The sequence below is a fragment of the Triticum urartu genome, chromosome 2, assembly GCF_003073215.2.
Source record: "Triticum urartu cultivar G1812 chromosome 2, Tu2.1, whole genome shotgun sequence".
NCBI classification, from domain to species: Eukaryota; Viridiplantae; Streptophyta; class Magnoliopsida; order Poales; family Poaceae; genus Triticum; species Triticum urartu.
The window spans coordinates 210,006,234-210,077,985 of NC_053023.1; the positions used below are offsets into that span (position 1 = coordinate 210,006,234).

A 71,752-nucleotide genomic window follows, 5' to 3' on the forward strand; every position below is an offset into this window, starting at 1 on the left:
TATTGGGGATAACGTAGCAGAAATTCAAAATTTTCCTACGTGTCACCAAGATCTATCTATGGAGAAACCAGCAACGAGGGGAAGGAGAGTGCATCTACATACCCTTGTAGATCTCTATGCGGAAGCGTTCAAGAGAACGGGTTGAAGGAGTCGTACTCGTCGTGATCCAAATCACCGGAGATCCTAGTGCCGAACGGACGGCACCTCCGCGTTCAACACACGTACAGCCCGGTGACGTCTCCTACGCCTTGATCCAGCAAGGGGAGAAGGAGAGGTTGGGGAAGACTCCATCCAGCAGCAGCACAACAGCGTGGTGGTGGTGGAGGAGCGTGGTACTCCAGCAGGGCTTCGCCAAGCACCGCAAGAGACGAGGAGGAGAGAGGTAGGGCTGCGCCAGGGAGAGATCAAATCGTCATCTGTTGGGCAGCCCAAACCTCACTATTTATAGGAGGAGGGGAGGAGGGTGCGCCCCCTCTAGGGTTCCCACCCCTAGAGGGGCGGCAGCCCTAGATGGGAGGAGGGGGCGGCCAAGAGGGGGAGAGGGGGGCGCGCCCTAGGGTGGGCCTTAGGCCCATCTGCGCCTAGGGTTTCCCCTTCTCCTCCTAGCTGCGCCTTGGGCCTTGTGGGAGCGCACCATCCCACTCAGGGGCTGGTCCCTTCCCACTCTTGGCCCATGCTAGCCTCCGGGGCTTGGTGGCCCCACTTGGTGGACCCCCGGGACCCTCCGGTGGTCCCGGTATGTTACCGATAAAACCCGAAACTTTTCCGGTGACCAAAACAGGACTTCCCATATATAAATCTTTACCTCCAAACCATTCCAGAACTCCTCGTGACGTCTGGGATCTCATCCGGGACTCCGAACAACATTCGGTAACCACATACAAACTTCCTATATAACCCTAGCGTCATCGAACCTTAAGTGTGTAGACCCTACGGGTTCGGGAACCATGCAGACATGACCGAGACGTTCTCCGGTCAATAACCAACAGCGGGATCTGGATACCCATGTTGGTTCCCACATGTTCCACGATGATCTCATCGGATGAACCATGATGTCGAGGATTCGATCAATCCCGTATACAATTCCCTTTGTCTAGCGGTACTTGTAATCTTGCCCGAGATTCGATCGTCGGTATCCCGATACCTTGTTCAATCTCATTACCGGCAAGTCTCTTTACTCGTTCCGTAACACATCATCCCGTGATCAACTCCTTGATCACATTGTGCACATTATGATGATGTCCTACCGAGTGGGCCCAGAGATACCTCTCCGTCACACGGAGTGACAAATCCCAGTCTCGATTCGTGCCAACCCAACAGACACTTTCGGAGATACCCGTAGTGTACCTTTATAGTCACCCAGTTACGTTGTGACGTTGGCACACCCAAAGTATTCCTACGGTATCCGGGAGTTGCACAATCTCATGGTCTAAGGAAATGATACTTGACATTTAGAAAAGCTTTAGCATACGAACTACACGATCTTTGTGCTAGGCTTAGGATTGGGTCTTGTCCATCACATCATTCTCCCAATGATGTGATCCCGTTATCAAGCGACATCCAATGTCCATGGTCAGGAAACCGTAACCATTATTGATCAACGAGCTAGTCAACTAGAGGCTTACTAGGGACATGGTGTTGTCTATGTATCCACACATGTATCTGAGTTTCCTATCAATACAATTCTAGCATGGATAATAAACGATTATCATGAACAAGGAAATATAATAATAACTAATTTATTATTGCCTCTAGGGCATATTTCCAACACATTCGCGTACCTTTGTTTATAAAACCATATGGCTGGATTGCCTTGTTTTCCATAAATCTTTGCCCTTATAACGGCTTTATAAAGTAGGACAAACACTCCCCGGCTTCTGGCCGAGGAGGTTGAAGCCGATGGTCGGTCAACAAAGTTTTGTACAATTTGGATCCAAGCATTAATGATGTAAAGTACTTGGATACGTAGAATCATTACACATAATTTGTGGTTTTACTCTGGATATTGATCCTTAATTCGGCCACCCGTGCCCACATTAAGGCTCGGGGGCTACTGGGCTTCGGGCTTATCATTCACTAATATTGAAAGGGGCGTATCGATCCCGTGATCTGGTGTTGCCACCCGACCAGTGTCTCGGGGGCTACTACATTGGCAATCCAATGCAAAAAAATTTAAAGTGCAATATAGCTTTCGAGGAGATTATGATCCTCAGGTTGGTCGGCCGGACCCAACCTGAGTCTCGAGGAATTTGCACACCGCTTTTTGTGTCCCGAAGTATTCTGCCGAGCTAGGAGTTGATCCTCATGCAGATTTTGTGAATCAACCTGAGTCTCAGGGGCTACTGGGATCAGCGGTCTTATGTCATCCTTCAGGTGCATCTCGGGTTTTAGACCGATACACACCTTGAGGGCTACTGGCTATATATCTATAAATTGCACCAATCAAAAATATTGACAAAAAATTGGCCCGCAGTCGGGGTGGTGCACCACCTCGGAAGCAGTCCAGCATAAAGCTCGGGCGCTAGTGGCTGGCTCCATAGAGGGCATTTCCGGCATTAAGCTCAGCTAAAATCCTTCAACTTTTTTGAACCAAGGTGATTTATGACACCTCGGATATAGCCCGGCGTTGGAGCTCAGATACAGTCCGACGTTGGAGCTTGGACATAGTCCGACGTTGGAGCTCGGATACATTCCAACGTTGGAGCTCGGAAGCGGTCCTGCGTTGGTGCTCAGCTGCAAAAGATACCTCGAATGCAGTCCGGCGTGGGAGCTCGGACGCAAGACGACGCTGTCGCCCGGGAACAACTTCAAATCCGAGGTGTGGCATAAAAATAACAAGGCATTGATAAAGGCCGAGAACTTAAAGGGGCTCCTCGGATACCCGATGTGTAAACTCTTCGGATTTACTTCGGCGATCCTCAAGATCGAAGATGAGAAGATTTGTTGAACCAATTTTCAAGACCGACGACCGAAGATGAAGAACAGTTCGGAAGAATCGAGGAGCGTCCCCAACTTGAAGACCGGTTCAGGGGGCTACTGACAGTGTCTTGGACTAGGGGGTACTCACCATGTCATCTCCCAATCAGTTGGATTGGGCCGAGGACCCCCATGGCTGTATGCTCATGGGCCAGTTCGGAAAACCGATGTATACACGAGGAAGATTCCACAAGACTTGGTGATCAAGACAAGGACTCCTCTCCACCGGCATATTCGACTAGGACTCTTGTTATCCTAGGCCTCTGGTACATTATATAAGCCGAGGCCAGGCTAGTCGGTAGATGATTATGACATTACTCCTCATACTTGTAGGGTTTAGACCACAACATACGATCTCGAGGTAGATCAACTCTTGTAACCCCTATACTCATCAAAGTCAATCAAGCAGTAAGTAGGGTATTACCTCCATCAAGAGGGCCCGAACCTGGGTAAACATCATGTCCCCTGTCTCCTGTTACCATCGATCCTTAGACGCACAATTCGGGACCCCCTACCCGAGATCTGCCAGTTTTGACACCGACAACGACCTCAGGAGGGTATTGAGCTGCATTGTTGGCGGGGTCTTCGATTGACGCTGCTTGGAAGGCGCGCTCGAGGGAGCACACCGCATCTCTTTCTTCGTAGGGGACTGTGATGATCCCGCTGCTTCCTGACATCTTGAGGACGTTGTAGCCGTGGTGCGTCACGGCCATGAACTTGGCCAGGGCCGGATACCCGAGGATGGCATTGTACGGCAGGCGAATGTGGGCGACATCGAAGTCGATGAGCTCGGTGCGGTAGTTGTTACGTTCTCCAAAGGTGACTGGGAGGCGGACCTGTCCTATCGGCGTGGTGGAGCCATCGGTCACTCCTGAGAAAGGCTTGGTGGGCTGAAGCTGATTGTATGGCACTTGAAGGTTGTTGAACGTCTCGACGGACATGACGTTGAGCCCTGTGTTGGGTTTCGTAGTAATTTCAAAAAATTTCCTACGCACACGCAAGATCATGTGATGCATAGCAACGAGAGGGGAGAGTGTTGTCTACGTACCCAACGCAGACCGACTGCGGAAGCGCTGACACGACGTAGAGGAAGTAGTCGTACGTCTTCACGATCCAACCGATCAAGTACCGAAACTGCGGCACCTCCGAGTTCGAGCACATGTTCAGCTCGATGACGATCCCCGGACTCCAATCCAGCAAAGTGTCGGGGAAGAGTTCCGTCAGCACGACGGCGTGGTGACGATATTGATGCACTACAGCAGCAGGGCTTCGCCTAAACTCCGCTACAGTATTATCGAGGAATATGGTGGCTGGGGGCACCGCACACGGCTAAGGAATAGATCACGTGGATCAACTTGTGTGTTCTAGGGTGCCTCTACCTCAGTATATAAAGGACCAAAGGGGGGAGGCTGGCCGGCCACAAGGGGTGCGCCAGGAGAGTCCTACTCCCTCTGGGAGTAGGATTCCCCCCCCCCCCAATCCTAGTTGGAATAGGATTCGCGGAGGGGGAAAAGAGAGAGAGGGGGCCGGCCACCTCTCCTAGTCCTAATAGGACTAGGGGAAGTGGGAGGCGCACAGCCCATGTAGGGCTGCCTCTTCTCTTTTCCACTAAGGCCCATCATGGCCCATTTAGCTCCCGGGGGGTTCCGATAACCTTCCTGGTACTCCGGTAAAATCCCGATTTCACCCGGAACACTTCCGATATCCAAACATAGGCTTCCAATATATCAATCTTTACGTCTCGACCATTTCGAGACTCCTCGTCATGTCCGTGATCACATCCAGGACTCCGAACAACCTTCGGTACATCAAAATGCATAAACTCATAATATAACTGTCATCGTAACCTTAAGCGTGCGGACCCTACGGGTTCGAGAACAATGTAGACATGACCGAGACACGTCTACGGTCAATAACCAATAGCGGGACCTGGATGCCCATATTGGCTCCTACATATTCTATGAAGATCTTTATCGGTCAGACCGCATAACAACATACGTTGTTCCCTTTGTCATCGGTATGTTACTTGCCCGAGATTCGATCGTCGGTATCCAATACCTAGTTCAATCTCGTTACCGGCAAGTCTCTTTACTCGTTCTGTAATACATCATCTGGCAACTAACTCATTAGTTGCAATGCTTGCAAGGCTTATGTGATGTGCATTACCGAGAGGGCCCAGAGATACCTCTCCGACAATCGGAGTGACAAATCCTAATCTCGAAATACGCCAACCCAACATCTACCTTTGGAGACACCTGTAATGCTCCTTTATAATCACCCAGTTACGTTGTGACGTTTGGTAGCACCCAAAGTGTTCCTCCGACAAACTGGAGTTGCATAATCTCATAGTTATAGGAACATGTATAAGTCATGAAGAAAGCAATAGCAACATACTAAACGATCGGGTGCTAAGCTAATGGAATGGGTCATGTCAATCAGATCATTCAACTAATGATGTGACCTCGTTAATCAAATAACAACTCATTGTTCATGGTTAGGAAACATAACCATCTTTGATTAACGAGCTAGTCAAGTAGAGGCATACTAGTGACACTTTGTTTGTCTATGTATTCACACATGTATTATGTTTCCGGTTAATACAATTCTAGCATGAATAATAAACATTTATCATGATATAAGGAAATAAATAATAACTTTATTATTGCCTCTAGGGCATATTTCCTTCAGTCTCCCACTTGCACTAGAGTCAATAATCTAGATCCTATCATCATGTGATTAACATCGATAGTTCACATCATCATGTGATTAACACCCATAGTTCACATCGCCATGTGACCAACACCCAAAGGGTTTACTAGATTCGGTAATCTAGTTCACATCGCTATGTGATTAACACCCAAAGAGTACTAAGGTGTGATCATGTTTTTGCTTGTGAGAGAATCTTAGTCAACGGTCTTTTCACATTCAGATCCGTTATGTATTTTGCAATTTTCTATGTCTACAATGCTCTGAACGGAGCTACTTTAGCTAATTGCTCCCACTTTCAATATGTATCTAGATCGAGACTTAGAGTCATCCAGATCCGTGTCAAAACTTGCATCGACGTAACTTTTTATGACGAACCTTTTTTGTCACGTCCATAATCGAGAAACATATCCTTATTTCACTAAGGATAATTCTGACTGCTGTCCAGTGATCTACTCCTAGATCACTATTTTACTCCCTTGCCAAATCAGTGCAGGGTATATAATAGATTTGGTATACAGCATGACATACTTTATAGAACCTATGGCCAAGGTATAGGGAATGACTTTCATTCTCTTTCTATCTTCTGCCGTGGTCGGGCTTTGAGTCTTACTCAACTTCACACCTTGTAATACAGGCAAGAACTCTTTCTTTGACTGCTCCATTTTGAACTATTTCAAAATTTTGTCAAGGTATGTACTTATTGAAAAAACTTATCAAGCGTCTTGATCTATCTCTATAGATCTTGAAGCTCAATATGTAAGAAGCTTTACCGAAGTCTTTCTTTAAAAAACTCCTTTCAAACACTCCTTTAGGCTTTACAGAATAATTCTACATTATTTCCGATCAACAATATGTCATTCACATATACTTATCAGAAATGCTGTAGTGCTCCCACTCACTTTCTCGTAAATACAGGCTTCACCGCAAGTCTGTATAAAACTATATGCTTTGATCAACCCATCAAAGTGTATATTCCAACTCTGAGATGCTTGCACCAGTCCACAGATGGATCGCTGGAGTTTGCACATTTTGTTAGCACCTTTTGGATTGACAAAACCTTCTGGTTGCATCATATACAACTCTTCTTTAATAAATCCATTAAGGAATGCAGTTTTGTTTATCCATTTGCCAGATTTCATAAAATGCGGCAATTACTAACATGATTCGGACAGACTCAAGCATAGATACGAGTGAGAAACTCTCATTGTAGTCAACACTTTGAACTTGTCGAAAACCTTTTGCGACAATTCTAGCTTTGTAGATAGTTACACTACTATCAGCGTCCGTCTTCCTCTTGAAGATCCATTTATTTTCTATGGCTTGCCGATCATCGGGCAAATCCATCAAAGTCCATACTTTGTTCTCATACATGGATCATATCTCAGATTTCATGGCCTCAAACCATTTCGTGGAATCTGGGCTCATCATCGCTTCCTCATAGTTCGCAAGTTCGTCATGGTCTAGTAACATGACTTCCAGAATAGGATTATCGTACCACTCTGGTGCAGATCTCACTCTGGTTTACCTACGAGATTCGGTAGTAACTTGATCTGAAGTTTCATGATCATCATCATTAGCTTCCTCCCTAATTGGTGTAGGAGTCACAGGAACAAATTTCTGTGATGAACTACTTTCCAATAAAGGAGAAGGTACAATTACCTTATCGAGTTTTCTACTTTCCTCCTACTCACTTCTTTCAAGAGAAACTCCTTCTCTAGAAAGTTTCTGAATTTAGCAACAAAAGTCTTGCCTTCGGATCTGTGATAGAAGGTGTATCCAATAGTTTCCTTTGGATATCCTATGAAGATTTACTTCTCCGATTTGGGTTCGAGCTTATCATGTTGAAACTTTTTCACATAAGCATCGCAGTCCCAAACTTTAAGAAATGACAACTTTGGTTTCTTGCCAAACCACAGTTCAGATTGTGTCGTCTCAACGGACTTAGATGGTGCCCCTTTTAACGTGAATGCAACTGTCTCTAATGCATAACCCCAAAACGATAGTGGTAGATCGGTAAGAGACATCATAGATCGCACCATATCTAATAAAGTACGGTTATGACGTTCGGACACACCATTACATTGTGGTGTTCCAGGTGGCGTGAGTAGTGAAACTATTTCACATTGTTTTAATTGAAGACCAAACTCGTAACTCAAATATTTGTCTCCGCGATCAGATCGTGGAAACTTTATTTTCTTGTCACGATGATTTTCCACTTCACTCTGAAATTCTTTGAACTTTTTCAAATGTTTCAGACTTATGTTTCATCAAGTAGATATACCCATATCTGCTCAAATCATCTGTGAAGTTCAGAAAATAACGATACTTGCCGTGAGCCTTAACACTCATTGGACCGCATACATCAGTATGTATTATTTCCAATAAGTCAGTTGCTCGCTCCGGAGAACGGAGTCTTAGTCATCTTGCCCATGAGGCATGGTTCGCAAGCATCAAGTGATTCATAATCAAGTGATTCCAAAATCCCATCAGCATGGAGTTTCTTCATGCGCTTTACACCAATATGACCTAAACGGCAGTGCTACAAATAAGTTGCACTATCATTATTAACTTTGCATCTTTTGGTTTCAATATTATGATTATGTGTATCACTACGATCAAGATCCAACGAACTATTTTCATTGGGTGTGTAACCATATAAGGTTTTATTCATGTAAACAGAACAATAATTTATTCTCTTACTTAAATGAATAACCGTATTACAATAAACATGATCAAATCATATTTATGCTTAACGAAATACCAAATAACACTTATTCAGGTTCAACACTAATCCCGAAAGTATAGGGAGTGTGCGATGATGATCATATCAATCTTGGAACCACTTCCAACACACATCGTCACTTCACCCTTAACTAGTCTCTGTTTATTCTGCAACTCCCGTTTCGAGTTACTAATCTTAGCAACTGAACTAGTATCAAATACTGAGGGTTTGCTATAAACACTAGTAAAGTACACATCAATAACATGTATATCAAATATACTTATGTTCACTTTGCCATCCTTCTTATCCGCCAATCACTTGGGGTAGTTCCGCTTCCAGTGACCAGTCCCTTTGCAGTAGAAGCACTTAGTCTCAGGTTTAGGACCAGACTTGGGCTTCTTCACTTGAGCAGCAACTTGCTTGCTGTTTTTCTTGAAGTTCCCCTTCTTCCCTCTGCCCTTTTCTTGAAACTAGTGATCTTGTCAACCATCAACACTTGATGTTTTTCTTAATTTCTACCTTCGTTGATTTCAGCATCACGAAGAGCTTGGGAGTTGTTTCCGTTATCCCTTGCATATTATAGTTCATCACGAAGTTCTACTAACTTGGTGATGGTGACTAGAGAATTCTGTCAATCACTATCTTATCTGGAAGATTAACTCCCACTTGATTCAAGCGATTGTAGTACCCAGACAATCTGAGCACATGCTCACTAGTTGAGCGATTCTCCTCCATCTTTTAGCTATAGAACTTGTTGGAGACTTCATATCTCTCAACTCGGGTATTTGCTTGAAATATTAACTTCAACTCCTGGAACATCTCATATGGTCCATGACGTTCAAAACGTCTTTGAAGTCCCGATTCTAAGCCGTTAAGCATGGTGCACTTAAACTATCAAGTAGTCATCATATTGAGCTAGCCAAACGTTCATAACGTCTGCATCTGCTCCTACAATAGGTCTGTCACCTAGCGGTGCATCAAGGACATAATTCTTCTGTGCAGCAATGAGGATAAACCTCAGATCACGGATCCAATCCGCATTATTGCTACTAACATCTTTCAACACAATTTTCTCTAGGAACATATAAACATATGAAAGCAACAACGCGAGCTATTGATCTACAACATAGATACGCTAATACTACCAGGACTAAGTTCATGATAAATTAAAGTTCAATTAATCATATTACTTAAGAACTCCCACTTAGATGGACATCCCTCTAATCTTCTAAGTGATCACGTGATCCAAATCAACTAAACCATAACCGATCATCACGTGAGATGGATTAGTCTTCAATGGTGAACATCATTATGTTGATCATATCTACTATATGATTCACGCTCGACCTTTCGGTCTCCGTGTTCCGAGGCCATATCTGCATATGCTAGGCTCGTCAAGTATAACCCGAGTATTCTGCGTGTGCAAAACTGGCTTGCACCTGTTGTAGATGGACGTAGAGCTTATCACACCCGATCATCACGTGGTGTCTGGGCACGACGAACTTTGGCAACGGTGCATACTCAGGGAGAACACTTCTTGATAATTTAGTGAGAGATCATCTTATAATGCTACCGTCAATCAAAGCAAGATAAGATGCATAAAAGATAAACATCACATGCAATCAATATAAGTGATATGATATGGCCATCATCATCTTGTGCCTGTGATCTCCATCTCTAAAGCACCGTCATGATCACCATTGTCACCGACGCGACACCTTGATCTCCATCGTAGCATCGTTGTCGTCTCGCCAATCTTATGCTTCCACGACTATCACTACCGTTTAGTAATAAAGTAAAGCATTACATCGCGATTGCATTGCATACAATAAAGCGACAACCATATGGCTCCTGCCAGTTGCCGATAACTCGGTTACAAAACATGATCATCTCATACAATAAAATTCAGCATCATGCCTTGACCATATCACATCACAACATGCCCTGCAAAAACAAGTTAGACGTCCTCTACTTTGTTGTTGCAAGTTTTACGTGGCTGCTACGGGCTTAGGTAAGAACCAATTTCACCTACGCATCAAAACCACAACGATAGTTTGTCAAATAGACTCCGTTTTAACCTTCGCAAGGACCGGGCATAGCCATACTTGGTTCAACTAAAGTTGGAGAGACAGTCGCCCGCAAGCCACCTGTGTGCAAAGCACGTCGGGGGAACCGGTCTCGCGTAAGCGTACGCGTAATGTTGGTCCGGGTCGTCTCGTCCAACAATGCCGCCGAACCAAAGTATAACATGCTGGTAGGCAGTATGACTTATATCGCCCACAACTCACTTGTGTTCTACTCGTGCATATAACATCAACATAAATAACCTAGGCTCGGATGCCACTGTTGGGTTTCATAGTAATTTCAAAAAAATTCCTACGCACACGCAAGATCATGTGATGCATAGCAACGATAGGGGAGAGTGTTGTCTACGTACCCAACGCAGACCGACTGCGGAAGCGTTGACACGACGTAGAGGAAGTAGTCGTACGTCTTCACGATCCAACCGATCAAGTACTGAAACTACGGCACCTTCGAGTTCGAGAACACGTTCAGCTCGATGACGATCCCCGGACTCCGATCCAGCAAAGTGTCGGGGAAGAGTTCCGTCAGCATGACGGCGTGGTGATGATCTTGATGCACTACAGCAGCAGGGCTTCGCCTAAACTCCGCTACAGTATTATCGAGGAATATGGTGGCTGGGGGCACCGCACACGGCTAAGGAATAGATCACGTGGATCAACTTGTGTGTTCTAGGGTGCCTCTACCTCAGTATATAAAGGACCAAAGGGGGGAGGCTGGCCGGCCACAAGGGGTGCGCCAGGAGAGTCCTACTCCCTCTGGGAGTAGGATTCCCCCCCCAATCCTAGTTGGAATAGGATTCGCGGAGGGGAAAGAGAGAGAGGGGGGGGCCACCTCTCCTAGTCCTAATAGGACTAGGGGAGGGGGAGGCGCGAGCCCATGTAGGGCCCTCTTCTCTTTTCCACTAAGGCCCACTATGGCCCATATAGCTCCCGGGGGGTTCCGGTAACCTCCCGGTACTCCGGTAAAATCCCGATTTCACCCGGAACACTTCCGATATCCAAACATAGGCTTCCAATATATCAATCTTTATGTCTCGACCATTTCGAGACTCCTCGTCATGTCCGTGATCACATCCGGGACTACGAACAACCTTCGGTACATCAAAATGCATAAACTCATAATAACTGTCATCGTAACTTAAGCGTGCGGACCCTACGGTTCGAGAACAATGTAGACATGACCGAGACACGTCTCCGGTCAATAACCAATAGCGGGACCTGGATGCCCATATTGGCTCCTACATATTCTACGAAGATCTTTATCGGTCAGACGCATAACAACATACGTTGTTCCCTTTGTCATCGGTATGTTACTTGCCCAAGATTCGATCGTCGGTATCCAATACCTAGTTCAATCTCGTTACCGGCAAGTCTCTTTACTCGTTCTGTAATACATCATCTGCAACTAACTCATTAGTTCGTAATGCTTGCAAGGCTATGTGATGTGCATTACCGAGAGGGCCCAGAGATACCTCTCCGACAATCGGAGTGACAAATCCTAATCTCGAAATACGCCAACCCAACATCTACCTTTGGAGACACCTGTAAGCTCCTTTATAATCACCCAGTTAGTTGTGACGTTTGGTAGCACCCAAAGTGTTCCTCCGGCAAACTGGAGTTGCATAATCTCATAGTTATAGGAACATGTATAAGTCATGAAGAAAGCAATAGCAACATACTAAACGATCGGGTGCTAAGCTAATGGAATGGGTCATGTCAATCAGATCATTCAACTAATGATGTGACCTCGTTAATCAAATAACAACTCATTGTTCATGGTTAGGAAACATAACCATCTTTGATTAACGAGCTAGTCAAGTAGAGGCATACTAGTGACACTTTGTTTGTCTATGTATTCACACATGTATTATGTTTCCGGTTAATACAATTCTAGCATGAATAATAAACATTTATCATGATATAAGGAAATAAATAATAACTTTATTATTGCCTCTAGGGCATATTTCCTTCACCCTGCGCCGCCGTCGATGAGGGTCTTGGTGACTTGCACGTTGCTGATAACAGGTGAACAAAGCATCGGGAGGGCGCCAGCGGTAGCCGCGCACTTGAGCTGATCTGCTGAGCTGAAGGTAATGGCGCACTTGGACCATCTGAGCGGGCGCGTGGCCTCGAGCTTGGGGAGGACTGCATTCACTTCACGAGCGAACTGTTTGAAGATACGCTGTGAGGCTGGGGCTCGAGCTTCGCCCAAGATGCAGGCGATGGCACGCGGCTCCTGGAAGCCCCCAGCCCCCTCGTCCTGATGGTGGTCGTCATTCCTTCTTGGTGGTGGCTATAGTGGAGGGGGACCGGCGTTGCCCTGAGGACGATCCTCACGAGGCTGATCCCTCCAGGCGCCCTCGCGAGACTGATCCTGCCAGCGGTCCTCACGAGGCCAGTCACGCCACTCTTGGAGCGGGCCACGGTCATCCCAGCATCTGCCACCACGTCCTCCTCCTCGGCCGTAGCCCCGGTCGTTGCGCTCGGGGCGTCGACCGAAGCGTCCTTCTCGAATGGCTCTGAGTTCTTCACAGTCGCTGGTGTTGTGGCTATGCAGGTTATGAAAGGCGCAGAACGGTCGGCTGCTCTTGGATGACTCGGGGAGGTCCCTGTCGCGCTTTGTGTTCGGCTCGGCCGCGAGCACGGCTGCTCCCTTGCGCTTCACGTCTTTGGCCTTGGCTTTCTTCTCCTTCGGGTCCGTAGCCGGGAGCTCGAGGAGGGAGAGGCGCCCCTCCTCAGCTCTTGTGCACTTGGTCGCCAGGTTGAACAGCTCCAGAGACGTGCACAGCTCCTCATGGATGGCGAGCTCCTCCTTCATCTTGACGTCGCGGACACCATCGGAGAACGCGGAGATGATGACCTCGTTCGTCACCTTGGTGATCTTGAGGCGAACATTGTTGAAGCGTTGGATGTACTTCTGGAGGGTCTCTCCTGGTTGTTGCTTGACGCGACGTAGGTCACCCGCAGCCGTTGGGTGGTCGCGAGTGCCCTGAAAGTTGGCAACGAAATGGTCGCGCATCTCGTTTCAGGAGAAGATCGAGCCTGGAGACAGGTTCAGGAGCCAGGAGCGGGCACCATCCTTGAGAGCCATGGGAAACCAGTTCACCATGACTTTCTCGTCGCCGTTGGCCGCCTCGATGCTCAACTCGTAGAGCTACAGGAACTCCGTGGGGTCGGGGTGCCATCATAGCGAGGAGGCAGATCTGGCTTGAACTTGCTCGGCCAGGCGAAGCTGTACGCAGCTCAGGGGGAAGGCGCGGCAGCCTGCCGTGGTCACCGGGACTCTGCGCTGGTGGAGAACTTGTCCTTGATGGGGTCCGCGCACTGCCGACACAGGCGGCACGCGGTCTTGCCATGGTGGCGCAGGGAGCGCGGGGGCGTTTTCTCGCTGCCGAGGGACTTCTTGGCAGCTTCTTTCTTCTTGTGTGGGCGCCGGACGCGGCAGGTCGTGCTGTGGGGCCACCGCTTGGGCGCCAAGACTCTGTCTTGGGCAGAGGTGGTGGAGGCGCTCCATGGGCCACGCCGCCTGCGGCTGGCGGAGGGCGAGGCATCGAGAGGGACGGCGCTGACAAGCTCGACGATGTGGTCGAGCCAGTCCTCGTAGAGGTCGTCGACGGGGCGGTAGCGCAGGAGCTCGAGCGCCATGCACAGAGCGGCCTGCGCGTCCACGGGAGCGTGACGAGCATGGGATGATGAACCGACCGGGGTCAGCGATGGAGTAGCGGTGCGGCCGTCCCACCGCACCAAGGGGTGCAGCGAGGATGCTTGCTGCTTGTTCCCCGCCAGGTCGGTGGCGGCGTTGGCGGCAGGCGATGGAGAACGACGGGGTGGCCCGCCGATGGGAGCTGTCTGAGCAATGCGGGCGACGAGGGCAGCCCGGCGCTCAGAGCGAGCGCGGCGAGCGTCCGCCATGGAGACGATGAAGCAACGGGACACGGAGCGATGGAAGGGAAGCTTCGGCGCACCCCCTACCTGGCGCGTCAAATGTCGGATCTCGGGTTCCGGCAAAACCCTCAAGGTTTGAACACTGGGGTGCGCGCGAAGATCTCCCCCTACCAACTCATGCACTCACCTCTCGCACGATCTCTAGACTAACTCGACGAACTTCGCAACACAAGAGACACAAGATTTATACTGGTTCGGGCCACCGTTGTGGTGTAATACCCTACTCCAGTGCAGTATGGTGGTGGTGGATTGCCTCTTAGGCTGAGGATGAACAGTACAAGGGGGAAGAACAGCCTCCTGAGGTGAGGTGTTCTTGTGCTAGGTGAGTATGTGGATGGGTTGGATCTAGGTCTCTCTCTGGTTGCCCCCTATGGTGGTGGCTAATCCTATTTATAGAGGCCCTGGTCCTCTCCCCAAATATAAAGTGGGAAGGGAGCCAACAACGTGCAATTTGAAAGGGGACAGCTAGTACAAGTTATCCTGACAAAAGCAGTCTTTGCCTGCAAAAGGCTTTGGTGGTGACGCCGTCTTGGGCTCCACGGTGACCTCAGTCTTGCCGTCCCACTGGTCTTGGTCTCGTTGCACTGATATGGAAATCTTTGCTTGACGCCTCGGTACTCCGGCCTGCGCTTGCTTCCTTAGCACCAAAGAGGAAGTAAGGACACTGTGCGCGCTGGCGCCCGCCTGGCGCCCACCTGATCTTGATCGTCATGGCTCACGTCATTGGAACCTCGCAAGGTTTGCCTGGCCTTGATCTCTTCGCCCCTCGCGAGCTAGCCTGATGAGGCTGCTCCTAAGGAGGTCTTGTGTCGTCCGCCTCGCGAGGCTTGGCCCTTGCGAGGGTCTTGAACGCTTGTTGGTGAAGATGGGTCGTACGGGCCCGCTCACAGAGCCATGCCGTGGGCCGCAGGCAGGCAAGTCTGGGGACCCCCATTTCCAGAACGCCGACACACCTCCTTATTCTTCCTTGTGCTCCGGACCGATTCTTTTTATTGAAACGGTCTTGAACATATGATTGCTCATTGAACGTTGGTCTTCTTGGAGCTGCATAATATTGGCGAGATGGTTTATAATAATATGGATAATGTGCCCTTGTATCATACTTATCCCATGATGGATATGGATTTACGTGAGCATAGGGAGGCATCTACGACATTGGCATTGGTGGCCCAAAATAAGGATACGAACAAGTTGCATTCAGATTCTCTTCTTGCCAATATCGATCCTTGGATTTGCGCCTAGGGGGTGATCTTGATACTTTTGCATTAGTTGACTGATAAGCACTGTTCTCCTCACTTATCTTTTGATATTTTTCCAATAGTTGCGCGAAAGTGATTTTCGGCTTTTTACCTTTGTGCTTATGTCGGCCTTTGTTTTCTTTGGTTGTGCTTGCACCGATATTTGGTTTTTCTTGTTGCCCCCCCCAATCCTTATCGTCTTCATTGTAGCTTCGATGGAATTTTCGCCATCAAGATTATGTTCATTATACTCTTCAACAACTTCTTTACTTGAGAGCTTGATCCCATCACCTGCAGTTTTTACCTTTTCTTTAAATGGATTGGCTTGAAGCAGCCGATGCAAAAACCTTTTACCATCGGGACCAATTGGAATAGACTCGTCATCTCTTGGTGTCTCAACAAATTTCAATCATCCTTTATCAATGGACGATTTAACTATTTGACGAAACATGTTGCAATCCTCAATACTATGCTTGAACGAATCATACAACTTACAATAAATTCATCCTTGGATAGATTGCTTGACATGGTGATCAAGAATTCTAATGTAATTATTTTTCAACAACAAATCAAAGATTTGATCACACTGTTTGAATTGAAGGTATAAGTTCTGTTTTCTAGCCGATCTTGGTGTGCGAACGGCTTTGGAGGTAAGCAAACGAATGGTTCGGATTTAGAATCTCTCCATTCGGCTATGCATTGTGTTTTGCACTCTATCTCTGATGTCTTTGGATAAGATATAATATTAACATCAGATTTCTCAGAAGAATTTAATCTTGACTTTATATTTCTGAAATGAAAATAGTTAGAACACACATGTCTCAATTGAGACCATGCGTAAGCCAAGTATGAAGCAAGCAAAACTACTCAATTAGATACGAGCTTTAAATAAAGCAATGGGAGAAGCTTTAGCTGCAATCTTCGAATGGTATAATGTATTGACCGATATGCTTTATAACAATTTTATTGCTAACAAGTAAATTACGCTTCATAATTGGTCTTTCAAAATTACTTACGAGATTTTTCCTAATAGATGCATCAACAATAAAGCTGTGACCAAATCTGAAAATAGGCAAATCACTTGCTAGACATACCTCTTCATACATGCTGGGAGAGCATGATGGTTGTGTTACTTGAATAATACTTTGCTCCACTTTCAAATGACTCTCCAATGCCTTGACGTCCTCTTTTTTTTCCAATAAATTCGGTACACATACTATTTGATTCGACGTTTTTAATAACCGAATTAACTTTGTTATCCGAATCACCACTCTTTCTTTCTTTGATTCGCAAGGTTGCTTGTTCTTATCTAAATTCAGCAAACATTGCAGCTAGGCTATCTTTAACCTTTTTAGACCAATTTCAGCCCAATCTTCATCGGATTGCCCCCCAATACTTTGAGATGCTTTCGACAATGGTGTGTTGCCGAAATTCTGTAATTGTGCTGGGGCAACATGATATGCTACGTTACTAGGTAAAGACACATGCGCTCTGGTAGAATTCTCACTTATTCGGCCATGAGCATGAAGGTGAGGAGCCGAATTATGAACATCTACAATTGCGTATGGTGCCAAAAAATTAGTAGCATGAGGTGTAGCATACGATGTTTGAGGATAATTGGCCGAATAACTAGTAATAGCATGGCCAGTTCCCCTATCCACCGGCATGTTTGTATTAACATGTTGCAAATTAGCTGCTGATGAATAAAAAGATGAAACACTATGTTGCATGCCATTGAAAGTTCCTACATGGGGTGTTTCAACTTCATTAACCGAACTCATCATGTTGTTCATCGGCATATAGATTTGTGGGGTTGCTGATGCATGGGAGTTGGGATACATATGTTGCATGTTGCTAAAATTATATGAAGTTGAAGCATGAAGATTATTCTGAATCGGCTGTTGCACATAATTAGATGCATGATTGATAAAACTAGGGCTAACCGATACAATATGCTCATTAGACGATATAGCAACAACATATGCATTATTTGCATCTACATAAGTGAATTGGATATTCATATTACCTTTGTAGATTGCAAATCCTAGATGACGATCTCTTCGTGGCAAGAACGGGCTGGAGACCGTTCAAATCTTCGTCCCCAGCGTAGTCGTCAAAAATTGTGTTCGCACACGAACACGTCACCATGTACCTCCAACACCGAGGGTGATGCATCGCAGCTCACGTAGAAGGAGACCCGTCCAGAAGTACAGTACACAGGCAATCCGGCAAGCGCTTTTGAGGACCCAAACCCCACATGCTCGGGAGGGACCCGTCAGGGCGTGCGGCGGCTATGGGCTGCCCTAGGTCGGCCTGACCGCCCTAGGGCCTCGAGGTTCGTCATCCTGTAACAAGAAGAACATACAGAGAACGAAGAAGAAGAAGTACTAGGGTCAAGGAGAAAAGATAAAAGATAAAAAGTGATAGATGATTTGTTCGATTGTGTGTTGTTCAATCGGCCGTCACCCCTTAGATATATAAGAGGCGGCTGGACTTCCTGTGCGAGGAAAAGGCTTGGATTCATGTCCAATACCCTAGTCAAATTTGTATTGGTTTTGTCCGAACTTTCCAAAACTGTTCGGTTTAAACTGGCTGCACCTTGCGGGTAATTTTTGAGGTGGTAAACGACCTCGGATGGAAACAAGCCCAAAAGCAATCTTGATCGTTTCGACGAGACAAACAATTTTCATGTTGAATGTTTTTTGATCAGAGGTCATCTTAATGGCCAAATCGCTCGCGTAAAATAGGCTATTATTCGCGCTACCCATCAGACAGGGCGTCTGGCGGGGGGCGCCATTTTTTGCCTCCTGACAAGGCTGTATTCCGATGGCTCTAAATTTTGCATACGTACTCAGATTGAAACGATTTTTATATCAAAATCAACCGTTTCGACGAGACGCACAACTTTCATGTTGAAACATTTTCCATTTGAGGTCGTCCTGAGGGCATAATCAGCCGAATAGTGTTATGAATACTAAATCTCAATACTTCGAACACAACTTCGGCCTTAGAGATGAGACCGGATGGTTATGACCCAAATATCAAAGTTTATCTTTTTGATGATACAAAACTTTCTTATTTTGAGCACCTTTTCATTTGAGGCCATCTTACTTAAGTTCTTAACCGTGCCAAAATCTGGTGTCAACACAAGACCGAAGTCTCATGGCCGTAGCAACGAAAAACTAGGATGAGGAGAGCATACCATGTCCCCAATGCCGAGACCACTCACGGGCCATGCTTCAACGCTCTCAAGTGCGACATAATACTTGTTGCACTCTTGTTGGATGAACAACCACCTCTTTTGAATCGAGGTGATGCCACGGTCACTCGTAATTTGATAGGGTTCAAACATCTTCTTTTCATGGAATGTTTTGTGGACTCTTGTCCAAAAAACAAGGCCCTTTTGTTGCGCGCCGGTCCTCGGATCTTGGCTAATCTCCATCCAACATTGGCAAATCAACTTGTCCTTGTCTTGTGAATATGAATCCGTGCGAATGCTCTTCCTCCTCTTTTGTGCTTCCGCTCTTTGGGTGAGCTCGTCGATGAACAATGGCTCGTCCCCAATATCAATGTCATTGCCTTATTCTTCATCACCATCACCTTTGCAATAGATGTCATCGTCTTTATGCCATGAGTCACCATGGTCGTAGTCAGCACGACCGTGGGCCTCTTCATCGGCAACGTACTGGGCGGCCATTCTGACTTTGGGTCTCCTCGGGATCGTAGGCACCGCCATGCCGACCCTCGTAGATCACATCCTCCATGAACTGGTTGTAGAAGGGGTCGTCGACCGTTGGCGTTGGTGTTGGCATTCCGTCGAACAGGACGCGGGGGGACGGCATGGTGCCCGTAAACGGTGGCCGTGCCTGCTTTCTTGCATCACGACGAATGGATGGCCACCCTCCGGTTCCTCCTCTTCGCCGATTCTGCGTCCAATTTGGCGAGCTCCTCCGACGTGCATTCCGACCGCGGCTTTCTTGCACCCTTGGCCTTCTTCTTCTTCTTCACCGTTTCATGCAGGTCGACGGCCAGGTCGCCGGAATTCGGGTAGGCGTCGGTCGTGGACGAGGGAGGGTCTTTGTGCCACCGACGGACGGGTCAGGGGAGGACAAGCGCGCGCGTCCTGCCCGTCTACGCGCTGTCCGTTTCACCCCAAAAAGGGCGCAAACTTGGGCCGTGATGGGTCAAAAGCGGACAAAAACGAACAAAAATCCGTTTACGCCCGCGCGCTGGCCGTCTGTTTTGTCCGTTTTGCCTCAAAGGGACTGCTTGGCTGGCGAGGACGACCGCGTTCTCATCACTGGAGCGGCCAGACAAGACGTCGGCGTTTTCGTCGGTACAGCAGCCAGGCGAGATGCCATGGAGGGCAGGCAGCACAGCAGCTACGAACACAACGGAGCAACCACGACGGGGCGATGGCTTGCCCAGGGAGAGTTGTCCACGGGTGGCAGCTACCCAGGGATCAGGCGGGGATCCCGGACTTCCCCCCCACAACCAAACATGCCCTGGAGTCGAAAATACAACACTTCCAACATATGTGCAGCAGGAAACATGACACTGAAATATCAGTTCAACAGACAAAAACTATCAAACACTAATGCCCCTTTTGCAAGAGCAAGGAAAACACTGAAACCAAAGCAAAAGATCTGGTTCGGATTTGCAGACCTCGTACCAAAGAAGACCCAAAATTATGTTTTCATTACACTGATGTTTAGGATAGTTTCCCACATTATTCATAAAATCTGCAGGATTGATAAGACAGTTATTACAACTGCACCTACAGTTGCATTATGCGCAACAACGGAACCGTCACAGCAATGTTACCCCTCGTCGTCGCAGGCTGCATTTCACTCAGACCTCAAACATGACGCCAAACCTGGTAGCAAGAGGAATGGATATGATGGCAGCACCCAGCGCAACGCCAAATATACGGTGTGAGATGGAGAACGTGGCGCTCAGCTGTGGCTTCTTCAGAGGAAGATGGGGAGACAGTGGGCGGTTCGCAACAGGAGCAGACAGGGGACGACTTGTATGTAGGGATCGGTTTCCAGATGGAGGCATCTTCTGTCGCAGAGCTCCTAAGGGAGAAGATGTGTAGCTCTTTGCTTGCCCAATGCTTGAGGAGTGTCTAAGGCCATCCATGTTGTTGAAAGATGAGTTGGAGGTACCAAAGGCACCTGAAGATAAAGGCAACAAATGTGACCAGCCTTATTAGAAAAGTAAACTGCAGATTGCTATAGAGAAGAATAGCAAGAATGATGAAAACAATGTTGATAATAGTATAGTACCATTTACACATAGCAATTGCATGCCAAAGATTTATGAACTAAAAACATGGATGTTCTTCAGTAAACAACAAACTGACTTACGAACCCATATATGCAGATAAAAATGAGATATAGATGCATTCTCTTATAACACACCAATCAAACCACTCTATCTAATATTCTTTCCAGCTTGCACCTCAGCTGTTAGTCCATTACACATCCTACAAAAGTACACAACAAGATGCAGTTGAAAGGCGCATATGTGCACCCACTTTGACTTGTGGTGTGTTTGTTTGATATCTCCAAACTATTTCAGAATTCAGAGGTACAAATAACATAGCAAATTCCTCCAAGAGCACTTACCACGGAGAGCAAATGGAGCGTCTCTAAGGGGTGCAAAGCGGGTGTTGCTGTGATACTTGTCCATTCCTGCACAATGAAGAACCAATATCATCAATACATGAGCATCAGCACACTTCGGTCATAAAGAAAGTGGTTCTTTGTCTACTGAACTTGGAAAGATCAGATTCATGTCCATACTGCTAAATACCAATACCAACTGAAACTACTGAGTTCTATTTATTGAAATACAGATAAAATGACGCATTTTAACGAATTTCCAGTAAACGCCGAAACTAAGGGTGCCATAAGACAGCTGTCCAGATAAGCTACAGCAAAAATAAGCTAGTGAAATTAGTGATCGCCTGTTTGGAAAGACTTGTGGATACAAATTTGTTGTCTATGGTGAATGGTGGATAGTCTTAAATACCACTAGACTAATTTGTTTGGTGTTTAATAGATGAAATTCTTGCTTTGGACTGGCAGGTTCACAAGTAAGACAAAAGATACAAAAACAGAAAGCTCCATCCACTAGACCAACAAGAAATGAGTCATTCACTAAGTACGCGGATTTGTGAATTTTTTTTCTCAATTCGTTACCGGCATTAAACTCAACATCTGTACTACCTCAATCTAGAATTCGGTGCAACACACACGCATCTGAAATAAACACATCACATAATAGAGTTTCACCATCTACCATCAATCAATTCGCAAATTTACTGACCGCTTCATAGGTTTGGCTCATTACATAGACATGAAATCACCGTAGAAATCCTTCTCGATCCACACAAAAACCCACCCACTGAACAAGCAGAATCCTTATGGTGCTACCGGACGGCCCTAATTCTGAAAGGGGGAGAGGGAATCATGTGCAGATCTGTCCAGACCTGTAAGTGGAGGGAGGAGCGGGGGCAAGTGGATGCTGACGTGGATCGGCGCCGTCTGATGAGGTCAGGACGGCGGCGAGCAACGAACCCTAAGCGGCCGCATCTGCTACGAGGAGAAGGAGAAGGTTGATTCGCGGGATGGGGATCGGGGAGAGAGCAACGCTATGAAGAAGAAATCCACGTACGCGTACCAAAACGAGGATCACAAGCAGGGAGGCAGAAGAAACCAATAAAAACAAAGGAGGCAGAGAATGGAAGGTCCCTACCTTCCTCCGCGTTGCTGCGCGGGGCGAGAGCGGAGCGGAAGCTCGGTGAAGATTTGGGGACGAACGAGACGACGGCGACGGAGACGGCGCCTGCTTCCCTTCCGTACCGCTTTGGTTCGACGAAGGAAGATGCACGATGGGGAGGAGATAGATTGCTGGCTGGGCTTAAAACAAAGTGAAGACAGTTGGGCCGGGCAGCGCAGCTGAGGGAAACTAGGCCCATGTATGGATGGGGCCTCGCCTCTCCAGCTGTTTGGAGTTGATCCTAAAAAAAAAAACCTGTTTGGAGTTGGGTAGCCTCCCCTCAGAAAAAAAACCAAAGCTGTTTGGAGTTGGGGGTTTCGTTAATTTCGGGTAGGAAACACTGTGCTGTGGACCCGTACAGTGTCGGTAGCGGAGTTTGGAAGGTAAAACCCCAAACAGAAAGAAAGAAAAGGGACGCAAAGAAAATTCCGCAGGGCCAAACCAAACGAACCGAGACGCGCAACGCCCACACTGCGCTCCTCTGATCTGCGTTCGTCTTCCTTCTCACACCACTTCCTCCCAAATCCCCCCCGCGCTTCCTGATTCGAAGAACCCTAGCGCCCGCCATTTGATGCGGCGGCGCCCGCCATGTCGTCCTGGGGCCTGGGCTGGAAGCGCAGCTCCGAGATCTTCCACCTCACCCTCGACTACGGCGACTTCGCCGACGAGCCCGATCAGGACCCCTCCTCGCCCCCGGCCCCGCCCCCGCAGTCCCCCACCGCCGCGTCGCCCACCGCCTCCTCCTCCTCGCCCGTCGCCACCATGAACGGCGACCTCGGCTTCCGCATCGAGCTCGACTGGTCCACCAGCGACGACGAGGACCAGGTCGCGCTGCGCCTCCAGTCCCAGCTCATGGTCGCGCTGCCCCCGCCCCACGACGTCGTCTGCGTCGATCTCAGGCCCGCCGACGACGGGGACGAGGTGGGGGTGGAGATGCGGGTCGTCAGGAGACGGGAGGCGCTGCGCTCGGTGCGGGTCGCGCGGGCGCTGGGCTCCACGCAGAGCACCGGCGACGGCGCCGTTGTCCTCGCGCGCCTCATCAGATCCAACCTCGCGCCCGCACCGGCTGCTGATGGAGCCGTCGCCGCAGGGGTGCCCGTGCTCGCCGACCACTGGCGCTCCGTCACGGTGCTCAGCCTCTGCAACTGCGGCCTCATGGTCAGTCCATCACTCCCACACATTCGAATTCCTTGTCGTTTTCCATGCGCGCGTGATTAATGTAGATACGGGAAGTGCCATCGTGGGTTTGGGATTTGTGTAGAAGCTCCTGGGCGCTGTGTTTGGATGCTTGCTCTGCAGTCTGCACTGGTCTGCTTTTGGTTGTAGAGATTCTGATCAGGTTTAACCTCGGGCACGGGTGTATAGCTTGGCGCTGTGCCTTGTGGTGGACACATGCAGCATGCTGATGGCGTGTGAACATTTCTTGGTCATATGTGGCTGTTAGCTTTTACTAGAAACCCTGCTGTTCCAGTGTGAAATTCAGCATCATGCGTTGTGTGACTGGTGGTGTGGAATCATGTCTGATCTAGCTGTCTGTTTGATGCTTAATGCTGATCGTTTTGTAGGAAGATGCCTGTTCTGTGCATTCAGTACTGAACAATGAAACCTAACATTTGCAGTAGGACAGCTTCTAGACTTTTTTGTCCAATGAGTGAAATCTTATAGTTAACGTGCCAATTATCTTATTAATCCTGAGCTTACGACCCCTTAGGGCCTTTAATGCGTTATTAACAGTTTCACTAGTGTTGTCAACTGTGACTTGTTACGTGCTTCTCAATTTTGAAATACTATGTGTTACCTTTTTGTCGGCTGCAAGGCTATGAAATTTGAGACTGATTGGCATCCAAAGGCAACTCTAACCATGAAATGTTATATGAAAACTTGGCAGGTGCTTCCGGTTGAACTAACTCGCCTTTCGTTTCTTGAGAAGCTATATATTGACAACAATAAATTGTCAGTTTTGCCACCTGAAGTTGGTGACTTGAAGAACTTGAAAGTGCTTACAGCTGACAACAACATGCTAGTTTCTGTCCCTGGTTAGTGAGCACACCTTTAATTCATTAATAACTCTAAAATTAGTGTTTACAGCTTTGTTGTATCTCAAGACTTCTTGCCATTCAAGGTTATGCATATCAACTGTCCTTGCAATGATCTAAGCTTTCTCCCCTCCTTTACCAAGCAGTAGAACTGCGGCAATGTGTTTTGCTGGAGGAATTATCACTAGAACACAACAAGCTTGTCCGTCCATTATTGGATTTCAGGTTATTAAATATTATTTATAGAGGTTATTTATTTTTCTGTAGCTTCTATTAATTTGTGCTGTTTTTCCTCACAATTCATTGTCGATTTCCCGCAGGTCAGTGCCTAAGCTGCGTGTATTGCGCTTGTTCGGAAATCCCCTAGAGTTTCTTCCAGAAATTTTGCCGCTGCATAACCTTAGACATCTCACACTTGCAAATATTAGAATTGATGCACTTGAAAGTCTTAAGTCTGTCACTGTGGAAATAGAGGTAGATAAACTATCTTGGAATTCTATCATTCTGCTAGCTAGGTCATCTCATTACTTGCAACTCTTTTCTTGACAAATTTGCCTTTGGGTTTTGTTTCCAGACTGAGAACTATTCCTACTTCATTGCGGCCAGGCACAAACTTAGTGCCTTCTTTTCGCTTGTTTTCCGGTTCTCTTCCTGTCACCACCCTTTGCTGGCCTCTGCGTTGGCCAAAATAATGGAAGATCGTACCAATCAAGTTGCCATTAGCAAAGAAGAAAATGCTGTCAGACAGCTTATCAGCATGATAAGCAGTGATAACCGTCACGTGGTACCTACTCAACACTGAACATCCATATATTTGATGAATTTTGTGAAAATAGTTGTATATTTCAAGCATACCACATTTTTTTAATTTCAATAATTGACAATCACCTTTTCAGGTCGAGCAAGCATGCCTTGCTCTTTCGTCACTGGCGTCAGATATTTCATCAGCAATGCAGCTGATTAAGTGTGATATTATGAAGCCTATAGAAGCTGTACTGAAATCATTTGATGATGAAGAATTAATATCAGTATTGCAAGTTGTGGTCACATTAACTTTTGTTTCTGATCATGTTGCTCAAAAGATGTTGAGAAAAGATGTGCTGAAGTCACTGAAAGCACTTTGTGCACACAAGAACTCTGAGGCAAGATGATCTGGATTTAGACTCTGGTTGATGGTTGATATGTTGTTTGGATAACCACTGGGGGCTCACCGTTATTTGCTTCCTTTTGTTAGGTGCAACGCTTATCTCTATTTGCAGTTGGCAATTTGGCTTTCTGCTTGGAGACTCGTCGCACCCTCATTCACTCTGAGAGCTTACGTGACCTCTTAATTCGCTCTACTTTTTCACAAGAGAAGCGTGTCAGCAAGGCAGCTGCTCGCGCTCTCGCAATTCTAGGTATGCATATTGTTGGTTCTGATTGACTTGTTTTCTCGTGATCAGTCAGTAACCATAACATGTGTTGATGTGTTTGTGGATCTCTTTAGGGGAGAACGAGAACTTGCGTCGGGCAATAAGAGGGAGACCAGTTGCAAAGAAGGGTCTGCGCATTCTTTCAATGGATGGTGGTGGCATGAAGGGCCTTGCAACTGTCCAAATGCTAAAACAGATAGAGCAAGGAACTGGGAAGCGCATACATGAAATGTTTGACCTCATATGTGGTACATCAACAGGTGGCATGCTTGCGATGGCTCTTGGAATCAAGAAGATGAGTTTGGATCAGTGTGAAGAGATATATACAAAACTTGGTGAATGTTTTTTTGGCTCTTCATGTTTCATTACTTTTTTAATTATATTAACAATAATGTGCTGTCAATTAAACTGCTGTTTTTTAAGGTAAACTTGTATTTGCGGAACCTGTCCCTAAGGACGAAGCTGCTACATGGAAGGAGAAACTTGATCAACTTTTCAAAAGTTCATCACAGAGTTTTAGAGTGGTTGTACATGGGTCGAAGGTATAAATGAACAATTGAACTTCTTTGTGGCGTTTCATGTTCTGCAGTGTGGTGAGGTGGTGACTAAGAGATTTTAATTACAGCACAGCGCAGATCAATTTGAGAGGTTACTAAAGGAAATGTGTGCTGATGATGACGGTGACCTTCTAATAGAGTCTTCTGTGAAAGGCATTCCGAAGGTTTTTGCTGTATCAACTTTAGTCAGCGCCATGCCTGCCCAACCATATATATTCCGGAACTATCAGGTTCTTCTTATCCTCCATTATTGCTCTATCGTTTTCAATTTCAACTGTACTTTATACAGCTGTATGCTGGGACTATTTAGTTATCAAAAGTGAAATCAGAAAGAAAGATACAAAGTATTATTTAGTAGTATTACTTTAGCTATCAGCGTCCTCCTGCTTCCGTTCTCTGTCTTCTCTTTTTATGTTTTGTGTCATATGATAATCTGATAATGTATTCCAGTATCCACCGGGCACTCTGGAGGTATCACCAGGAATGGCAGAAAGTCCATCTCCTGGCGCAGTTGGAACGGTTGTTTCTGGTGCACCAGTTGGGATTAAACGTGGAGCTTTTATGGGGAGCTGCAAGCATCACGTATGGGAAGCCATAAGAGCATCATCTGCAGCTCCATATTATCTGGATGATTTCTCTGATGGTAAACATTCCTAAACTCGCTATTGGATTTCAATTTGTGCAAGAATTAGTATGCCTCTATTATCTTGGAGCATGTACCTCTGTACTCATTTATCTTGTTTACTGTTTTCTTCCTCTCTTTCTTTTTAATTATCAGATGTAAATCGCTGGCAAGATGGAGCGATTGTAGCGAACAATCCCACGATCTTTGCAATAAGAGAAGCACAACTTTTGTGGCCTGATACGAGAATAGATTGCCTAGTTTCAATAGGGTGTGGCTCAGTTCCAACTAAGGTAATACGCGTCATAGTTCTTGAATTTGCTGCTTCAACAACTTCATCATTAAAATATTCAATGTTGTGGGATAGGTATCCAATGTGCAACCAGTTCTTTACGAGATTGGTACTTTCCTTTTTCCTGTGGGAAATTACTTCTCCTATTTTATAAATATTAGAATATCACGCAACAGAGCACTAGGCTTGTAAATTTTATGGTTAAGGTCTAATTATTTTCAATTAATGCAGGATTTTCCATTAAGTGCCATTATAAATAATTTATCAGTCTAACCTGCTCTATATTTAGTGGCCACAGATCTCCCTCTTCCAGAAATAACAAATCCAGGCATAAATGTACTATGAGGAAACACCTAAGTCATCCAAGAGGAATACTGATTGCTTGTAAATTTACTATGCGTAGATTCCGGTGAACTTCGATCTGAGATATATACCTTTGGCACACTGTTCTCATAGAATTCTGTTGTGTCTTCATCTAGAGCCGGAGAGGTGGATGGCGCTACTTGGACACTGGGCAAGTTTTAATAGAAAGTGCATGCTCAGTGGAGAGAGTGGAAGAAACTTTGGATACACTGATACCTATGCTTCCTGAGATGCAATATTTCCGCTTTAATCCAGGTAATCTAACTTTCAAGGAAGCTGTACATTCGACCCATATCAACATAGCCATAAGTATTTTTTAGTCATTTTGGCGCTTTTAAAGTAACGATCTTGGATATTCAAATGAGTGAAAGATCTTGTTATGTTGTCAGTTGATGACCGGTGTGGTATGGAGTTAGATGAGACTGACCCGGCTGTCTGGCTTAAGTTGGAGGCTGCAACCGAAGAGTATATTCAGAAAAATTTAGAGGTTTTTAAGAATGTTTGTGAGCTTTTAGTTCCAAGATATCAAGAGGAAGAGAAGTCTTCTGGAATTGTCAAATCCCTGTCATTTTCAAGATTGAGTACATCAAAATCAGGTTTGTCTTATCTACATTCTGGCACCTTCAGGTAACATTTAATGGGATATGGGGTTGAAACATCTTATAATCATCTCTCAGGTTTAAGTGAAAGTAATCCTACCTTGGGATGGAGACGTGTGGTTCTACTTGTAGAGGCTTCATTTAATCCTGATTTTGGAAAGAAGATAAATCATACTCGTTCGCTTGAAGCATTCTGTTCTCAGAATGGTATTAGGCTTACTCTAATGAATAGCACTTCTGGATTTGGAAAGCCAACTACTGCACTCCCAACTCCAATTACCTCTCCCTTGTTTACTGGGAGTTTTCCATCTAGTCCACTTCTGTATAGTCCAGAAGGCACTCAACGGATTGGTCGAATTGACCTAGTTCCGCCGCTTAGCCTGGATGGTCACCCAGCTATGAAGTCATCACCACCAACATCGCCAATAAAGTCATGGCAGCCATCTGGACATGTTCGGTCACTGTATGACAAGTTGCAAAATATGCCTCAGGTTGGTGTGATACACCTGGCTCTTCAAAATGATTCAACTGGTTCGATATTGAGGTATTGTTTGTATATTTTTGTTTAGTTAAACAAGCATTTCTGTACCTGCAGTTCTGGTTATGTGATGCAAAACTTGCTATTGCAGCTGGCAGAATGACGTATTTGTAGTTGCTGAGCCAGGGGAACTTGCAGACAGGTTTCTGCAGTGTGTCAAAACAAGCTTGTCTACCATGCTGCATGGATCTAAAAGAAAGGGTGCATATTCTGTTTCAAAGATTTCATGTTTGTCTGAGTTAGTTGCGGAATGGCCATCGTTTGAAATCGGTGGGATACATCACCGCTATATAGGGCGCCAAACACAAGTAGGAACTGCCTTTTCCTTTTCTTTGTTTCCTAGACAGGTCATTGGGTATGCTAAGTTTCCTTGTCGCAGGTGATGGAAGATAACCAAGAAATTGGTGCCTATATGTTCAGGAGGACAGTGCCTGCTTGTCACATGTCACCTGAAGATGTTCGCTGGATGGTAAGCCATTATGGGTAGATTGCACTTCCTTTGAACTAGCCTTCATATGTCCATATATAGGAACTGTTGTACAAAATGCTTACAGTGGAATGTAGTTAATTATGAAATGCAAGAGCATCTTCAACTAAAATCTGTATACATTATTGCTAGTTGATTCCTCAAATCAACTAGGAATACGGGGTCAAACATGCATATTTTTTCATGGAACCGTTATCAAAAGTTGACATGGTAAATGTACAGCTGACTCGAAAGATTTGTCATGAACCAAATTGTAGCGAAACATTGGTGGTTGGCCATGTTGTGACAAAGAGGCACCGTTCACGTATAAGACAGTACAGGGGAATGGGTATATTCACACCAGCCATATATGGGTGGACCTAGAGCGGAAATAACCCAGTATCACAGTACGCATCAAACGTCACCTAAAGTAGGGGTGTTAGATACTATATATAGATAAAATATACATCGTGAGTTATGTTTATAGAGAAAAGTAGGTACATCTAGAATACCAAATGCACATCATTGGATACATTGTGAGTTATATTTTCAGAATGTACATGTTTGGTATTGTAGATGTAGACAGTTTTCTCTATACACTTGGTCAAAGTTGGCAAAGTTTGACTTTCACAAAAATCTATAGGCACTATATTGTGGAATGGAGGGAGTATCAAGAAAATCTATTTTGACCTGCTTTCCTCTGCCACCCTGGTAGCATAACCTGGGTACACCCAGAAATATGTGTTGCGGGACAGATGTACTCTTTCAATAGCTGCCACATCGTAGCGTCTTTTTTCTGTTTGCCATGTTTTCTACTATGCATATCCAGAGTTCACGGCGCTCTTGATTTGTTATACCTTAAACTCATATTTTTGGCTCAGGTTGGAGCATGGAGGGAGAGGATTATTGTGTGCAGTGGCAAGTATGGTCTTGTTCATGGCCTCGTCAAGGCATTCGTGGATTCTGGTGCCAAAGCAGTCATCTCGTCATCTGTCGAGCCTCCAGATTCCCAGGCAATCGCATACCATGGGATGGATGTAAGTGGAAGCCTCGAGAATGGGAAGTTTGTCATTGGGGATGATGAAGCTGATGAGTCGGAGCCTGAACCTGTTAGCCCTATAAGTGACTGGGAAGACAGCGATGCTGAGAAAAACGGTGAAGGCAACAAAGATATTGATGAAGAGGAGTACTTGGCTCAGTTTATCTGCCTCTTATATGACAAGTTGTTCCGTGAGGGAGTCACAGTGGACACTGCTCTTCAACAAGCACTCCGCGCACATCCTAGGTTGAAGTACAGCTGCCATCTACCGAATGTTTCGTAGTTAGTGATATTCACAACCCATACAAAATACGAAATTGATAATACTAGAAAAAAATAAGGATCGTGTGGATTCGTAATGGGGTTATAGAATTCTTTTTACGAGGAAGGGGTTATAGAGTTTATACTCGTGTTCACTGTGCAGGCGGAGGTAGGTGAAATCTTCCGCAGTTGTAAAACTGTAGTACATAGAGCATGTACTGATGGAGACTAATAGGAAAGCAAATGAAATAAATGTTGAAGGCTTTGTACTGTGGTAGTGTTTCTGTTGAGATTCAAATGCCTGCGGTGTTATTGTTGAATTTCGGGTTTTAGTTTTTGTGATTTCTTCGTTCTCAGCAAACGTGGCAGAAAAATACTGTCTGGATTTCATTTTCCTTTTATTTCTTTATTCTTTAATCTTGTGTTTTTGGTTTAGCAGATTCGAGGTGCTTGTAGAAACTAGATCCAGTTGTAGGCGTTTTGGTGTAGATGCTGGTCAGGAAGAACTGTTGACCGGCGCAGGTTAGTGTAAGCCACTAAATGCCGGGTCAAATATACATGAATGATTTCTTGATATGCTTCACTTTTATGTGAGGGCACATTTGACACTCTTCCATTTCTGAGATTTCATTTACAAAAAAGAGGTTGAAGTAAGTAAATATATGCACCTACAAATTAAAGCCGGTTACATAGTTGCATAACATTAGCAAGCTGAAGCAAGGTTCTTCTTCTTCCGAATAACATTATTTCCGAATAACATTATATATCAGTTGCCTCAGTTCAAGGATGACGCAACGAAACCTGCTCGTCAGGTTCAGCAACTACTCAAACTTTCCATGGAGATCAGGTCCTTCGCAAAGCAAGGTCAGTCGTTGCACCGTGCCGACCCGAGCAGCTCGTGAATCTCCCGGCTAAGCTCACTCTACCGACCGCAGCAAAACGGAGGAGAATCTACACACCCCAAACCGGAATCTCCAAGCATGAGTGATCATGCCTTCTTGGCCACGGCGAAGCCGGTGATGAACTCCCTGACCTCGCCGCTAGCCCGGTCCAGCGCCGTCCTCCCGTCGGCGTCCTTGACGTCGTACTTGGCGCCGGCCTTGAGCAGCTCCTCGATCTTGGGCAAGTCGCCCTCGGAGGCGGCCAGAATCAGCAGGATGTCCACCGGGTGGATGCTCTGGTTCAGCAGCGCCTCCATCTTGTCGTAGGTGCCCTCCACCGCCAGCATCCCCATGTAGTTGAAGTACTGCCGCCCATTCTTGTCAGATGCCGAGCGCATGCAGGCAGCAATGGAGATTCAGAGGCAGCTCAGGGAACGGGCTCTCACCTGCTCGACGTCGTCGCGGTCGAAGTCGTCCCTCGCCTGGCTGCCGTAGATGCCGGCGCCCTCAGCGTCCTTGTTCCCGAACTTGAAGAACCTCACTCTGCCGCTCTCCCTCGCCGGCGCCACCTTGCTCAACAGTGACGGCCGCAGCCACGCTGCGCCGCCGCCCAGCTGCGGGGTCCTCAGCACTCCCCCCACCGCCCGCGGCGACCTCCACCCGGAAGACGAGGACGCCGCCTTGGTCGCGAGCTGGATGGTGCACGGGATGGAGGCCATGGCGCTTTGCGGCTTGTTGGAGCGCGAGCAGGTCTGGGAGCGAGAGGTGGAGAATGGCAGAGATATATGCAAGGGAAAGGATAAGCAGCACCGAACTGTTTGGTGTGTACTTTGGCTGTGTGTGAAGACTGAAGAGCTTAGCCTGAACTTTCTGAATCTTTTGCCTGCCTTCCTGTTTGGAGATATATTGGACACTAGAGATATTCCGAAAGTGCACTAGATATATTGGAGCCGTGCTATGTCTTGTGCCGTTGGACAACACGGGAGAGATTGAGAGCAAGTACAATAGAGTTGAGTCAGCGGGCTATAAGAAATAAACTAGTATATTTGTGCTTAGTTGGAGGAAAGAGAAGAGGAGAGAGAAGGTAAGCGGGCTCTTCGTGAAGAGCCAGCTCTAGCACGTGCTCCTAGGCACTTTATGAGAATGAAAAGTGGGTCACATAACAAAAAAGTAGTATGCTTTTTTCATCTACTATTGTACATGTTGGCTATAAATGGACTATATATGACATGACACTGGCTTATAGCTAGCAGCTGGCTATACTATTAACCATGCTCTGACAGAATGGGGCTTTAGAAGTTTGTGAGAGTTAATGTGAAATTTGTATTGGTGTGAACATCTCTGGTTTTTGGGTCGTTTTGTTTGTAAGGCACCCGATATCATCTTTTGAGCAGCTAACCTATCCCCCTTTGTACCCCAGAATTTGAGGGACTCTGATTCGAAGGATTTTCAACAACATTTTGGAGAATTCCAATACATAGTTTTTTTCCTACTGAGATTGTCTGGTTCTTAGGATTGTAAGTCATAGGCATTTTTCTTTGAGTTTCATTTGCACTAGATTTCGTAGAAAAATGTTCATCCACTCTAATATCTTGTGAAAAGCCCTTAAAAAACATCTTCGAAAAAATCTTATGTTTTTTTGAAAGATCGGGAAGAGGGGTCTAGAGGGAGGGGGGGGGGTGATTAGACCCTTAACAAGTAAAAGTTGTAGTTTTTAGTATTCTTCAAGTTAAGGTTGAGTTTAACACATGTTAAGAGGCACACAAGGCATTCTACACAAGCATAGTAAGAGTATGAGCAGCGGAAAAGGTAAAGCATGCAAGTGCAAGGATGTAAAGGGGATGGAGTTTGGGAAGAGCAAACGCAATGGAGACACGGAGGATTTTGGCGTGGTTCCGATAGGCGGTGCTATCGTACGTCCCCTTTGATGGAGACTTCAATCCACAGAGGGTAACGGTTGCGCGAGTCCACGGAATGCTCCACCCACGAAGGGTCCACGAAGAAGCAACCTTGTCCATTCCACCATGGCTTCCGTCCACGAAGGACTAGCCTCACTCGGGTAGATCTTCACGAAGTAGGCGACCTCCTTGCCCTTACAAACTCCTTGGTTCAACTCCACATGATCTTGGAGGCTCCCAAGTGACATCTAACTAATCTACGAGACACCACTCTCCAAAAGGTAATAGATGTTGTGTTGGTGATGGACTCCTTGCTCTTGTGCTTCAAATGAGTCTCCTCATTACTCAATTTCTCTCACACAGATCTGGCTTTGGTAGGAGAAGGATTGGAGTGGAAAAGCAACTTGAAGAGGCTAGAAATCAAGGTTCAAATGGTAGGAACGAAATCTCTTGGTCTCAACACATGAGTGGGTGGTTCTCTCTCAGAAAATGAACGGTGGAAGTTGTGTTTCGTTCTGATGGCTCTCTTGAAGAGTAAGTGGTGGTGGAGGGGTATAAATAGGCAGCACCAAAAATCCAACCATTACAAGCTTTTGACCCAACTCGGTAGCACCGATATGATAATCTTGGTGAGACCGACTAGTGCAAAATACTTGACCATTAGGATTTTCGGTGGGACTGATTATGCCAACTCGGTGGGACCGAAGTGCAATGGCTAAGGCAAGACTTGTTTCGGTAATTCCGATCAGTTCATCTCAGTGATTCTGAAATGAAGCAACTTCATTACAGAAACTTGGCAAGGCCGTCTCGGTGGGACTGAGAACCATTTCGGTCAGACCGAATTGCTAGGGTTTTGGCTGTGGCAATGGAATGATCATCTCGGTGGGTCCGAAGTAGGTGATATCGGTGGGACCGAAATGAAGATTTTAGGGTTTTGAACAGATGTGTTAGAGAAAGTGATTGAGGGTTTTTGGAGCAATACCACTAAGCACTTGAGCAACAACCTCATCAACAATACCTCATCCCCTTTTAATAGCATTGGATTTCCTAAGGGACTCAATGTGATCTTGGATCACTAAACCAAAAATGTAGAGTCTTGGGGTAGCCAATTCTTGTCCTTGACATTTTTAAAGGGGTCCACATCGTCATGTCCTTGCCATGCTGCTGTTGAACATGTCTTAAATATTCTAGATAATAGTATTAGTCCAACAATATGTATGTTGACATTAATTACCAAAACCACCAAGGGCGCAAATGTGCTTTCAATCTCCCCATTTTTGTTAATTGATGACAACATACATCAAAGTTTCAAATAAGAATATAGTAGGTAGTACATTAAAGCTTTGAAAGAACATGTAACATGCATAAGGCCCCCCTACAAGTGTGCAATCATGCTTATGATGGAAGCTAAAGATATGTGAATGCACAACAGGAAGGAATGAGTAATGAGTTACATGTATCTTGGTTATATGCATCAAAGCAACATGATGAGAGAAATAACCTTCATTTCCATGATTCTTTCTTGCAAACAATATGTGCAACAAGCAAGAGATCATCATGCACATGAGTTAGATGCATATACTTACCTTGAGGTTCTTGAAATAGTTCTTGAAGAAATAAGCTTGAGAAAACAAGGTTAGATAATACAAGAAAATTTCAACTAAAAACAAGAGTCACAAGATCCACAAGGGTACCAAGACTAGGATGACATGTATTTGATGAGTATCACTAGGTAAGTACTTTAGATATAGACATGTCCCCAACATATTTAATAGGATTTGCAATAGACTTCAAGGATTTTGCTCCCCTAAACTTAAACTTTCTCTCCCCTGAATCTATCATTGGATAATGGGAGTAGGTAGGATGAGACAAAATTAGAGCAAAAACTACTCATCAAGTTGAGAAGCAAAGACTCAACTTGAAATAACAACATGTCTCTCCCCTCTTAGAAACATGTAGAATCTCTCCTCTGTTAGAAATGCATCTGCCTTCCTTAGGAGGTGTCTTTTGATATGGAAGATACTTGAAGATAAGCTTTGATGGTGCATCTCTCTCCCCCTTTGACATCAATTTTCAAGAAGGGTTGGCTTCAAGGTTATGAGTCAAGTGAGTGTGGTCCTGGAGGAGCACAGCTAAGCAATATGCAGTTTGTGATGCAGATAGACGGAAAGAATCATTGAGTGGAGCTGAAAAGAAAGAATAAATAGGTTTGGCAAGACATTCTTTTAGAGTGAAGCGGTGACTCCGATTGATTTTGATCGGTGACTCCGGGATGGAGAAATCACAGACAGAGCACATATGTGGATCCAAATTAGTCCTTTTCGGTGGCACTGATGAACTGTGTGCATGGTTTTATTTGTACTTGGTGTGACCTATGGGCTTCAGATCAGAGAGACGAGTTCAACACAGAGAGAAAATTTTGTCAACTCATCTCACTTGCAATAGAGATCTCACAAAGATTTTCAGGGAATTCAAATAAGATTTGCAATGAATTGACCAGAAACTAACAAAAAGAGAAAGAACACAGAAAAGAAAGAAATCTAGATGAAGTTTTTTTAAAAGAAGTAAACACTCTAGCGAAAGAAAGGCAAAAGAAGTGCAAATGAGGAGAACACTAGAGAACTTCATCTAGAGGGGATTGGTGACTAAGTCACCTATGTTAGACTATATTGACTTAGGAGTCAAGTGAGTTCACTTGACCATAGGTCATACTCATCGTTAAGCTCAAAATGGAGTTGCCATTTCTCATTTAAGCATTTTAATGTATTCACATCTTATTGAGTTGCTTTGGCTCATGTCTTTGAGTAAAGCTTCTCTAACATGTAAGAACTTACATTGGGTTTGATGTGGATGTCCTTCATGTAGTTGAACTTGAGGTGGATGCTTGTACAGTGGAAGTTGGAGTTATCCTTTCATTTGTAGCTCATCTTCCTATATGGGTTAGATTTGCAAGGAACAACATATCTATCCATTTTGACAAGAGTGAAATATAGTCATATGGTGTCAAAGGATATATTTGAGTTGTCTTATTCCTTGAACACATCAAAGGTATAGATACTTGGTTCAATCTCCTTTGCTCCAGTTATGGATGTTGAGAGCAAGCTTTATGAAGTAGTACATATCCAAGTACCTACAAGGGTTAGATGCAACACAAGGGAGCAAAATGTCCAAGATATGAAAGGATCATCATAAGATAGATATCAAGGACTAGTCATCATAGCTCTGATACGTCTCCAACGTATCTATAATTTTTGATTGTTCCATGTTGTTATATTATCATTTTTGGATGTTTTACAATTATTTTATATCATTTTTTGGGACTAACCTATTGACATAGTGCCAGTGCCAGTTGCTGTTTTTTGCTTGTTTTTTACTTCGCGGGAAATCAATACCAAACGGAGTCCAAACGCAGCGAAACTTTTTGTGGATTTTTTCTGGACCAGAAGACACCTGTTGGGCCAAGAAAGTACCTGAGGGGAGCTCTGAGGGGAGCACAAACCACCATCTCGGTGGCCTCCTGCACCGCCTCTTTGCTCTATAAATACCCCAATATTCCAGAAACCTTCAACGAAAATCAATTCCAGCCACCGCAAGTTCCAGAACCACTAGATCCAATCTAGACACCATCACGGAGGGGTCCATCATCCTCATTGGTGCCTCTCTGATGATGCGTGAGTAGTTCATTGTAGACCTATGGGTCCGTAGTTAGTGTCTAGATGGCTTCCTCTCCCTCTCTCTTGATTCTCAATACAATGTTCTCTTGGAGATCTATTTGATGTAACTCTTTTTGTGGTGTGTTTGTTGGGATCCGATGAACTTTGAGTTTATGATCAGATCTATGTTTTTATCCATGAAAGTTATTTGAGTCTTTTGATCTCTTATATGCATGATTACTTATAGCCTCGTATTTCTTCTTCGAATCTTCGGTTTAGTTAGGCCAACTAGATCGATTTTTCTTGCCATGGGAATAGGTGCTTTGTGATGGGTTCAATCTTACGGTGCTTGATCCCAGTGACAGAAGGGCAACCGACATGTATGTATCGTTGCTATTAAGGATAACAAGATGGGGTCTATTTCTACATAAATAGATCTTGTCTAGATCATGTCATCGTTCTTATTGCATTACTCTGTTTCTCCATGAACTTAATACACTAGATGCATGCTAGATAGCGGTCGATGGGTGGAGTAATAGTAGTAGATGCAGGCATGAGTCGGTCTACTAATCTTGGACGTGATGCCTATATAATGATCATTTCCTGGATATCTTCATGATTATTTGAAGTTCTATCAATTGCCCAACAGTAATTTGTTTACCCACCGTATGCTATTTTTCTCGAGAGAACCACTAGTGAAATCTAGGGGCCCCGGGTCTCTTCTTTATTATATTTGCCTTCACAATCTATTTTTATTTACTTTTATTTTTAGATCTATTAATCCAAAAATACCTCGCTGAATTTTATTTGCATTTACCAATCTATCACAATTTTTATCCCGTCTACTTGCCAATTTCTGGCGCCGTTACACGAAAGGGATTGACAACCCCTTTAATACGTCGGGTTGCGAGTATTTGTTATTTGTGTGCAGGTTCCATTCACGTAGTGTTGCGTGGGTCTCCTACTGGTTCAATTACCTTGGTCTCATCACTGAGGGAAAGACCTACCTTAGTTGTGCTGCATCATCCCTTCCTCTTTGGGGAAATACCGACGTAGTTCAAGCCGCATCAAGCTCTTTCCCTTGCATGCATCCAAGTGAGTGTCTAGTTCACATTGGAAGCACAAATGATATTCAACTCACTTCTCAAGTGACAAAACATGTTTTCATCAAGAGGCTTAGTGAAGATATCTACCAATTGTTTGTTGGTACGAACATGCTTAAGATCAATGTCACCTTTAGCAACATGATCACGAATGAAATAGTGACGAACCTCAATATGCTTAGTTTGAGAATGTTGCACGGGATTGTGTGCAATCTTAATAGCACTCTCATTGTCACATAGTAATGCCACATGTTTCACATGTATCCCATAATCTTTGAGAGTTTGTGTCATCCATAGTAATTGAGAACAACATGATCCTGTGACAAATGTATTCCGCTTCGACGGTGGATAGAGATACTAAATTTTATTTCTTGGAAGACCAAGACACGAGAGATCTATCAATGAATTGACATGTACCCGAAGTGGATTTTCTGTCAACCTTGTCTCCGGCATAATCCGAATCGGAATAGCCAACAAGTTTGAAAGAAGATCCTTTGGGATACCAAATGCCAAAGTTTGGTGTATGTATAAGGTATCTCACAATCCTCTTCACAGCCTTAAGATGACACTCTTTTGGTGCCGCTTGATAGCGTGCACACATGCACACACTTAGCATAATGACAGGATGGGACATAGATATAGGAATGTGTTAGGGAACGTTGCAGAAAACAAAAATTTTCCTACGGTTTCACCAAGATCCATCTAGGAGTTCATCTAGCAACGAGTGATTGGATTGCATCTACATACCTTTGTAGATCACGCGCGGAAGCGTTCAAAGAACGGGGATGAGGAAGGCGTACTCGACGTGATCCAAATCACCGGAGATCCTAGCGCCGAACGGACGGCACCTCCGCGTTCAACACACGTACGGTCAGCGTAACGTCTCCTTCTTGATCCATCAAGGGGGAAGGAGAGGTTGAGGAAGATGGCTCCAACAACGAGCAGCACAACGGCGTGGTGGTGGAGCTGCAGTACTCCGGCAGGGCTTCGCCAAGCACTATGGAGGAGGAGGATGTGTTGGAGAGGGAGAGGGAGGCACCAAAGGCGTGGGGTGAGAAGTCCTCCATCTCCCCACTATATATAGGAGGGCCAGGGGGCGCCGGCCCTAGGAGATCCAATCTCCTAGGAGGGCGGCGGCCAAGGGAGGAATCCGTCCTCCCCAAGGCACCTGGGAGGTGCCTTCCCCCTTTGGGACTCTTCCCTTCTTGAACCCTAGGCGCATGGGCCTCTTGGGGCTGGTGCCCTTGTCCCATGTAGGCCGAGGCGCACACCTCTACAGCCCATGTGGCCCCCGGGGCAGGTGGCCCCACCCGGTGGACCCCCGGGACCCTTCCGGTGGTCCCGGTACAATACCGGTGACCCCGAAACTTGTCCCGATGGCCGAAATAGCACTTCCTATATATAATTCTTTACCTCCGGACCATTCCGGAACTCCTCGTGACGTCCGGGATCTCATCCGGGACTCCGAACAACATTCGTTACTGCATATACATATCCCTACAACCCTAGCGTCACCGAACCTTAAGTGTGTAGACCCTACGGGTTCGGGAGACATGTAGACATGACCGAGATTGCTCTCCGGTCAATAACCAACAGCGGGATCTGGATACCCATGTTGGCTCCCACATGCTCCTCGATGATCTCATCGGATGAACCACGATGTCGAGGATTCAAGCAACCCCGTATACAATTCCCTTTGTCAATCGGTATGTTACTTGCCCGAGATTCGATCGTCGGTATCCCAATACCTCGTTCAATCTCGTTACCGGCAAGTCACTTTACTCGTACCGTAATGCATGATCCCGTGACCAGACACTTGGTCACTTTGAGCTCATTATGATGATGCATTACTGAGTGGGCCCAGTGATACCTCTCCGTCATACGGAGTGACAAATCCCAGTCTTGATCCATGTCAACCCAACAGACACTTTCGGAGATACCCGTAGTATACCTTTATAGTCACCCAGTTACGTTGTGACGTTTGGTACACCCAAAGCACTCCTACGGTATCCGGGAGTTACACGATCTCATGGTCTAAGGAAAAGATACTTGACATTGGAAAACTCTAGCAAACGAACTATACGATCTTGTGCTATGTTTAGGATTGGGTCTTGTCCATCACATCATTCTCCTAATGATGTGATCTCGTTATCAATGACATCCAATGTCCATAGTCAGGAAACCATGACTATCTATTGATCAACGAGCTAGTCAACTAGAGGCTTACTAGGGACATGTTGGTGTCTATTATTCACACATGTATTACGATTTCCGGATAACACAATTATAGCATGAATAAAGACAATTATCATGAACAAGGAAATATAATAATAATGCTTTTATTATTGCCTCTAGGGCATATTTCCAACAGTCTCCCACTTGCACTAGAGTCAATAATCTAGTTACATTGTGATGAATCGAACACCCATGGAATTCTGGTGTTGATCATGTTTTGCTCTAGGGAGAGGTTTAGTCAACGGATCTGCTACATTCAGGTCCGTATGTACTTTACAAATATCTATGTCTCCATCTTGAACATTTTCACGAATGGAGTTGAAGTGACGCTTGATGTGCCTTGTCTTCTTGTGAAACCTGGGCTCCTTGGCAAGAGCAATAGCTCCAGTGTTGTCACAGAAGAGCTTGATCGGCCCCGACGCATTGGGTATGACTCCTAGGTCGGTGATGAACTCCTTCACCCAAATTGCTTCATGTGCTGCCTCCGAAGCTGCCATGTACTCCGCTTCACATGTAGATCCCGCCACGACGCTCTGTTTGCAACTACACCAGCTTACTGCCCCACCATTCAAAATATACACGTATCCGGTTTGTGACTTAGAGTCATCCAGATCTGTGTCGAAGCTAGCGTCGACGTAACCCTTTACGACGAGCTCTTCGTCACCTCCATAAACGAGAAACATTTCCTTAGTCCTTTTTAGGTACTTCAGGATATTCTTGACCGCTGTCCAGTGTTCCTTGCCGGGATTACTTTGGTACCTACCTACCAAACTTACGGCAAGGTTTACATCAGGTCTGGTACACAACATGGCATACATAATAGAACCTATGGCTGAGGCATAGGGGATGACACTCATCTCTTCTATATCTTCTGTCGTGGTCGGACATTGAGCTGAGCTTAATTTCACACCTTGTAACACAGGCAAGAACCCCTTCTTAGACCGATCCATATTGAATTTCTTCAATATCTTATCAAGGTATGTGCTTTGTGAAAGACCTATGAGGCGTCTCGATCTATCTCTGTAGATCTTGATGCCTAATATATAAGCAGCTTCTCCAAGGTCCTTCATTGAAAAACTCTTATTCAAGTAGGCCTTAATGCTGTCCAAGAGTTCTATATCATTTCCCATCAAAAGTATGTCATCTACATATAATATGAGAAATGCTACAGAGCTCCCACTCACTTTCTTGTAAACGCAGGCTTCTCCATAAGTCTGTGTAAACCCAAACGCTTTGATCATCTCATCAAAGCGAATGTTCCAACTCCGAGATGCTTGCACCAGCCCATAAATTGAGCGTTGGAGCTTGCACACCTTGCTAGCATTCTTAGGATCGACAAAACCTTCTGGCTGCATCATATACAATTCTTCCTTAAGGAAACCATTAAGGAATGCCGTTTTGACGTCCATTTGCCATATCTCATAATCATAGAATGCGGCAATTGCTAACATGATTCGGACGGACTTCAGCTTCGCTACCGGTGAGAAAGTCTCATCGTAGTCAACACCTTGAACTTGTCGATAACCCTTAGCGACAAGCCGAGCTTTATAGATGGTCACATTACCATCTGCGTCAGTATTCTTCTTAAAGATCCATTTATTTTCTATGGCTCGCCGCTCAACGGGCAAGTCAGTCAAAGTCCATACTTCGTTTTCATACATGGATCCTATCTCGGATTTCATGGCTTCTAGCCATTTGTCGGAATCCGGGCCCGCCATCGCTTCTTCATAGTTCGAAGGTTCACCGTTGTCTAACAACATGATTTCCAAGACAAGGTTGCCGTACCACTCTGGTGCGGAACATGTCCTTGTGGACCTTCGAATTTCAGTAGGAGCTTGATCAGAAGTATCTTGATCATCATCATTAACTTCCTCTCTAGTCGGTGCAGGCACCTCAGGAACATTTTCTTGAGTTGTGCCATTTTCCGGTTCAAGAGGTAATACTTCATCAAGTTCTACTTTCCTCCCACTTACTTCTTTCGAGAGAAACTCTTTCTCTAGAAAGGACCCATTCTTGGCAACAAAGATCTTGCCTTCGGATCTGAGGTAGAAGGTATACCCAATAGTTTCTTTAGGGTATCCTATGAAGACGCATTTTTCCGATTTGGGTTCGAGCTTTTCAGGTTGAAGTTTCTTGACATAAGCATCGCATCCCCAAACTTTTAGAAACGACAGCTTAGGTTTCTTCCCAAACCATAATTCAAATGGTGTCGTCTCAACGGATTTCGACAGAGCCCTATTTAAAGTGAATGCGGCAGTCTCTAAAGCATAGCCCCAAAAAGATAGCGGTAAATCGGCAAGAGACATCATAGATCACACCATATCTAATAGAGTGCGATTACGACGTTCGGGCACACCATTACGCTGAGGTGTTCCAGGCGGCGTGAGCTGTGAAACTATTCCACATTTTCTTAAGTGTGTGCCAAACTCATGACTCAAGTATTCTCCTCCATGATTTGATCGCAGGAACTTGATTTTCCTGTCACGTTGATTCTCAACCTCACTCTGAAATTCCTTGAACTTTTCAAAGGTCTCAGACTTGCGTTTCATTAAGTAGACATACCCATATCTACTCAATTCATCAGTGAGGGTGAGAACATAACGATAGCCACCGCGAGCCTCAACACTCATTGGACCGCACACATCAGTATGTATGATTTCCAATAAGTTGGTTGCTCGCTCTATTGTTCCTGAGAACGGAGTCTTGGTCATTTTACCCATGAGGCATGGTTCGCACGTGTCAAATGATTCGTAATCAAGAGACTCTAAAAGTCCATCTGCATGGAGCTTCTTCATGCGTTTGACACCTATGTGACCAAGGCGGCAGTGCCACAAGTATGTGGGACTATCATTATCAATCTTACATCTTTTGGTACTCACACTATGAACATGTGTAGCATTACGCTCGAGATTCATTAAGAATAAACCATTCACCATCGGAGCATGACCATAAAACATATCTCTCATATAAATAGAACAACCATTATTCTCGGATTTAAATGAGTAGCCATCTCGTATTAAACGAGATCCTGATACAATGTTCATGCTCAAACTTGGCACTAAATAACAGTTATTGAGGTTCAAAACTAATCCCGTAGGTAAATGTAGAGGTAGCGTGCCGACGGCGATCACATCGACCTTGGAACCATTCCCGACGCGCATCGTCACCTCGTCCTTCGCCAGTCTCCGCTTATTCGGCAGCTCCTGCTTTGAGTTACAAATGTGAGCAACTGCACCGGTATCAAATACCCAGGAGCTACTACGAGTACTGGTAAGGTACACATCAATTACATGTATATCACATATACCTTTTGTTTTGCCGGCCTTCTTGTCCGCTAAGTATTTGGGGCAGTTCCGCTTCCAGTGACCACTTTCCTTGCAATAAAAGCACTCAGTCTCGGGCTTGGGTCCATTCTTTGGCTTCTTCCCGGCAGCTTGCTTGCCGGGCGCGGCAACTCCCTTGCCGTCCTTCTTGAAGGTTTTCTTACCCTTGCCTTTCTTGAACTTAGTGGTTTTATTCACCATCAACACTTGATGTTCCTTTTTGACTTCTATCTCTGCTGATTTCAACATTGCAAATACTTCAGGAATGGTCTTTTCCATCCCCTGCATATTGAAGTTCATCACAAAGCTCTTGTAGCTCGGTGGAAGCGACTGAAGGATTCTGTCAATGACCGCGTCATCCGGGAGATTAACTCCCAGCTGAGTCAAGCGGTTATGTAACCCAGACATTGTGAGTATGTGCTCACTGACAGAACTATTTTCCTCCATCTTACAGCTAAAGAATTTGTCGGAGACTTCATATCTCTCGACCCGGGCATGAGCTTGGAAAACCATTTTCAGCTCTTCGAACATCTCATATGCTCCGTGTCTCTCAAAACGTTTTTGGAGCCCCGGCTCTAAGCTGTAAAGCATGCCGCACTGAATGAGGGAGTAGTCATCGGTACGTGCCTGCCAAGCGTTCATAACATCTTGTTCTGCAGGGAGAACAGGTGCGTCACCTAGCGGTGCGTGTAGGACATAATCTTTCTTGGCAGCTATGAGGATGATCCTCAGGTTCCGGACCCAGTCCGTGTAGTTGCTGCCATCGTCTTTCAGCTTGGTTTTCTCTAGGAACGCGTTGAAGTTGAGGACTACGTTGGCCATTTGATCTACAAGACATATTGTAAAGATTTTAGACCAAGTTCATGATAATTAAGTTCATCTAATCAAATTATTCAATGAACTCCCACTTAGATAGAGATCCCTCCTATAATCTAAGTATAACATGATCCGAGTTAACTAGGCCGTGTCCGATCATCACGTGATACGGACTAGTCAACATCGGTGAACATCTTCATGTTGATCGTATCTTCTATACGACTCATGCTCGACCTTTCGGTCTTCTGTGTTCCGAGGCCATGTCTGTACATGCTAGGCTCGTCAAGTCAACCTAAGTGTTTGCATGTGTAAATCTGTCTTACACCTGTTGTATGTGAACGTTGGAATCTATCACACCCGATCATCACGTGGTGCTTCGAAACAACGAACTGTCGCAACGGTGCACAGTTAGGGGGAACACTTTCTTGAAATTATCATGAGGGATCATCTTATTTACTACCGTCGTCCTAAGTAAACAAGATGCAAAACATGATAAACATCACATGCAATCAAATAATAATAGTGACATGATATGGCCAATATCACATAGCTCCTTTGATCTCCATCTTGGGACTCCATGATCATCTTGTCACCGGCATGACACCATGATCTCCATCATCGTGTCTCCATGAAGTTGCTCACCAACTATTACTTCTACTACTATGGCTAACGCGTTTAGCAATAAAGTAAAGTAATTTACATGGTGTTTCTCAATGACACGCGGGTCATACAAAAAATAAAGACAACTCCTATGGCTCCTGCCGGTTGTCATACTCATCGACATGCAAGTCGTGATTCCTATTACAATAGCATGAACATCTCATACATCACATATATATCATTCATCATTCATCACAACTTTGGCCATATCATATCACAAAGCACTTGCTGCAAAAACAAGTTAGACGTCCTCTAATTGTTGTTGCAAGTTTTACGTGGCTGCTATAGGTTTCTAGCAAGAACGTTTCTTACCTACGCCAAAACCACAACATGATTTGTCAACTTCTATTTACCCTTCATAAGGACCCTTTTCATCGAATCCGCTCCAACTAAAGTGGGAGAGACAGACACCCGCCAGCCACCTTATGCAACTTGTGCATGTTAGTCGGTGGAACCGGTCTCACGTAAGCGTACGTGTAAGGTTGGTCCGGGCCGCTTCATCCCACAATACCGTTGAAGCAAGATAAGACTAGTAGCGGCAAGAAAGTTGACAACATCAATGCCCACAACAAATTGTGTTCTACTCGTGCAAGAGAACTACGCATAGACCTAGCTCATGATGCCACTGTTAGGGAACGTTGCAGAAAACAAAAATTTTCCTACGGTTTCACCAAGATCCATCTAGGAGTTCATCTAGCAACGAGTGATTGGATTGCATCTACATACCTTTGTAGATCACGCGCGGAAGCGTTCAAAGAACGGGGATGAGGAAGGCGTACTCGACGTGATCCAAATCACCGGAGATCCTAGCGCCGAACGGACGGCACCTCCGCGTTCAACACACATACGGTCAGCGTAACGTCTCCTTCTTCTTGATCCAGCAAGGGGGAAGGAGAGGTTGAGGAAGATGGCTCCAACAGCACCACGACGGCGTGGTGGTGGTGGAGCTGCAGTACTCCGGCAGGGCTTCGCCAAGCACTATGGAGGAGGAGGATTTGTTGGAGAAGGAGAGGGAGGCACCAAAGGCAAGGGTAAGAAGTCCTCCATCTCCCCCACTATATATAGGGGGGCCTAGGGGGGCGCCGGCCCTAGGAGATCCAATCTCCTAGGGGGGGCGGCGGCCAAGGGAGGAGTCCCTCCCCCCCAAGGCACCTAGGGGTGCCTTCCCCCTTTGGGACTCTTCCCTCCTTGAAACCCTAGGCGCATGGGCCTCTTGGGGCTGGTGCCCTTGGACCATGTAGGCCAAGGCGCACCCCCTACAGCCCATGTGGCCCCCCGGGACAGGTGGCCCCACCCGGTGGACCCCCGGGATCCTTCCGGTGGTCCCGGTACAATACCGGTGACCCCGAAACTTGTCCCGATGGCCGAAATAGGACTTCCCATATATAAATCTTTACCTCCGGACCATTCCGGAACTCCTCGTGACGTCCGGGATCTCATCCGGGACTCCGAACAACATTCGGGTTACTGCATATACATATCCCTACAACCCTAGCGTCACCGAACCTTAAGTGTGTAGACCCTACGGGTTCGAGAGACATGTAGACATGACCGAGATTGCTCTCCGGTCAATAACCAACAGCGGGATCTGGATACCCATGTTGGCTCCCACATGCTCCTCGATGATCTCATCGGATGAACCACGATGTCGAGGATTCAAGCAACCCCGTATACAATTCCCTTTGTCAATCGGTATGTTACTTGCCTGAGATTCGATCGTCGGTATCCCAATACCTCGTTCAATCTCGTTACCGGCAAGTCACTTTACTCGTACCGTAATGCATGATCCCGTGACCAGACACTTGGTCACTTTGAGCTCATTATGATGATGCATTATCGAGTGGGCCCAGTGATACCTCTCCGTCATACGGAGTGACAAATCCCAGTCTTGATCCATGTCAACCCAACAGACACTTTCGGAGATACCCGTAGTATACCTTTATAGTCACCCGGTTACGTTGTGGCGTTTGGTACACCCAAAGCACTCCTACGGTATCCGGGAGTTACACGATCTCATGGTCTAAGGAAAAGATACTTGACATTGGAAACTCTAGCAAACGAACTATACGATCTTGTGCTATGTTTAGGATTGGGTCTTGTCCATCACATCATTCTCCTAATGATGTGATCTCGTTATCAATGACATCCAATGTCCATAGTCAGGAAACCATGACTATCTGTTGATCAACGAGCTAGTCAACTAGAGGCTTACTAGGGACATGTTGGTGTCTATTATTCACACATGTATTACGATTTCCGGATAACACAATTATAGCATGAATAAAGACAATTATCATGAACAAGGAAATATAATAATAATGCTTTTATTATTGCCTCTAGGGCATATTTCCAACAGAATGAGCCAATCATGGATCGATAAACCTTTTGATCAACGGGTTTGCCATCCTTTGTCAAGTCAATATGTCCGGTGGTTGGCATGTGTGTTTTCATACCTTTGCTTTCTTGCATGTTGAACTTTTTGAATAGATCATTGGTATACTTCTTTTGAGAGACAAAGGTACCATCCCGAGTTTGCTTGATTTGTAGAGCAAGGAAGAATTTTAGTTCACACATCATAGACATCTCGTACTTTTGCGACATCAACCTTCCAAACTTTTCACTAAAGAGAGGGTTAGTAGGAGCCAAAGATAATATCATCAACATAAATTTGGCACACAAATAATTCACCATTCACTCTCTTAGTAAACAAGGTTGAATCAGTCTTACCAATTTCAAAGCCTGTTTCTATAAGAAATTTTGTCAAGCATTTGTACCAAGCTCTTGGGGCTTGTTTAAGACCATAGAGAGCTTTGTGAAGTTTGTAAACATGGTTTGGTTTCTTTTGATTAACAATGCCAGGAGGTTGTTTTACATAAAATTCTTCCTCAATTTCACTATTTAGAAAAGCAGTTTTAATATCCATTTGATATAGAATGATATCATGGTGACTTGCATAAGCAAGTTAAATGCGAATGGACTCAAGTCTAGCAATAGGGCCATAGGTCTCACCGTAGTTCATAACTTTGACTTGAGTGTAGCTTGGGAAACGAGACAAGCCTTGTTGCGTATGACTTGTCCATCCTCATCTTACTTGTTCCGGAACACCCATTTGGTCCGGATGACATTTTGTTCATCCTTGGGCTTTTCAACCAATGTCCACACTTGATTCCTCTGAAGTTGTGTAGTTCTTCGTGCATAGCATTCACCCAATCGGGGTCTTCGAGGGCTTCATCAACCTTCATATACTTGTACTAGAGATGAATGGGTAATGCTCACAAAAGTTAGCCAAACGAGATTTAGAGCGAGTAATTCTCCCGGAGTTGATGTCGCCAAGAATTTGTTCGACGGGATGATGCTTGTCAATTCTTTATGATGTGTTTCTCCCTACCCATGTGTGTCCTCAAGGAGATAGACAAGCGTAGGAGGATTTTTTTTCTGGTATAACGATGACTCCTTATCTAGGGGTAAGTGTCTGGTCGCGTGGGACCGAGTCTGTATGCCCAAACTTGCTGGTGGTCTTGGGGTCAAAAACTTGCGAGCACAAAACTTTTGCCTTATGTTGAATTTTGCATTCAAATTCTTGCATTCCCCTCTTTTTCCTCGGAAGGATTGGCTCCTCAGCCATTCTCCAATGCATATAGGGCCATGCAAAAATACCGCCTTCCTTGGTCATGCTATTTTCAGACACCTTAATTCTCTTCGTGAGATATCGTGTGTGACCATTGGGGACGGTGAGGGAGTCCTGGATTAGGGGGTCTCCGGACAGCCGTACTATATCCATTGGCCAAACTGTTAGACTATGAAGATACAAGATTGAAGACTTCGTCTCGTGCCCGGATGGGACTCTACTTGGCGTGGAAGGCAAGCTAGGCAATACGGACATGTGTATCTCCTCCTTTGTAATCGACCTTGTGTAACCCTAACCCTCTCCGGTGTCTATATAAACCAGAGGGTTTTAGTTCGTAGGACAACATACAATCATACCATAGGCTAGCTTCTAGGGTTTAGCCTCTCTGATCTCGTGGTAGATCTACTCTTGTACTACCCATATCATCGATATTAATCAAGCAGGACGTAGGGTTTTACCTCCATCAAGAGGGCCCGAACCTGGGTAAAACATTGTGTCCCCTGCCTCCTGTTACCATCCGCCTGAGACGCACAGTTTGGGACCCCCTACCCGAGATCCGCCGGTTTTGACACCGACATTGGTGCTTTCATTGACAGTTCCTCTGTGTCATCGCCGTTAGGCTTGACGGCTCCTACTATCATCGATAGCGATGCAGTCCAGGGTGAGACTTTTCTCCCCGGACAGATCTTCGTGTTCGGCGGCTTCGCACTGTGGGCCAATTTGCTTGGCCATCTAGAGCAGATTGAAAGTTACGCCCCTGGCCACCAGGTCAGGTTTGGAAGCTTAAACTACACAGCCGATATCCGTGGAGACTTGATCTTCGACGGATTCGGGCTTCTGCCTTGTGCGTCACGCGGTCACGGTGAGTACGATTTAGCTCTACCATCGGACAGTGTTAAGGAGATCGCACCGGCAGCCGCTCCGACCCTCAATTCGGAGCGAGTTGCGCCTTCCGTGGACGGGTGGATGGACCCCGCCGTGGAGGCCTTACCCTTAGCGGCGATCGAGCCGAACATCGACCTTACCTTGCACGAGAGCCGTGTTGTTAAACTGCCGGATCCTTCTCCGGCCACGGACTCCGAACCGCCTGCGCCCGTTCCTATCGAATCTGATTGGGCACTGTCGGTGTCAAAACCGGCGGATCTCGGGTAGTGGGTCCCGAACTGTGCGTCTAGGCCGGATGGTAACAGGAGGCAGGGAACACGATGTTTTACCCAAGTTCGGGCCCTCTTGATGGAGGTAAAACCCTACGTCCTGCTTGATTAATATTGATGATATGGGTAGTACAAGAGTAGATCTACGACGAGATCAAGGAGGCTAAACCCTAGAAGCTAGCCTACGGTATGATTGTTGTATATGGAGTTGATTGCCTACGGACTACAACCCTCCGGTTTATATAGACATCGGATAGGGTTAGGGTTACATAGAGTCGGTTACAATGGTAGGAGATCTTGAATATCCGCATCGCCAAGCTTGCCTTCCACGCTAAGGAAAGTCCCATTCGGACACGGGACGAAGTCTTCAATCTTGTATCTTCATAGTCCTGGAGTTCGGTTGAAGGTATAGTCCGGCTACCCGAACACCCCCTAATCCAGGACTCCCTTAGTAGCCCCCGAACCAGGCTTCAATGACGACGAGTCCGGCGCGCAGATTGTTCGGCATTGCAAGGCGGGTTCTTCTCCAAATCTTGTGTACCTGTAGGAATAATGTCCGATTTTTGTAATGTAGTGCTCCTCGGCTTCCATGCCCAATAATGGACGTCTTCCACATGTCAAACGAATGCGAAAAGCCGGGGCGTTTTTACATCCACACCCCTAGCCGTATAAATGAGCCGCCTATTTAACGGGATGGGGATTTAGGTCCAAACCACATCTTCTCCTTTCCGCGAGTTATCATCAGAGCGCTTCCAGCAAAGGTCCATTCCAACATGACCAGCCGTCGCAGCTCCTCCCCCCGCCCCTCAGGTCCCAAACCCGGGGATTGGGAGAGTTGCACCATCCCGCATAGCGAGTTAGTGTCGCTTCAGGCCAAGGGATTTCTCCCTCAGGCATACATGGTCCCGGTTCGAGCCAGTCTCGCCACCTACAATGGCGGAAAACAAGCGGAGAGCACCCCCAATCCTTCTAAAGGAGAGCGGGTGTGCCTCGTCCCCTATCTAATAAGGGGACTGGGATTTCCAATTCATCCATTTCTCGGCGGGCTTCTGGAGTTCTACGGCCTCCAGCTGCACAATCTTACGCCCGCCTCCGTATTGCATATTGCTGGTTTCGTCGCCCTTTGCGAGCTATTTTTAGGCGTTGAGGCTCATTTCGCGCTGTGGAAGAGGTTATTCTGCCTGGTTCCCCGTTCTCAAGAGGGGTTTATATACCAAGTGGGCGGAGCCGAAGTATGGCGCATCGCCGGGACCGGATACCTATCCGGAACCCCAAAGAAGGCGTCCGAGGACTGGCCTTCGGAATGGTTTTACATAGATGACGTCCCGCTACCGGACCCTATCCGGGTCAGTCTCCCTGAGTTCAACAGTGCTCCATTGAAGAAACGCTTGAGCTGGCGTCCGTGGAGCTCTCAAAGAGAAAGCGACAGAGACGTCCTTTACCTGATGGGCCGGATAAGACTGTTGGCTCATTCCGGACTAACCATGATTGGAGTCATGGCTGCATGCATTATGCGGGGGGTGCAGCCGCTTCAATATAGAGGCCACCCCATGTGGGATTTCAACGGGGAGGATGATGCCACATGTTACAGTCGTAAGGGGCCGGCCTCAGCCGCCGCCTTAGTAAAGATCTTATCCTCTTTATACAAGAGAGAAAAGGAGGAATTCCTCCGCGTCAACCCGCGGGCCGGATTCAGTATGTACGATCCTCCAAGTTGGGTAAGTGAACAATTGCGCTTGCCCATTTGTTTTATACTCCCATGGTTAGATAGGTAGTCTAACGACTTCAATGCAGGAACTGCGACAGGAGGTAAAGGATATAAACAGCCGCCCTCCATAGCCCGAGGACCCAGAACGGTCCCTCAATCCGGAATTCGAAGAGGATCCGGACATATTGGTGGAGCTTATCGACGGGGTGTTCCATCAGCTAAGCAAGGACAATACCTTGGTAGCCATTATGACGGATTAGCCAGGGTTAATCCTGGCCTCCCAGGTGACAGAAACCGGGGTCTTATTCCCTTGAAAGAGATTCCACCCTCACGTAGCCCGGTGTTTCTGACGACAACCGTGTTTTGCAAGGGAGATTTCCGAGGCAGGAGGCCGAACCTGCGGCGGCTAGCCAACGAGGGGCCGTAGGGCCCCGTGGGGCAAAAAGGAATGTAGTCCGGACTGAGATGCTGGCGCAAAGGTATAGTGCACCCTCTGTTTCCCTGGAGTTATTCTGTCAGGGCATATTAACGTTCGTGCTATCTTCAGAACGAAGAGACCTCGCCGGACTACATCCGGAGAGGTTGCCAATCGCGCCTCCACCAGCCAGGCTCGAACGTCTGGCCAGGAAGCGGAGGTGAGCACAAGGCGCGCACCGGACGCTCCTCCGACAGAGGATGCAGACAGGCTGTCTGCCACAAATTCTGAAGTGGAGAGTGCCATGAACCACAGGCGTCGCCGGACAATTCTACGCGACGCTTGTTTCTCCCAAGAGGCTTTAGATGCCTTTAATTCGGGAGATGCGTACCTCCGTGCCGCTCAAAATGGTTTAGCCAGAGCCACGGAGCAGTATGTAAAAGACATACGGGTAAGAAAATTTTGGTTAAATATATATATGCCAGTAGCCCCCGAGACTTGAAGCAGTTAGAGCAACTGATTTAAGGATCATTTAATATGCAGCTTCTTACAGAGAAGAATACCGTACTGTCCCAGGAGCTGGAAAAGTGCAAGGCCCAACTAGAGGCCGCACTAGCCGCAGCAGGGGAGCCCAAAGAGACCCCCTCAGGTAAGATACACTTTGAAAGATTAGTATTGTGTGGTGTGGGTGCAAATCTGACAAATCATATTGCAGATGGCGCCGGACTCGATCCGGACAAGCAACAACTCTTACGCCGGCTAAAGGCCGGTGAGAGTACGTTGACAAAGGTGAGGCGAGAGAAGAATGATCTTCAGGATGCCAACACCAAGCTGGACGTCGAACTTAAAGATGTTCGTGGCCAGCTGTCGGACTCCACGAAGGAGAATCAGCGGCTTCGACGCCGCATTTTTAGTAAGTGCTTGAATGAACTTTGAAAAAAGAGTTCGGCGAGGAAGTCGACTAACAGAGTAATGTCTGTAGGTATGCTCACAGGTCGTCCTGCAGAGGAGATGCCTGGTTCTACGGGTGACCTTCTTCCGGAACTCTTGCAACTGCACGAGCGAATTCGGTAGGCGACGCGGGGTATTTCCCAAGCCTTATGGCCTGCCCACTCCGTGCTCGAGGGCCTTGGAGAGCTTGCGGAGAAGCTGAAGGGAGCTCGGTGGCGCTTCCGGTTGTGGAAGATATCGGCCTGCCGACAAGGCGCTAGGGAGGCCTGGGCCATGGTGAAGACCCGTTTTACGAAGTCTGACCCAAACCACATGGCCGAGGTCGGACCAGTGGGGCCTGACGGGAAGGAGATCCCTGTAAGCTTAGTATACGGCCAAGTAGAGTTGGCCGCGAAGTATTCCCAACAGGACTGTAAATTAGACAGCCTGTTAGATGGTATAGAAGAGGAATACAATCAGTCAGAATGACTGTGTAATTTTGAATTGACATGTGTAATGCCTTCTAGCCGGATTGTAGATCGTTTGTCGTTGCCGACCTTTTCGCTTCAACCTCGGGACCTAACGGTCCGGAGTGTGTCCGAATACCCTAGCGGTTATATAAGAACCGGGGTATGCGTGGAGACCAGGCGTAGGGGTCATCAGTGCTTTATCAGACAAGTGCCCAACTAGTTATGTTATATTACATGGTTAGTAAGAAACATCTTCCAGAGAGAATAGTTCCGTTAAGGGTTCCTTTCGCTGGGAGGCATGCCCTAAGGTGCATGTCCGGACTGCGTGAAGAGACGCAGAAAAAAGCATCTGGGGGCGCACAAAATGAGTAAAAAGATCATCTTTTATTTCACCAACCGAATATTCCCTTAAGAACGCTAGCTTTTAGCTTCACCCAGTCTGAGGTACACATCCGGCTGACCCAGCAGTAACAATCGCAGAGGTGCTCCCTTTACCGCCTAGCCGAACAACCGGGAACGTAGGGGTAAGCACAGGAGCCAGGCAACCCAGCTTGGCCAAAACTTAAGTCATATCGATGCATATAATGGTGAAGAAAAAAGGTACATGCGGAAGTTTGACGCATGTGTTGGGCGTGAAGCCCGTATAAATAAGCTTCTGTTAAAGAAGCCCCCAGGTTTAATGAGCGCGAGTGGCGCGTCACTAGATGAGCCTTTAAGGGCTATGAAAGAAAAAAAAGTGGGAAGGAGAGAAATGTAAGACAGAAAAATACAAAAAGGGATGGACAGAGGAAGGAGACGAACACAGAGTCCGGCGCTAGGCATAGAATCTTCGGAGATAGGTGGCGTTCCACGGGTTCGGCTCGAGTCAGTTGTTTGACGCATCTCGCAGGCGGTACGCCCCGCCAGTCAGGACTTGGTCGATTATGAATGGACCTTCCCACTTGGGCTTGAGTTTGTCCTTTTTCTTATCCGGCAGGCGTAGAACTAGTTCGCCAACATTGTAATTTTTGGCCCGTACTTCTCTGCTTTGATATCTTCAGGCCTGCTGTTGATAAAATGCGGAACGGGCTTTTGCCACATCGCGCTCCTCCTCCAAGGCGTCCAAGTTGTCCTGCCGATCGAGCTCGACTTCTCTTTCTTCATACATGCGCACTCTAGGTGAGTCATGAATTATGTCGCAGGGCAGAACTGCTTCTGCGCCGTACACCATAAAAATGGTGTGTACCCGGTGGTGCGATTTGGCGTGGTCCGCAGCCCCCATAGCACGGAGTCGAGCTCCTCTACCCAGTGCGTGTTAGATTCCTTGAGGGACCGCACCAGTCTGGGTTTAATGCCGCTCATGATAAGACCATTTGCACGTTCGACCTGGCCGTTGGTTTGTGGGTGATAAACGGAAGCATAATCGAGCTTGATGCCCATGTTTTTGCACCAGAGTTTTACCTCGTCGGCGGTAAAGTTTGTACCGTGGTCGGTTATGATGCTGTGGGGGACGCCATAACGGTGTACAACCCCGGATATGAAGTCTATCACAGGTCCAGATTCGGCCGTTTTAACAGGCTTGGCTTCTATCCATTTGGTGAACTTATCCACCATGACCAGTAAGTATTTTTTCCTACGGGTTCCACCTTTAAGGGGTCCGACCATGTCAAGCCCCCAGACCGTAAAAGGCCAGGTGATGGGTATAGTTTGGAGTGCGGTGGGTGGCATATGGCTTTGGTTGGCAAAAAGTTGGCAACCAGCGCATCGTTGGACTAGGTCCTGAGCGTCTGCTCGGGCCGTCGGCCAGTAAAAGCATGTACGGAAAGCCTTGCTAACAAGGGACCGAGCAGCGGCATGGTGACCACCAAGTCCGGCATGAATTTCAGCCAGGAGGTTCCGCCCTTCCTCTTCGGAGATGCACCTTTGAAGGACTCCGGTAGTGCTTTTCTTATAAAGTTCTCCCTCATGGACTCTGTAGGCCTTAGATCGCCGCACTATGCAACGGGCCTCGTTTTGGTCCTCCGGGAGTTCCTGCCTAGTAAGGTAGGCTAGGAATGGTTCTGTCCACGGGGCGATAACCGCCATTATTACGTGGGCTGAAGGTGTAATTTCGTTGGCAGAGCCTCCAATTGTGTCAGATTGTTCGGCGTCGAGTGGTGCGGCTGGGTTCGGGCTGTTATTTGCGGGTTCCCCCTCCCATGCTACGGATGGCTTGAACAATCTTTCCAAAAATACGTTGGGGGGACTGCATCGCGTTTTGCTCCGATGCGTGCTAGGACGTCCGCCGCTTGATTGTTTTCTCGGGCTATATGGTGAAACTCCAGCCCTTTGAACCGAGCTGACATTTTTAGGACGGCGTCGCGGTAAGCTACCATTTTTGGGTCCTTGGCATCGAAGTCTCCATTTATTTGGGATATCGCAAGGTTTGAATCCCCGCGTACCTCTAGGCGCTGGATACCCATGGATACTGCTATCCGGAGGCCATGTAGGAGGGCCTCATATTCGGCTGCATTGTTGGAATCCGTGTACATGATCTGGAGCACATATTGGACTGTGTCTCCTATGGGGGACGTCAGGATGACGCCGGCCCCTAGTCCGGCCAACATTTTGGAGCCGTCGAAATGCATAATCCAGTTTGAATATGTGCCGTACTCTTTAGGGAGCTCAGCCTCCGTCCATTCTGCGATGAAGTCGGCCAAAACTTGCGATTTAATAGCTCGCCGTGGATTATAGGTTATATCGAACGGGAGAAGCTCGATGGCCCATTTTGCAATCCGGCCCGTTGCATCGCGGTTGTTGATAATATCGTTTAGTGGCACTTCCGAGGCTACTGTTATGGAACACTCTTGAAAGTAGTGTCGTAGCTTCCGGGATGCCATGAATACCGTGTATCCAATCTTTTGATAAAGCGGGTACCGTGATTTGCATGGAGTGAGGACAGTGGACACATAGTAGACCGGCCTTTGAAGGCGGAATTTGTGTCCGTCCGTTTCCTGCTCGACAACGAGCACTGCGCTGACAACTTGGTGTGTTGCTGCAATGTACAATAACATTGGTTCGCCGGTGATTGGCGCGGCCAGGACTGGGTTTGTTGCCAATATGGCTTTTATTTCATCAAGTCCGGCCGTGGCAGCATCCGTCCACTCGAAGTGTTCGGTGCGCCGAAGGAGGCGATAAAGGGGTAGTGCCTTTTCTCCCAAGCGGGAGATGAAGCGGCTTAAAGCCGCCACGCACCCGGTTAATTTTTGTATTTGTTTAAGGTCCTTTGGGACATCCAATTGTGACAAAGCTCGGATCTTGGCTGGGTTTGCTTCAATTCCTCTACCGGATACAATGAAGCCCAAGAGCTTTCCGGTTGGAACGCCGAAGACGCATTTTTCTGGGTTGAGCTTGATGTCATATTTTCGGAGGTTATAGAATGTAAGCCTCAAGTCGTTTACTAGGGATTCGACATGTCTTGATTTGATGACCACATCATCCACATACGCCTCCACTGTTTTGCCGATCTGGTTTGCCAGACATGTCTGGATCATGCGCTGATATGTTGCACCGGCGTTTTTCAGCCCGAAGGGCATTGTGTTGAAGCAGAATGGGCCGTATGGTGTGATGAATGCGGTTGCAGCTTGGTCTGATTCTGCCATCTTGATTTGATGGTAACCGGAGTATGCGTCGAGGAAACACAACAAATCGTGTCCTGCGGTGGCATCGATAATTTGATCGATACGGGGGAGGGGGAAGGGATCCTTTGGGCAAGCCTTGTTAAGGTCTTTAAAATCGACACACAGGCGCCAGGATTTGTCCTTCTTTGGTACCATCACCAGGTTTGCTAGCCAGTCCAGATGTTTTATGTCTCTGATGAATCCGGCCTCCAATAGCTTGGCTAGCTCTTCTCCCATAGCCTGTCTCTTGGGTTCGGAAAAACGCCGAAGGGCTTGTTTGACAGGTTTAAATCCTTTTAGGATATTTAAGCTATGTTCGGCCAGCCTGCGTGGGATCCCTGGCATGTCTGAAGGGTGCCAGGCGAAGATGTCCCAGTTCTCTCGTAGGAACTCTCGCAGTGTGGCGTCTGCATCAGGGTTCAGTCGTGCCCCGATGGAAGCTGTTTTATTGGGGTCCGTTGGATGGACCTGGAATTTGACTATTTCGTCAGCTGGCTTGAAGGATGTGGATTTAGATCTCTTATCGAGTATCACATCATCCCTATTAACCGTGGAGCGCAGCGCAGTCAGTTCCTCGGCCGCTAAGGCTTCGGATAGCGCCTCAAGGGCTAATGCGGCCGTCTTGTTTTCGGCGCGGAGTGCTATGTCCGGATCACTAGCTAGAGTGATAATTCCATTCGGCCCGGGCATCTTAAGCTTCATGTACCCGTAATGGGGTATTGCTTGGAAGATTGTGAATGCTTCCCGCCCTAGTAAAGCGTGATATCTGCTTTGAAACAGGGCCACCTGAAACGTGACTTCTTTGGACCTGTAATTATCCGGCGTGCCGAACACCACATCTAGTGTGATTTTTCCTGTGCAGCGCGCTTCCCGACCGGGGATTATTCCTCTAAAGGTTGTGCTGCTTCGCTCGACGCGGTTCCAGTCTATTTCCATTTTTTGAAGGGTTTCCTCATAAATGAGGTTCAGTCCGCTGCCTCCATCCATGAGCACCTTGGTGAGGCGAAAGCCGTCCACTATGGGACTGAGGACCAATGCGGCTGGTGCTCGGGCTATTCGGAATCTAGGTTCATCACTTGCGTTGAAGGTAATGGCAGTGTCGCTCCATGGATTTATTGTTGCAACTTGATAGACCTCGGCGAGGCTGCAGAGTGTTCTTTTTCGCACATTGTTTGATGCGAAAGTCTCTAAGACTGTGAGAACGGTACTGGTGTCCTTGGTCTGGCTTTCTGCGGCCTCCAGAATTAAGAGGTCCTCACCGATTTTGGCCACCTGCCGGAGTATCCAACATGCTCTAAGGCTGTGAGTTGGTGTGGCGTCCTCTGTACTGTGAATTCTACAGGGTCCATCAAGCCATCTTTCCAGTACGGTTCCATGCCCTGTAGAGGGTTTTGGCTTTTTGGTGTTTATCCCGGGTGTCCTGTGATGATGCACCCTCTTAGTTCGGACGGGATTACTATTCAAGGCCGGATTATCCCAAAAATTTATTTCGGTTTTCCAGGCGCTTTCCATTGCACAGTATTTTTGTACTATGGACGCCAAGTCAGCGAAGCGTGTGATATCACGACGACTTACGGCGTTAAGGATTCCCTTGTCCGTGCAATTACTGCAGAAAATTGAGATTGCGTCTTCCTCGCGGCAATCCTTTATCCTGTTCATAACCAGGAGGAATCTGGCCCAGTAATGATGTACTGTTTCCTCGGGCCTCTGCCTGATTTGGGAGAGATCGCTTATGATTGGGTGGGCGGGTGTCATTGAATCTGAAACCTCACCCAATCCAAGATTCGGAGGCCGAAGAGTTTCCGAACTCTGAAGTTCGGATTCTTGGATGTTGTCCAGTGAATCTGGCCCGTTGCCTGATCCTAAGCTCAGGTCTTGAGTTACATCTCCCCCTCCGCGGGTATCCGGCTTGGAGGGGTCGGGAATTCGGACGTAGCTAGTCCTTAAAATAGATGAAGGGTCGCCGCACTGCGCCTCTATCACGGCAACATGGTGGGTGACTTGGGGAGAGTTAATTTCTCTTAGATCGGGTTTAAGCCCAACCTGGTCGTAATCCGTAGCGACCCCCAGGGCGGCGATGCGATCCAAGAGCTCGTTTATGGAAGAGAGCTCCATTGGATCTAGCTGCTCGACGAGCTCCGAGCTGACGTGTAGGTTGCTTTTGATGACCCGAGAGGTCACCGTCGGCGCAACAGCCGAACAGGCGGTCATGAGGAAACCACCTAGCCGGAGGTTTGGCCGACAGCCAAGGCTCCCTTAGCAACGGCGTTGTCTTTAAAGACGGGAGGAGGCATCCTTCCTGATTGTGATGGCACAGAGGAACTCTCAATGAAAGCACCAATGTCGGTGCCAAAACCGGCGGATCTCGGGTAGTGGGTCCCGAACTGTGCGTCTAGGCCGGATGGTAACATGAGGCAGGGAACACGATGTTTTACCCAGGTTCGGGTCCTCTTGATGGAGGTAAAACCCTATGTCCTGCTTGATTAATATTGATGATATGGGTAGTACAAGAGTAGATCTACCACGAGATCAAGGAGGCTAAACCCTAGAAGCTAGCCTACGGTACGATTGTTGTATATGGAGTTGATTGCCTACGGACTACAACCCTCCGGTTTATATAGACACCAGATAGGGTTAGGGTTACATAGAGTCAGTTACAATGGTAGGAGATCTTGAATATCCGCATCGCCAAGCTTGACTTCCACGCCAAGGAAAGTCCCATCCGGACACGGGACGAAGTCTTTAATCTTGTATCTTCATAGTCCTGGAGTCCGGTTGAAGGTATAGTCCGGCTACCCGAACACCCCCAAATCCAGGACTCCCTCAGGCGCCGATCATGGAGTTTACCTCCGCGTATATCTTTCAGCACTCGCCCTTCGGCGATATACTGAACTCATTAAGGTCTCTCTCCTTGTCAGGAGGATCCTGGCCGAACTATGTCTGGCAGGACTGGGATGCGGACGACGAAGAAATTCGCGACCCACCCACCACCCACTTAGTAGCCATTGTCGATGCCTTAACCGACATGCTCGACTTCGACTCCGAAGATATCGACGTTATGGACGATGATGCGGGAGACGAAGAGGAACCACTGCCCACAGGGCACTGGACAGCCACCTCATCATACGATATATACATGGTGGATACACCCAAAGAAGGCAATGACAACGAGACATCGGATGATGACCCCTCCAAGAAGCAACCCAAACGCCAACGTCAGCAGCGCCGCTCTAAGTCCCGCCAAAGCAAAAGTGGTGATACCGGCACAGGAGGTAATAACACTCCGGATAGTGCCGAAGACAACAACAACCCCCTCCAGCAAGATTTAGAGCAGGAGGATGGAGGAGCCAGCCCTCCTGAGAGAGCGGCAGATGGAGAAGCGGAGGATGATAATTACATGCCCCCCTCCGAAGATGAGGCAAGCCTCGGCGATGACGAATTCGCCATGCCAGAGGATCCCGTCGAACAAGAGCGCTTCAAACGCCGGCTTATGGCCACGGCAAATAGCCTTAAGAAAAAGCAACAACAGCTTCAAGCTGATCAAGATCTACTAGCTGACAGATGGACTGAAGTCCTTGCGGCCGAGGAATATAAACTCGAGCGCCCCTCCAAGAGTTACCCAAAGTGCAGGTTGCTACCTCGACTGGAGGAAGAAGCGTATGACGCGGCTGATCGGCCACCTCGTGGCCGTGATAGAGAGGCATTCCAGCCAAAAGCTCAGCCCGCACCCCTACGCCATTCAAATAAAAAAGCATGGGGAAACACGCCAGACCTGTGATACGTATTGGAGGACAAAGCAAAACATGCAAGATCGATCTACGGATCACGAGGGCGCGCCACTATGCGAGATGATAAACGTCACGCCGGATACAGTAAAAGTAAATCCGTCCGGGCCGAACACAGCGGGCAAGACCCATTCGAGCTGCATCGCGATATAGCCCAATACAGAGGCGCCGCACACCCCTTATGCTTCACAGACGAAGTAATGGATCATCAAATCCCAGAAAGTTTCAAACATGTAAATATTAAATCATACGACGGCACAACAGATCCTGCGGTATGGATCGAGGATTTCCTCCTCCACATCCACATGGCCCGCGGTGATGACTTACACGCCATCAAATACCTCCCACTAAAGCTCAAGGGACCAGCGCGGCATTGGCTTAATAGCTTGCCAGCAGAGTCCATTAGCTGTTGGGAAGATCTGGAAGCCGCATTCCTTGACAACTTTTAGGGCACTTATGTGCGACCACCAGACGCCGATGACTTGAGCCACATAATTCAGCAGCCAGAAGAATCAGCCAGGCAATTCTGGACTCGGTTCCTAACAAAGAAAAATCAAATCGTCGACTGTCCGAATGCAGAGGCCCTAGCAGCTTTCAAACACAACATCCGCGACGAGTGGTTAGCCCGGCACCTTGGTCACGAAAAGCCGAAATCTATGGCAGCCCTCACGACACTCATGACCCGCTTTTGTGCGGGAGAAGACAGCTGGCTAGCCCGCAGTAACAATATGTCAAAGAACCATGGTACTTCGGATACCAAGGACGACAATAGAAGGTCACGTCGCAACAAACATAAGCGCCGCATTAATAGCGATAATCCTGAGGATACGACAGTTAATTGCCGGATTCAAAGGCTCTAAACCAGGTCAGCGGAAAAATCCATTCAAACAAAGTACGCCGGGTCCGTCCAGTTTGGACCGTATACTCGATCGCTCGTGTCAAATGCACGGCACCCCAGACAAGCCAGCCAATCACACCAACAGGGATTGTTGGGTATTCAAGCAGGCCGGCAAGTTAATTGCTGAAAACAAGGATAAGGGGCCACATAGCGATGACGAGGAGGAGCCCCGGCAGCCACACACCAGAGGATAGAAGAGGTTTCCTCCACAAGTGCGGACGGTAAACATGATATACGCAACCCACATCCCCAAGAGGGAGCGGAAGCGTGCGCTCAGGGACATATATGCGTTGGAGCCAGTCGCCCCAAAGTTCAACCCATGGTCATCCTATCCGATCACTTTCGATCGCAGGGACCACCCCACTAGTATTCGTCATGGCGGATTCGCTGCACTAGTTCTAGACCCAATCATTGACGGATTTCACCTCACTCGAGTCCTTATGGATGGCGGCATCAGCCTGAACCTGCTTTATCAGGACACAGTGCGCAAAATGGGTATAGACCCCTCAAGGATCAAACCCAGAAAAACAACCTTTAAAGGCGTCATTCCAGGTGTAGAGGCCCATTGCACATGCTCAATTACACTGGAAGTGGTCTTCGTATCCCCGAATAACTTTCGAAGCGAAGAGTTAATCTTTGATATAGTCCCGTTCCGCAGTGGTTATCATGCACTGCTCGGGCGAACCACATTTGCGAGATTCAATGCGGTACCGCATTATGCATACCTCAATCTCAAGATGCCAGGACCTCGTGGGGTTATTACAGTCAATGGAAACACAGAGCGCTCTCTCCGAACGGAGGAGCACACTGCGGCCTCGCAGCAGAAGCGCAAAGCAGCCTTTCAAGGCAGTCCACCAGTTCGGCGTTTCAAGACCCAGACACCTTCAAGCGCGCTCGGAGTAATCGGCAACCAGACCGCCTGGCACGATCTGAGCTCGCGTAGCAATGCGGCCCCCACCCCAGTCCCAGCCAAACGACAAAACTCATGCCACACATACATAATTACGCACTAAAAATACCATGGGCACAGGTGGGGAGGGGGGCACAACTACGGCACGCCCCAAGACGCGGCTTAAACCACACTATGGGCTTCCCGCTTTGTCTTTTTTCTCTTTTTTAGGACCTTAATCTCTGGAAACCCTGTCCGGCAGCATGATTGCCGAACACATGATGCAGCAACCAAGGAGGCGGAAAGCTACGGAATTCCCAGGTGGATTACGATAACGAGCGAAATACTTGCTTTAATTCTATTCCTCAGCTTGCCCTTGGAAGGGACATAGTCCTACTTTTTGCTTATCGCACTATCTGTATCATTCTGCTTTAACGCACCTTTTCGAATAAACAATGCATAACATTACGACTATTATTGCATTCTTGTTATATATATATGTGTGTGTGTGTTCATTAATGACACCTTGCAACCGTACACTTTGGTACGGCCAATACACCAGGGACTTACGTACCCCACAATATGGTGTGAAAAGTCCGAACACTTTCACAAGTGCGGCACCCCGAACTTATAGCATTAAATGCATCAGCTCTGAATCATGTCTTTGGTCAAATGTTGGGTTTGCCCGGCTCCTATGTTTTGGTACCTTACGTTCCGCTCTATCGGCTAAGGTAGCGCTAGGAGAACTACTGCGATTGTGCCCCGGTTCTGCTGGGCTGAGCACCTTAGTAGAGAAAGGTAAAACCGACTGTCATGATAAGGCGAGAGACTGGTCGCTGTTCAGCGAGGTTTCGAGTCCCTAAAGACTTATGCCGCTTAGAGCGAGGGGCCGGCCCTGTCCGGCTTAAAGGCATGTATCGCGCCCTGAATTCGGCCTTCCGAATACTAGGGGCTTCGCCGAAATTTAAAATTATAGAATTCTATGGCTAAGTGAGAGTGATAAAGCATTATTAGTCCGGTTGCCTTGTTTGTTGTGCTGAGCGCCTCCCTCGAAGGACCCAAAAATGGGAACAAGAGTGCTCAGGTTTATCCCGAACACCCTAGCACTCGTGGCACGGGGGCAGAAGCTGAGGACTAGCCATCTCTCAGATTGGATAAACAGACAAACAGAAGGCAATATTTTAAATTCAAATAAGCATTGCATAGCGCATATGAACAAGTTTTCATAAATACAGGATCACACGAGCAAGTTTCACTCAAATATTACATCTTTCGTGCACTCGTCCGCTATGAGACGGGCACCCTGCAGAATACCCTCGTAGTACATCTCAGGGTGGCGATGCTCCTTGCCCTCCGGCAGCCCTTCCTTGATCAGCTTCACGGTGTCTAGCTTGACCCATTGCAACTTCACACGGGCGAAAGCCCGGCGTTCACCTTCAATGCATACGGATCGCTTGACGACATCTAGCCGTGGGCAGGCATCCACAAGCCGCCTCACCAGGCCGAAGTAGCTGTTCGGAAGGGCGTCGCTAGGCCACAGCTGGACTATAAAGCCCTTCATGGCCTGTTCGGCCGCCTTGTGCAGCTCGACCAGCTGCTTTAGCTGGTCGCTCATAGACACTGGGTGTTCGGTCCCAGTATACTGGGCCCAGAACAACTTCTCCGTCGAGCTTCCATCCTCGGCCCAGTAAAACTTCGCGGCATCCGACACGCTGCAGGGCAAATCTGCGAATGCTCCTGGAGAGCTCCGGATTCGGGTAAGTAATCGATAATTTACTTTTACATGCTTGCTTTGCATATAGAATGCCTTACCCGCTGCTATTTTCTTCATCGCGTCGATCTCCTGGAGGGCCTTTTGGGCTTCGGCCTTGGCACTCTTTGCGTTCTCGAGGGCCGCGGCAAGCTCAGACTCCCGCGTCTTCGAGTCAAGCTCCAATGCCTCGTGCTTTGTCACGAGAGCCTGGAGCTCTTGCTGCACCTCGCCCACCCGAGCCTCTTGCTTTTCTCGCTCGGTGCGCTCCTTGGCCGCTTTATCTTCGACCTCGGACAACGCTTGCGTTAGGGTCGCCACTTCGGTCGTGGCCCCTGGCAAATTCATGATGATCCTGTCATTTTGCAATCGCATTCTTTTTATACATCTCCATAGACTAGGTACTACTTACCTTTGTTCTCCTCGAGCTGCCTCTTGGCAAGGCCGAGCTCGTCCTGGGACCCTTTAAGGTCCTGCTTCAGTACGGCAACCTCCGCAGTCAGTGCGGCGGAAGCCAGCAGCGAAGCCTGCATATGCATATTGACGTACTTATATTAGACTCTTGCGATATTGTTTGATCCTCTGTTCGGCTTTTCTTTGTGAACACCAAACAAAGCATCAGGGGCTACTGTCTATGCGGTAATATTTTTCCTATATTTTAAACACTTACCTCAAAGCCTGTTAGAAGGCTGGCACAGGCTTCAGTCAATCCGCTCTAGGCGGACTGAACCTTCTGGATCACCTCACTTATAATAGTGCGGTGCTCCTCGTCGATGGAAGCGTTGCGAAGCGCTTCCAGCAGATTGTCCGGCGCCTTTGGATGGACAGAGGTCACCGGTACAGGCGTCTTGCCCCTCTTAGAGCCGAACTCGGAGCCCTCAGGGGCCTTGTCCCCTCTGCTCCCGGAGTCCGGGAGGCTGCCTTGAGGCGCCTCCGGGACTGTCTCCCCTCGACCCGATGCCTCTTGAGACATCACCTCGGCGTCGTCCACAGGATGAGGGGAGGTGGCGGTCGGAACTGGATCGCTATCCATACCCGACAAGCCCAGGGAGCCGTCTGATGATACATCGATACGGGCTCGGGGCGACCTGCATAATCATATTCGGCGATAGGTGAAGTAGTGCGACAAAGGAATGCTATGAGTTACTCTGGTATCTGAATACTTAAGACTTCCCCAGGGGCTTGGCCCTGGGCAGCCACTCATCTTCGCCGTCCGCGGCGGTGGTAGAGCTGTCCGGAAGGAGAGTCCTTCCCTTCTTGGACCCCTCGGCCTCCCCAGTTGGGGCGGCCTTCCTTTTCTTGTCTCCCCCGTCTGGAGGGGGAGCATCTCCTTCCTCCTCCTCGTCTTCGGGGGAGGATTGCACCGTAGAGTCCTCGGACGGTGAGTCCGATGACGCCTGGCATCGGGAACTCTTTCGGGTTCCCTTGGCCTTCTTGGTCTTCTCCAGCACTGTGTAAGGGGCCGGAGTCAGCATTTTCTCCAGGAGAGCGTCTGCTGGGCCTTCGGGCAAAGGAGCTGGACAGTCGATCTGTACGGCCGTCTCCTGCCAGTCCTGTCAAAGGTACGGGAGTTTAGATCCCGCATGGTGTCAAACTATGAAAAACAAGCATCCTGTAAGAGGTAAAGCAGCTTACCGCGCTAGCTTGGCGCTTTGCGCTGAATCCACGATCCTCAGTGGTGGGAGGGGGAACCTCGGCGCTCTTGAATAGCACCCTCTAGGCATCTTCGTGAGTTGTGTCGAAGAGCCTATTCAGAGCTCGGTGCTGTGCCGGGTCGAACTCCCACAAGTTGAAGGCCCGTTGTTGGCACGGGAGGATCCGGCGGTTGAGCATGACCTGGACTACGTTGGCGAGTTTGAGCTTCTTGTTCACCATGTTTTGAATACATGTTTGGAGTCCGGTCAGCTCTCCCAAACTACCCCAGGACAGGCCCTTCTCTTGCCAGGAGGTGAGCCGTGTGGGGAAGCCAGATCGGAACTCGGGGGCCGCTACCCATTTAGGGTCGTGCGTCTCGGTGATGTAGAACCACCCCGATTGCCACCCCTTTATGGTCTCCACGAAGGAGCCCTCGAGCCATGTGACGTTGGGCATCTTGCCCACCATGGCGCCTCCGCACTCCGCCTGGCGGCCGCTCACTATCTTCGGCTTGACATTGAAAGTCTTCAGCCATAAGCCGAAGTGGGGCTTGATGCGGAGGAAGGCCTCGCACACGATGATAAACGCCAAGATGTTGAGGATGAAGTTCGGGGCCAGATCGTGGAAATCTAGGCCGTAGTAGAACATGAGCCCCCAGACGAATGGGTGGAGAGGGAATCCCTGTCCGCAGAGGAAATGGGTAAGGAACACTACCCTCTCATGGGGCCTGGGGGTGGGGATGAGCTGCCCCTCGTCAGGGAGCCGGTGCGTGATGTCGTCGGGCAGGTATCCGGCTCTCCTCAGCTTCTTGACGTGTCCCTCCGTGACAGAGGAGACCATCCACCTGCCTCCCGCTCCGGACATGGTTGGAGAAGGTCGAGGTGGGAAATGCGAACTTGGGCGCTGGAGCTCGAGTGTGCGAAGATGGATGAGCAAAGGAGGAAGAAGGCGTGGATGAAAAGGTAAATCCTTATCCCTTTATATGGGCGGACGAAACTATGCGTCCCCATTAGCCTGGTAAAACTCGCTTATCCCCCAAGTGCCGTAATCGATGGCGCGGTTGGGTTACCCACACCCGTATTGATGAGAATCCTGTGATAAGGGGACACGATCTCTGCTTTGACAAGACGTGTCAAAAAACTGCCTCGCGTTATGTGCGGGGCTAGTTAAAGGAAACGCTTCGAATAATCACCGTGCCATGACATAATGTCGTGTTGCCAAAACAAGTCAGCAAATTGGATTTGTGGAAATATTATTCTCTCTACGGTGGTATGTGGAACTTATTTTGCAGGGCCGGACACTATCCTTGTATTCAAATTCTTCCGTGGTGTATTCGGAGGAGGAACCCGCCTTGCAATGCCGAAGACAATACTGCGCGTTGGACTCATCGTCATTGAAAGCCTGGTTCAGGGGCTACTGAGGGAGTCCTGGACTAGGGGGTCTCCGGACAACCGGACTATATCCATTGGCCGGACTGTTAGACTATGAAGATACAAGATTGAAGACTTCGTCTCGTGCCCGGATGGGACTCTACTTGGCGTGGAAGGCAAGCAAGGCAATACAGACATGTGTATCTCCTCCTTTGTAACCGACCTTGTGTAACCCTAACCCTCTCCGGTGTCTATATAAACCGGAGGGTTTTAGTCCGTAGGACAACATACAATCATACCATAGGCTAGCTTCTAGGGTTTAGCCTCTCTGATCTCGTGGTAGATCTACTCTTGTACTACCCATATCATCAATATTAATCAAGCAGGACGTAGGGTTTTACCTCCATCAAGAGGGCCCGAACCTGGGTAAAACATTGTGTCCCCTGCCTCCTGTTACCATCCGCCTTAGACGCACAGTTCGGGACCCCCTACCCGAGATCTGCCGGGTTTGACACCGACAGACGGCTTATCCACCTTCTTCTGGTTAGATCGTTGGGTTCTCTCTGAACCCCTGTGCATTGCTTTCCCAGAACTGTTTACGCACCATACAAAGCCTAGTGCATTTGTAGCCACTATAATGATAGATGGGATTGATCTGGGTTTGCATAGCCGGCTAACCTTAACTACTTCCAATGAACTTGCTTCCTTGAGATTACTATTGCAGCCTTGCAGGATGTCAGTCTGTCGGGTGCCCCCGACGTCAGGTCCCTGCTTAATGGCGCCGTCTTCACCACCAAGGGCGCCTACGACGTGATGGCTTCTCAGCTGGCCGACCCTACTCTTATTCGGTTGGCTCCTCTACCTTGACCGGCTCAACACCCGGGAAAACCTGCACTGCAAGTCCATCATTTACTCCGCCGCCTACCCCCGATGCGCGGCCACATTCGAAGACCGGGCACACCTTTTCTTCCACTGTTCGGCAGCACGTGCCATTGGGATGCCATTGATCTACACCCTTGCTCAGCCCCCTTTGCGGATCTTTGGGTCTCCCATGGGCACCCAGGTCTCCCCGAGTCAGTGTGGCCTTTCATTCTTCTTCTTATCATTTGGAAAATCTATGACGCTCGTAATGCTAAAACCTTTAGGGATTTAGATGTCTCACCCCATGATGTTACCAAGGGTATCATTACAGATTTCACATTGTGGTCTCAATGCCTTAAGAAGGTGGAGGACAAAGTTCACGCCGGCCTATGGCGGGACTATTTTACTTCTCGCCTTGTCTAGTTTGTAACAAAATACTTTTGAAATATACTAGAACAATGCCCGTGCATTGCAACGGGATATAAATCTTCAGTACGTCGGCTTGTGATTTGCCTCTCTATAATAATGCAGTTGTGTAAATAAATGATCATCAAATTCTGCCCATGACTTACCTTATATTTCGATCTGAAGTTTGGTAAGTAAATTAAAGTGAAACTGGTTCAGAAGGTAAGTAAATTAAGTCGATTTATTATTATACAAGGAAGGTTGGATGAAGGGGTGGTGGAAAGAAAGGTGCAATGGGAACCTTACCTTCTTTTTCAGTAGTCACTACAAAAAAAAAGACACATCCGTGACATTTTGGGCCGAACGAAATTTTTTCTGTCATACATATGACACTTCTATGACGATAATTGTGACAAAATCCGGTATCATCATAGATGTGGTGGGCTCCTACTTCTATGACAAAAAATCATGAAAGAAAATGGGCTTTTCGTCCTGGGCAGGCCGGAGACGTAGCTGCATGACATTCTTTGGGCCATCCATGACGGAAAAAGCCATGGTAGAAGCAAGGGGGAGGAAAATTTCGGGGAGTTCCCGATTACGGTGGGAGGTCGGGGGCCGAGCGATGCGTGTTTCTCTCGTACACGTACGCGCGTGTGTGCGAGGCGTTGGGCTCTAACTGAACCTGAGCGATTGCACTGCAGGCTACGTGTTACTGAACCCGAGCGATCGATCGATGGCTGTTAACTGAACCCGATCGAGCGATTCCTTCGCTACTGCTGCTAACTGAAGCCGATCGACTGGATGAATAGTGAGCATTGCGCGCGGGGGGGGGGGGGGGGGGGGGGGGGGTTGGATGAACAGTGAGCGGTGACATTGCCTCTGGATGAATAGGACCCCGTGGTGTGGTGGAGGGCTGGATGAACAGTAGACGGTGGAGGGGTGCCCGTGGAGGGGTGGCCGTGGAGGGGTGGTTGAACAGGACCCCGTGGTGTGGAGGGCTGGATGAACAGTAGATGGTGGAGGGGTGCCCGTGGAGGGGTGGTTGAACAGTAGCCCATGGAGTAGCGTGCGGTGGAGGCTGGATGAACAGGAGCCCGTGGAGGCCGGAGGAGGTCGATGGTAGCCTGTGGAGGCTGGAGGAGGTCGACGGTGGAGATGAAAAGTATCCCGTGGAGTCCAGTTTTGCGGTACGCCACACCCCTCCCGATGAACAGGATCCCCGTTTCGACAGTAGCGCTCCAACACAAGTCCGTTTTGCGGTACGCCACACCCCTCCCGATCAACAGGACCCCCGTTTCGACCGTAGGAGGTCCGTTTCGTCTGTTTTGCGGTACGCCACACCCCTCCTGATCAACAGGACCCCCGTTTCGACCGTAGGAGGTCCGTTTCCTCCATTTTGCCGTACGCCAGACCCCTCCCGATCAACAGGACCCCGTTCCGAACATAGGAGGTCCGTGTCCTCTGTTGTGCGGTACGCCAGGCCTTGTTTCCATCGCCTGTTCCGTCCAAGCCCTCCCGATGAACACGACCACGCATTCCGTTCCGACCCAGCCGGTTGGCTCGCACGCGTTCCGTTGCCTCCCAATGAACACGACGCATTTCGTTGCCTCCCCATGAACACGACGCATTCCGTTGCCTCCCCATGAACACGATGACGACGCTGTTTCTCCGTTCCGACCCATCCATGTACACGAGCCCTGGCCATACGTATGCGCGAGTAGGCATTCGAGACTCCGCCCGTATGTACACATACGTGGCCGTATTTTCTTTCTTGCACCCTGGCCGCTGTACGTACGTGTACATGCTACGTGCGCGCCTCTACTACGACACGTGCGCACCTCTACTACGACACGTGCACGCCTCTACATCCACCAGTATATATGTACGTACATGTTCGCGACCAGAATGGCAATGCTACATATGCTTCGACCAGGTGGGTCCCGACTGTTAGGCACTTCCTTGCCTGCGAAGATGTAGCTGGTGGGTCCCAGTAGTCAGGAGGAAACGTTTTTTTTCGCGAAATACAGTGGCCCGTCCGGTGGGTCCCAGCTGTCAGGTGGAGGAATCATTATTTTCTACGTAATAAGGAAGCACTTCCTTGCTGCGGCCATGGAACCAGCTGTCAGCCTCTCCACGTACAGTCCATGTCCGATGGAAATCGTTCCTTGACCATGTTGACCACGCCGCGTCGAGAGCACTAGGGCAGTGGACGACGGCGAGGCCTAGGAAGGGGACGAAGGGGAGCCAGGGAAGACGCGGTAGTGGAATCCCACACGGAGAGGAGTACGAGGGTCCACTGGTTCGGCTGCGGTGTGAGGCTGCCGTCGCCGCAGGGCCTGGCCAGTGGTGGGAATAGTAGGGGGCGGTGAGGCCTCCGCGGCAGCACAGTCGGCCACGGGAGGCAGGAGCATGCGGCACAACCGGCGCTGCTTTGGGCGGCTGGAGAAAGAAGACCAGAGGTTGAAGAAGCACTACGGCCGTTGGATGGACATCGTACGGTCACTAGAGCTAGAATCGTTCATATTGACTAAAGTTGACAAAGGCCCCCGTCCCAGTCAACTTAGTAGGCCCACAAGTCAGCCTCCCACCATGGTGGGTCCCAGCTAGCAGGGGGAGTATTCATTTTTTTGTGCGTAATAAGGAGGCACTTTCGGTGGGTCCGAGCTGACAGCGGGGGGAACATTTTTTTCACGAAATCCGCTGGCCCATCCGGTGGGTCCCAGCAGTCAGGGGGAAATGTTTTTTTCACGAAATAAGGTGGCCCGTCCGGTGGGTCCCTGTTGTCAGGTGGAGGAATAATTATTTTGCGCGTAATAAGGAGGCACTTCCTTGCGGCCGCCTGGACCCAGCTGTCAGCCTCTTCACGTACAGTGATCTTCCCATGGAAGTCGGTCGTTGACCACGCCGCGCCGAGAGCACCAGGGCGGTGGTCTGGACGACGGCGAGGTCTAGGAAGGGGACGACGCGGAGCCGGGGAAGACGCAGCAGTGGAAGCCCGCGCG

The 71,752-nt window shown here is 47.7% G+C and overlaps 3 protein-coding genes across 3 annotated transcripts; 1 reads left to right on the top strand and 2 right to left on the bottom strand.

Moving 5' to 3' along the window:
• Positions 1 to 20,308: 20,308 nt before the first annotated feature.
• On the bottom strand, positions 20,309 to 22,606 carry LOC125536824 (succinate dehydrogenase subunit 3-2, mitochondrial-like). Its single transcript, XM_048700101.1, has 3 exons — positions 22,437 to 22,606; positions 21,305 to 21,370; positions 20,309 to 20,851 (listed from the first exon to the last, which is right to left on the bottom strand). The coding sequence occupies exons 2-3, from the start codon at positions 21,366 to 21,368 to the stop codon at positions 20,526 to 20,528; spliced, it is 390 nt and encodes a 129-aa protein (XP_048556058.1). The 5' UTR covers positions 21,369 to 21,370; positions 22,437 to 22,606; the 3' UTR covers positions 20,309 to 20,525.
• A 271-nt stretch (positions 22,607 to 22,877) lies between these two features.
• Positions 22,878 to 30,922, top strand: LOC125536823 (phospholipase A I-like). Its single transcript, XM_048700099.1, has 18 exons — positions 22,878 to 23,618; positions 24,349 to 24,496; positions 24,643 to 24,721; positions 24,817 to 24,970; positions 25,071 to 25,280; positions 25,393 to 25,638; positions 25,731 to 25,893; positions 25,983 to 26,243; positions 26,332 to 26,450; positions 26,534 to 26,695; positions 26,916 to 27,108; positions 27,244 to 27,380; positions 27,859 to 27,997; positions 28,132 to 28,338; positions 28,420 to 28,885; positions 28,971 to 29,187; positions 29,259 to 29,348; positions 30,227 to 30,922. Exons 1-18 carry the CDS (start codon positions 23,049 to 23,051, stop codon positions 30,665 to 30,667), a joined length of 4,002 nt encoding a protein of 1,333 aa, XP_048556056.1. The 5' UTR covers positions 22,878 to 23,048; the 3' UTR covers positions 30,668 to 30,922.
• A 435-nt stretch (positions 30,923 to 31,357) lies between these two features.
• On the bottom strand, positions 31,358 to 32,339 carry LOC125536825 (protein LHCP TRANSLOCATION DEFECT-like). The gene is made up of 2 exons (XM_048700102.1): positions 31,973 to 32,339; positions 31,358 to 31,891 (listed from the first exon to the last, which is right to left on the bottom strand). Exons 1-2 carry the CDS (start codon positions 32,243 to 32,245, stop codon positions 31,634 to 31,636), a joined length of 531 nt encoding a protein of 176 aa, XP_048556059.1. The 5' UTR covers positions 32,246 to 32,339; the 3' UTR covers positions 31,358 to 31,633.
• Between the last annotated feature and the right edge of the window lie 39,413 nt (positions 32,340 to 71,752).

Excerpts from the sequence above, each read along its gene's own strand:
- LOC125536824 (XM_048700101.1), bottom strand. The coding sequence starts at position 21,368 with ATGGACAAGTATCACAGCAACACCCGCTTTGCACCCCTTAGAGACGCT. Across the intron at positions 20,852-21,304 it reads CGCTCCATTTGCTCTCCGTG|GTGCCTTTGGTACCTCCAAC; the intron begins GTAAGTGCTCTT and ends CTTTATCTTCAG.
- LOC125536823 (XM_048700099.1), top strand. The coding sequence starts at position 23,049 with ATGTCGTCCTGGGGCCTGGGCTGGAAGCGCAGCTCCGAGATCTTCCAC. Across the intron at positions 24,971-25,070 it reads CTGTCACTGTGGAAATAGAG|ACTGAGAACTATTCCTACTT; the intron begins GTAGATAAACTA and ends TTTTGTTTCCAG. Across the intron at positions 25,894-25,982 it reads TCGCGCTCTCGCAATTCTAG|GGGAGAACGAGAACTTGCGT; the intron begins GTATGCATATTG and ends GGATCTCTTTAG.
- LOC125536825 (XM_048700102.1), bottom strand. The coding sequence starts at position 32,245 with ATGGCCTCCATCCCGTGCACCATCCAGCTCGCGACCAAGGCGGCGTCC. Across the intron at positions 31,892-31,972 it reads ACCGCGACGACGTCGAGCAG|TACTTCAACTACATGGGGAT; the intron begins GTGAGAGCCCGT and ends AATGGGCGGCAG.